The sequence below is a fragment of the Eulemur rufifrons genome, chromosome 8 (assembly GCF_041146395.1).
Source record: "Eulemur rufifrons isolate Redbay chromosome 8, OSU_ERuf_1, whole genome shotgun sequence".
NCBI classification, from domain to species: Eukaryota; Metazoa; Chordata; class Mammalia; order Primates; family Lemuridae; genus Eulemur; species Eulemur rufifrons.
In genome coordinates, this window is record NC_090990.1 from 58,321,217 (window position 1) to 58,393,305 (window position 72,089).

Here is a 72,089-nt window from a genome sequence, read left to right on the forward strand (position 1 = left end):
TGCAGAGCTGTTTAGATGTGGGACTCATTCTGCAAAATTAATAATATTTTTGAGGGTTCATTAATCTCAACAGCCGGAAAAAAAAATACATTTTCATGTTCTTGCTCTCCTATTATAATCTTTACAGTATATTTTTACATAAATAATTGGTTATGGCTCAAATTAAAATAACTTTGACAATTATCAGGCAGGCAGGGGGTTTTTGAGCTTGTGCTGTGATGTGAGATATCAGCACCCCAGGGTGCCTAAAGACCATGTGTTATCTTATGATAACATTCAACTCACTTTTTTGTAGGCTCATATAATACAAGTTTTTCATCTAGCAGCTGAAATGACTGTGTTCTGTTTAGATAATATTCTCTCTCTGAAAGGTTAGTCTCAATAGAATTTTTCTGATTAAAGTACAAATGTGGTATTTATGAAGACTAGCGTTTGTGTTCCTGGCAACACGAGTGTCCTCAAAAGCACTGCAACCCTGTCCTCATTGTACAAGTTCTGTAGTGTTTTGCAGACCACTGTGTCCTCTATGCTCAAATCCTGCTCTTCACAGACTAACAAGTGGTGAGCCTTCATTCTTACACATATTATAATCTTTCTTTGTGGCATGCACTAAAGACCTCGATGTGATGAATTGTCATCTCCCTCAACCTCAAAGGTAACTGGCTATAAAATTGTTTTATGTTCCTAGTATTCCTAGTCCTCGTGTAAAAATACTAGCTGTAATTCAATGTTGGCAATGTGGTATTATTCATAAAGCATTCAAACTGTACTTTCCAGTTTTAGAATGTCATCAGAACTTCCTGATTGAATTACAATCTAGCATTCAGCTTGGTGTCCTTTTTTCTGCATGAAAATTACTCTCAGGCATTTCCCAAAATCCCCTGGCTCTACATGGAGTTCTAAAGGGAGTAACATAATCCTTCAAAAACATCTTTGGGACATTCAAGAGCCAAGAATTGGATAAAGCTTTCAAAATTGGAGGTTTTCCAAAGAGGAAGCATCTGAAAATATGACTTAACCTCACTGGCTGGTTTCCAAAGCAAAATTCCTAAGTTGATGACATGGATTTAGTCCAACTGCGTCAGACAGTTTTTGGTGAGGTAGGAGAATGGGGTTTTGTTTGTTTGTTTATTGGGGACTTTGGGAGGACTTGTTTTGTGTGGTTCTTTGTTAAAAACACTTATCTATCTGCTCCAGTCAAAATATGTTCACACATAGATGTTTTCTTATCCACATCTCTATGTTTACTTTCAAGAGACAATAATTTTACAGATGACTTTCCCTATTGTATTCTATTGTATTCAGTTTTTCTGATTTCAGCACCTTAACCAACATCTTATTTTACAAGCTCTTTTTCTTGGCTCTAGCTTTTTTTTTTTTCTCATGTGCTTCCCATAATTTTATAAATTACCTTTCTTTTTAAATAAGAAGAGAGTTTTTTCCTCTGTAGTAACTGTTTTCAACTTTTGTCCAATGGCAATTTGTACAGCCCAGCTGTCAGTGGAATATTTAGTACTAAGTAATATAACCAGTTCTGTAAACATAAGCTCTATGGCTCTGTAGTATGGCTGTGTCATAGAGAATCAGAGAGGCAAATATTTTAGTGCTGATTCAGAACCTGCATATATATATATGGCATACAGACATGACCTTGCTTTATGCCTGTATCTCAGACTCTAGGTCTTTCCTTTAGACCTGCTTTGTTTCTTCAAAACCATATGTTAACAAAAATGTGAGCAGATTTCCTGTTTCACTGAATATTTAACACTCCTTCATTAAATCAGTTCACTGTTAGCAGCAGATTTTATTCTAGGATTGAGGGCAGGTGGTGGGTAATGGCAACAATCTGATAAATTAAAAAGGCAAGAACATTTAACAATATATATTTTGATTTTGTTATCATACATTCTGCACCTTCCACCATTTCCTAGGCACTGCTGACAGTAAATTTGTACAATCTAAACCTACTGAATACATTGTATGTTTTATTATTAAATAAAGTCATTTAACACTGCATAATAAAGCTAAATTAAACATGCCCCCAGGATAATTATACATACTTACATTCATCCACTGGAACATATTACTTTCAATCTTATAATACTAATGCTTTCAAATACACACCTAAATGCCAGTATTCTCATCTGATTTTAACATTTTCTAGATTGACAATCAGTACACTGGAATTATTGTCATTCATAAAATTGAGATATAGGTCATTAGCTAATCTTGGTAGTAAGACGTTTATGTGTAACTTCACACTAGGTTGTTTTGTTTTGTTAGTGCCAATTAGTAGACCGAGTTGATTGTGAGTTTGCTTTGTGGGGCATAGAATTATGTGGCTCAAGCACATTTTCAAAATGGCAATAAAAGAGACAGTCATAATCAGTAAAATTTTCTACTCAGAATTTTTCTTTTATTTAAATACTCATTTAATCTATGATATTAGTGGATTTCCTTTAAAAAATCCAGAAAATTCTGCTTGCACTAATTTCATGGTAAACAACGTAACTGTTCCTTTCATATAATTGGATCCATAAGGCATCCCTAGTAACTGGAATTTTCACATAATTCTGAATTTTTCCAAAGCACCACTACTAAAATGGCCCTACTAAGACCTCTGGTAAGAGATCACCAACAATTCAACTGCCTGAATGAAATGCCACGCGGCATAAAGTAAAAACATTGTGCATCACCCCTGAGTTATTCACACATCAGCAGGAAGCTAAATGAGGAGATGGAGTTCTGTGTCCTTTCCTACTTGCCCTTTGTGTCATTTATAAAAGAACCCCTCATATGGCAAAATAACATCAATAATGATGATTTTATGCCTCATCTCTTAAATATTCACAGCTCAGCAAAAGCCAAATGAAGAGAGTAGCCTTTATGTCCTCTGTCTAGGTGTCCTTTCAAGATCATTTGAAGAAACCTTTCAAGAGACAAATAACAATCATGATAGCAAATTTATTTCAGGAGAGACAAAGGCATGATGAGGAAGGTATTTAATAGAAATTTCAGCGGATGAGCTTTGATACAATCTCTTCTATTGCTCCTCCACTTGGGAAGCACCACCCCTTCAATAGCAATTGAGCTTCAGCTCCTCTGAGTAAATATTATTTCACTGGTTACTCAGAAAGATATATTTTCTTCCAATATTTTATGAGTACTTGTCCATCCAGAATTCCACACCACCATTCCTTCTCCTAAGATACCTCCCTCTATCCTACTATTCTTCCAGTTTTACCAGCTTCCTTTCATTACCATCCCCCACTGTGTTCACTGCCACTCTAATATATATTTTTCACTTAGAACACTCAGCCACCTCTAAACCTTTCAGAGAATACCCACAATGAAAACATTATAGGATTAGGAATTAGGGCTCAGAAGATCCTGACTCTAATCACGGAGGCAATGCAATACATGAGGCAAGAGGTCTCAAAGAGGTTAAATAAATAGATCCAACTCCAAGTTTTACCACTTACTATTATTAATAGTTGTATGATGGTGGTGAGCTTATTTAACCTCCCTGGGCCTCTTTTTTTCCATCTGTAAAATGGGGGTAAAAACAATACATATCTCAAAAGGGAGTTATCAAGATTAACAAGGTAATACAGGCCGGGCGCGGTGGCTCACGCCTGTAATCCTAGCACTCTGGGAGGCCGAGGTGGGCGGATCGTTTGAGCTCAGGAGTTCGAGACCAGCCTGAGCAAGAGCGAGACCCCATCTCTACTAAAAATAGAAAGAAATTATATGGACAGCTAAAAATATATATATAGAAAAAATTAGCCGGGCATGGTAGTGCATGCCTGTAGTCCCAGCTACTCGGGAGGCTGAGACAGGAGGATCGCTTGAGCTCAGGAGTTTGAGGTTGCTGTGAGCTAGGCTAACGCCACGGCACTCACTCTAGCCTGGGCAACAGAGTGAGACTCTGTCTCAAAAAAAAAAAAAAAACAAGGTAATACAGGAAAAGCATTTAGAATCATTCCTAGTAGCCTAAGTGTTGAATACGCATTGGCTATTATTATTAGTGTCAGGCACGCGCCCAATCTCTCACTCTCTCTCTCTCTATTTACACACACATACAGAGAGAGAGAGAGAGTACACACTAGCTGCATCAATCTCTCACATTTCAGTTTTCTGGACTGAAAAATGAGAAGATTAGATTGGACCATCTCTAAAATTCCTTTTGGCCCTAAAATATCAGGAGCATGAGTCCAATACAAGCCCTTTATTTTTTTTTTTTAACTCTAAGACTTTAATAGCAGTCTGTTCTTTAACTTGCATTGTGGATGAAAATGGAAGATCATAAAAGAAACATATGGCATAGTCTCTGCTCTTAAGAGTCTAAAATCTTTGTTTTAAATAATAAAGATAAGTTTTATTTCAATTTTTCCTCACATATATATTATTTTCTTCCTGTATTACTTGATCAGATTTTCAGTAAAATCTGAAACACTAAGAAAGTTCATTTATAGAATAAATGGCATGATAAATTATGAAATAATATAAAGTTACATGAGTATGTTAAGTTTACCAGCTAGATAAATTTAAAAATTGAATAAACATTTACAGTAAAAATACAGTAAGTTACATTTTTATTCACATTCAATTAATATTTACTGAGCATTTTATATTTGCTGAGCATAATAATTAGGAAAGCCTTTAATGTAAACATTTAGAGGAGAAGAAAGAAGACATAAAATGGCTTGCCACCTCAGGACAAAAGGAAAACTGCATTGGCTAAAACTGATGTCAGGGAAAGAGAGATGCTACTTCAGAGAGAGATTAATCAATCTGAAATTAAGAGATATAAGATCCTTAGGTGTGATAAAGAGGTGAGCAAAGCTTTGGTCCTCAAATCAATAAATCATTTATTACTACTATTATTACTATCAAAGTCCTAAACCTAAAAAAAAAGTCTTAAAGAAATCTTGTTCCCTAAACCCATACATTACCTAATAGCACATAGGATAATTTATGTATTAAAACATCCTCATAAATTGAAACAAGATGAAACAGATATGCTCTAGCCAGGATTTAGAAAATATGTTAAGAAACATCCAAATTCGGGCTATAAATAAGACCCTGGAATCCAAGAGTTGCTAAAACATTTATGAAATTAAGTTCTCCCTCCTGTCTTTAAGAGACGGGAAATAAAAAGTTAAAGACTTATTTATAATTTTTAATTGCAATTACATTTCAAAAAATGGTGTTATGTATTATAAATACAAATTAATTATATTATTATGAAAAATTTTTCAAATGAGGGCATTGTACTCTATTATCTCCAAGGAACCTTCTAATTCTAAAATTATATACATTTCATTATTTAATAATAAAATAGTAATATAAAAATCCTAAAATAGTAAATGAAAACATTTTTAAATATGGAATTTTCCCCGTAAAGGAAACTTTAAAAAGGATCTATTCAAGACAGCAAATCAAATGCCTGCTGCTAAGATAATCTGAAATAATTTGACATTCTGTCCCTGATTTAGACAAGAAAATTATTTCACACCTAAGTCAATCAAGTAAGTCCCTAAGATAATTCGTGCTTAAAATAATGCAGGATGGGTATGTGTGTATGCATGTATAGAGGAAGTGATATTGAATAACCAGTTTTTGTTTTGTTTCTTTTTTAAATGAAAGAAAAAAAAACAGAGCTTAATGAGGCTGAATTTCATAGTAATCACTTAGTTTTACTCTTTTTCAATTAATTTGTCAAACTTCAGGGAAAAGAAACAAATAAAAGAAATAATTTATCTTTAAAGAAGGTAACTTTTTATTTGGAGTCAAAAATTTTCATTGGTTTAGAGTCAATCTGTCTTTTTGAAAAGGAGAAGCTTTTTAACTGTCAAAAGAAGCTGTCATTTTCTGTTCAAAATCCTACTACTTTTGATATTAGATTACTTCAAAAATATTCCAAAGGAGGCCTTATTAACTACTTGCTTCTTTTATGCTTCCCAAATATAACATGAAAATTAGACAATGCTTGAATTTAGGCCACATGGAGGGCTTATTTTCTACATGGGTAGAAGGTAGAAAATAATTTATTATATTTTGTTGCAAAAGTTTGCAGTGGCTGAATTACAGCAGTAGGACTCTGGAGACCTAGGATTCAATTCTGGCCCTGATACAAGGATCATTCATTCAGTCATCAAATATTTATTAAACACCTGCTATCTACTATGTGCCCCTGTTCCTATGGCATTTTCAATTTCTGAGAGGTGGGAATGGGGGGAAAACAGACAGTAAATAAATACATAATTATAAATTGCAATAAGTAAAGTGAAGGAAAGGACACGTATAATGAGAGAGAATAACATGAAGGGGGATTTTGATGGAGCAGTGAAAAAATGGCATCTTAGAAGTGATGATATTTGGAACTATGAGAATGAAACCAAACATGCAAATAGGGAAGGAAAGTAGCTCCAGGCAGAGGAAACAGCATCTGCAGTAGCCCTGAGATAAGACTGAGTTTGGTACTTTCAAATAATCAGAAGGAAAGCATGAATCACACATACTGCATAGAAAACGATGTCTTGTCTAAGACTAATAAACTGTCCAGAGTCTAAAGAAATAATCCACAAAAGCTACCTATAGAGCTGATTCAGATCTCACTAGACTGTGGTCATTGTGAACTCTCTGAGGGCAAGGTGCTCTGTATTGAGCCGGTATTTGGCCAAGTCTAAATATAGTCATGCATCACTTAACGTCAGGCTACATTCTGAGAAATGCATCATTAGGTGATTTCATCATTGTAGAAACATCATAGAATGTACTTACACAAACCTTTATGTAGTGGTATAGGCTACTTACTACACACCTAGGCTATATAGTATAGCCTATTGCTTCTAGGCTACAGACTTGGACAGCATGTTAGGGTACTGCATACTGTACACAATTTTAACACAATGGTAAGTATTTGTGTATCTAAATATATCTAAACATAGAAAAGGTAGAGTGAAAATACAGTATTATAAACTTATGGGACCAACGTTGTACACGCAGTCCATCTTTGACTAAAACATGATTATGTGGCACATGACTGTAAAAATAACAAAGTACTGAGTAATTTCTATATGAATTTGGAAAGTAATGTCCAAATAATCTGGATTTAAAAAAAAAAAAAATCATTCTTATCTCTCATATTTAATCTTCCAGACTCATTCTTATTCAGTTGTGCATTCAGGTGTTGTCAGTACCCAGAAATACTTGAACTTTAATTTTTTAAATAAATGAAATTACATATTTCTCTAAGACAAACTCTTCTATGTGATAATAAGATGTATGTAATATTTTCCTGGAATGATAGCACTAATTTATTTATATGTTGTGTGGTGAAATGATCTGATGACATGTATACAACTTGTTAAAAACATGTATAAGTCAAATGTCTATGGTAGCTGACTGAAGCCAATTTTAAAGCTATGATAGCTATTCTCTAATCTAAAATGCAGGTAGGCTTCACTCAGTGAAAATAAGCCCAGGATTTATATGTGAATTTTGAGAGTGGCGATAAAAAAAAAATAGAATTTCATGTGTGTGAGGAGGGGAGGGGTCAGAGAGCTTTAGTGGTCTGAAAATAAAAATATTCAAAATTTCTGCCTGATAACTCTTGTTTCACTTACTAGAGTGTGTTTACAACCAAAATAGTTGGATAATAAAGAGAAACACTGAGCCAGCTCCCAGATATCTGTTATCATTTATGCTTACTTACCCTATAACCGTGGAATACAGGATACAAGGTCTATAGTTAGGTTTTTTGTTTGTTTGGTTGGTTGTTTTTTAAGACAGGGTTTTTTCAAGATTATGCCCTTGAAAAATCAGAAGTAGCATTAAAGAAGTCATCTATGCCTTGGCAGATAGAAGCTTTAAACTAAATGGCCTGTCTGTGCCAATAAAGTCTCTGTCACATCTTATGTGATGAATAGATTTTATAATATTCATTCAAGGAAGAATATCTAAGAACCAATAACTTAGGTCTCCAACTTTTTAACAGTAGCTTTACTTGTTTTTAATAATAAACAAAATAAATAATTTGTATATACTAAATTAGGAATATTAATCTTTACTCGGCTTCATTATGCACTAAGTCATATGAAGAGTTAAGCAATGAACATGAGGCCACATAAATTATTACATGCTGAACCCCCCTTAGAGTATTTGATCTTCAATAAGGACAGTAAAATTCACATTCATTAGAACCTCAGCTCCACATGAAGATATTAATTTGTAAAATATTTTTTTAAAAAAGAAAAATACAGAAAGTTAATAAAACATCAGGAAAAATAGTGAGGCAACAATGCCTTTGTTCAATATTCATCTATTATCTTAATGAATAATCTATTCTTCCTATAAATCACTACATAAAACCTATAATAGTTCTGATTTTCTCATGTCTCAGCCTAAGGAGGAATGAATAATGCATTGGATATCTAGGAATATGAAGAATCATTATCATTTATAGCAATTACTGACTTAAATAAACAGAATGCTACATTTAACCACTGCTAGATATTAATGTGTTTGTTCATTTAAAATTGGCTATTTCTTTAATTAAGGCATTTGGGATATCTTTGCAAATTGCATCTTTGTGTTTACCTATAAATGGCTTCTTTTTTCTGGGCTTTCCATAAAAACGCATTGAGATAATAGCTTTTTTTAATCAATAAGACTTGTCTCTCTCTAGAAGGAATGCTTACTATTTGTGAAAAGAACATCTTTCTCTAAACTGTTTCATGTTACATGGCAGGTTAACATCCAAAGAATAATTATTGAGACAGTAACTCAAAGTCTGCTTCATTTCCATTGTCTTTATCCATCTTATCTTGCCACTATTGCTCATTGAAGAAAGAACAATGTGTAAGAGATGCTTTAAAATATTTTTACGGTTTTATTCTCTCCCCAAACTAAGATATGTGTCATATATGTATCCCAATACACTAGTTCAAGTTTGTATTATGGAGAGCACAGAGTAGAAAGATTAATGCTATCTGGAGTGACTGGGGAGAGACACATTTGATGTGAGTGTAACAGACACCAAGTGTGGCCTGCCCAGTGTATAATTCCCCTTTCTTCCTTGCTGGAAGAGCTTTGATTTTGTCCAGTATCTACCCTTCTCTCTTATTACTCAGAAGTAAAATCTGTTAATTTAAGGCAATCATACTAATCCCAGGTTTCCAGGAGTGGGATTAGCCAGGGAATGTGACCCAATCCTTGCAAATAAACCATGAGGAAAGTCTGCTGGGACTTGGGGTTAAGGTTTCTCCACTCTGAAAAAGAGACACATGGAAAAGATGGATCCTTTTCAGCAAGACTTTGTTGTGACTAGTTGTGATGTTATCTTGCCACTGTGAGATAAATTAACGTGAAGTCAAAGTTGATATGCTGAGGATCAAAGAGATTTGAGATGGCAGGAACCTGGGATCTCAGCAAAGTCACTGAAATTTGATTTAGCCAACCTTGGAAATTCTAGGTTCCACAATACATTTCTTATTGTGTAAGTCAAGTGAGTTGAGGGTTTCCTGTTACAGTTGGCAAATGAGTATGTATTGGATACACAGAAGGAGAGGAGCAATCCAGGTATAAGAGATAAGATGTATAAAGTAAAAAGAGTGAGAAAGAACACTTCTATTGGATAAAAATAAATGGATGAGTACACCTTTGACTTTGTAAGGAGCTTCCTGGTTCTGTGAAACTTCTCTCCCCCACCCCCAAACCATCCATAGCTGTCCTGGGAAAATGTGTAGGTTTAGGATAAGACTTACAGAGTTTAACAAACTCATACACATGTGCACACATACACACACATGCATGCATACACATACTGTGTTAATCAGGTTTTTGGTAACATCACTGGGTCTGCAGGAAAATATAAAACTCTGTGAGAACACCACTTACTTATTTCTAAGGAAAATTTATGCTGTCTTAGAAAGAAAAACTCAAATACATTTTTAATGATGACAACAAGTGGTAGTCAAAAGACAGAATATGGAGTTTTCATTTCTTTCAGTTTTTATTCTACCTTTTGTTCTATTTGGTGCTAGCCTGAGAGGCACTGGAATTTATTTTAGTGACTTCAAGGTGTTAAAAAGCGTCCTGAAATAGCCTGTAGTTGATTGAACACAACAGCTACGTTACCTGTTTTAATGAAAACAGGGATGCACCAGGCCCCATGGTTTATCTCATGGTGGAGGGGAGTTTTGGCCTGCTTTGCTCTTTGCCTTTCCCCTGAAGTATCGCATTTCAAACCATGGTGAGGAGGTTGGTATGCCAATCCAAATTTTTTCCCTTGAAATGCACTTCATGTGTAACATTTCAAAGGTCACTCTCTAGGCTTTGTGCTTTTAAATTACAGTAACAGGAAAATGAAAAGAAAGCAGGCAGCCTGTCAAAACCTTAGTAGTATAACAGAAATGTTTTCTGAGAATGTTCAGGAAGGTTTATTCAAGAAGGTATTTATTGAATGTCCACTATTTGTCCAGTGATTATCACAGTATCTGGCACAAAGGAAGCACTCAAGAAATACTAGTAGGATAAATGCACGATTGAATGAATGAATAAATGAAGATTATAAAAGTGAAAAGGACACAGTTCCTTACCACAGAGATTATAGTCTAATAAGGAAGATATACACTGCTGTAACTACAAGGCAAGGTGATAAATTCTATAAAGGAAATACAAAATGCTAAAACACATATAAAATTATTAAATACACTGGTAAGACTAAGGCCGGCTCCATAAAGGCAATGATAAAGATAAATTGCTAGAACAAGATTAGAATTAAGGAAGGGCCATGTTCCTAGTCTCTGGGAAAGTAGGAAAAAAGGTATAGTGGTTATTGTTTTATCTACTCAGCATTTCTTTCCCATTCTTTTGCTAACAAATCCTGCCCAACACTGCCTGAGCATGGTGTCAGAATATTAAACAGACTGGGTCAATCATGGCACCCCATCCATTTGGGCACAGTGGATTGGACAAGGGATGGGCAAATGTTCAAAGTTGGGAGGGTCAGAAACTTCTCCTAGGAATTTTCCACATGGAGTTGGGAAGGTAATACCCTTTATTATCTGGTTACAAAGCCCTTTATATATTAAGCTCAGAATTGACAAAGACCATGACCTTATCATCTGAAGAGTCCTGACTGCATTAGAAGAAAATACAAAATGCAGAGAAATAGAAGAAATGTAATGGAATAATTTAGGTCCCTAATTCCAGATACATTCAGCTTCATCTTTGCCTTTCACAATTAGTTGAGCTAATAAAGTCCCTTTTTTGTGTAAGCTATTTTATAGATTTCTGACCCTTGAAACTAAAAGAACAATGACATACATAGAGAATGCCAGAGGATTCCAGTTAATACTGCAAGACGTTTAACTTTTAGTTGTCCAAGCCAGCTGTAAAGCAGTACAAATGTATAACTGTATACCAGTGAGTACATATGCATCATCATATATCCATAACCAAACAATATATCCTCAAAATACATTATGAAACAACCAATGAATCTGCAAGAAGAAATAGATAAATCAGCAATAAACAGAAAAGCAAAGAGGAAACAGATTAACCATGGGTGAAGAGTAATGAGTAATTAGATTTACAACAGAATCATCAGCCTCAGTAGAGACCAAAAACCAGGTAATAACATCTTGAAAATCCTGAGGAAAAAAATAGCCTTTTAAAAAATTTATTTGTGGGGTACATGTGCAGATGCATTACATGGATATATAGCTTAATGGTGAAGTCTGGGCTTTTTATGTAACCCTTACTCTATTAATGTACACAGTACCCATTAGGTAATTTCTCATCCCACACCCCTTTCCCACTCTCCCGTCCTTCTGAATCTCCAGTGTCTACTATTCCACTCCCTGTGTCCATGTGTACTCATTAGTTAGCTCCCAATTATAAATGAGAACATACGGTGCTTGATTTTCTGTTTCTGAGTTATTTCACTTAAGATAATGGCCTCCAGTTCCACCCATATTGCTGCAAAAGACATGATTTCATTCATTTTTTATGACTGAGTAGTTTTCAGTTTATGACTGAGTATGGTGTGTGTGTGTGTGTGTATGAACACCACATTTTCTCTTTTTTTTTCTTTTTAAATTTCAGAATATTATGGGGGCACAAATATTTTGGTTACATATATTGCCTTTGCACTGCTCAAGCAGTGCAATAAGTGTGCCCATTCCCCAGACAGTGCGCTCCGCCCACACCCATTAGTTGTGAATTTCCCCATCTCCTCCACCCTTCCCACCTGCCCAGTACCCTATGAATATTACTTCCATGTGTGCACTTTTCTTTTTTCAACAACAAAAAATACTACAGACCAATATCCCTTATGAATATAGATGAAAACATTCTCAATAAAATCCTAGCAAACTGAATTCAGGTGCTTATCAAAAAAATAGTCCATCACAACCAAGTGGGCTTCATCCCAGAGATACATGATCTCCCTTATATGTGTAATCTAAAAAAGTCAAATTCACAGAAGCAGTGAGTAGAATGGTGATTACCAGGGGTGGGGAGTTGGGAAACTGGGAGATATTGGTCAGATGGTACAAAGTTTCAGTTATGTAGAATAAAAAAGTTCTAGAGATCTGATGTATAGCTTGAGGACTATAGTTAATAACACTGTAATATGTATGTGAAATTTGCTTAGAGAGGAGGTCTTTTTTTTTTTTTTTTTTTTTTTTGAGACAGAGTCTCGCTTTGTTGCCTGGGGTACAGTGAGTGCCGTGGCATCAGCCTCGCTCGCAGCAACCTCAAACTCCTTGGCTCAAGCCATCCTCCTGCCTCAACCTCCTGAGTAGCTGAGACTACAGGCACTAGCCACCATGCCTGGCTAATATTTTGTTTCTATTTTTAGTTGACTGGCTAGGTTTTTCTATTTTTAGTAGAGATGGGGGGTCTCGCTCTTGCTCAGGCTGGTCTCGAACTCCTGACCTGAAGCAATCCTCCCACCTTGGCCTCCTAGTGTGCTAGGATTACAGGCATGAGCCACCACACCCAGCGGAGAGTAGATCTTAAGTTTTCTTACCACACACACACACACACAAATTGTAACTATGTGAAGAGATGGATATGTTAATTATTTTGACTGTAGGAATTAGTTTCCTCTGTATATGTATATCAAAACATCACACTGTATACCTTAAATATATAAACTTCAATTTAAAATTTTTCTTAATCCCCTAAGTAAAATAATTACTTAAGGATATATTTTATCTAGAAGAAAAGTAAACCCAGAGGAAAAGTATGTTTCACAAGAAACCATAACAACCACAGAAACTGATTTTTGAGTATTGCTATATTTAATTATTAATTACTACAAAATAGTAACTGATTTTATGTGTTTAAAAATGCAAAACTAAAATTCTAGACAACAAAAGTAAGATGAGAAGGAGGATGATAATCAATGGTGTTTCAAGCATGCTAAGGTTTTGTCAGTTCAGGGGAAGGGTAAGAATATAATCTAACTTAAAAATTGTTTGAAAAAGTTATGATTATGTATCCATTAAGATTTCTATTTCTGACAATATCTCGGACTAAATAACCTGAAATTTTTTGTTCATGCATTCATTCAACAAATATTTCTTAACACCTAGTTTTAAGTCCCATGGTTCCTAATAGGTCAGACATAATGGAATATGTACACTATACATGCTCAGTGTGAAATTTCCCTTTTCCACATACCTAGTCTTAGTATCAATATATCTAAGTCAAGGAACCAACAATAAACTTTCATAATAAAACTACTGAAATAGAAGCACGATGTTCCTAAAACTTGATGTTATTTCAGTCAATTTAATCATAATTTTCTTTTTACATATGCAACCCTTATATTGAATTCTTAAAATACGCATAGAAAAATACAGCACTCATTCTAGAGTCTTAAATCTATTTTTCTTAAAATAACAGCAATTTTGGGGTTTCATGATAACATTTTCATGCTAGTATACCTATTTTTTACTTTAGTCTTCAAAAATATTTTCTATTTAATAATACAATGAAAGTTGTACAATCAGTGTATATTTTTCTGTGCAAAGGGATTAAAGTCAGATATGCTTAGTAGAAGAAAAGCACACATTATTATCAAAATCATGTTCTTTAAGTCAGCAGGAAGGTCAATTTTTCATGAAATGAATTTAATGTAATTACAAATATGGATTATTTTCATGAGGAAAGAACTCATTCCATACATCTATAAAAATACTTCCTCTCTCAAATGACAAAATTATATGTAGTACATTGAAAGTCCGTTTTTACTATCAACAAATATAATCAAAACAAGTTTGCCTAGTTTTTTGCATACAGTCATGTGCCACATAACAAAGTTTTGGCCAACAGTGGACCACATATACAATGGTGGTCCCATAAGATTATAATATTGTATTTCTACTGTTCTTTTTCTATGTTTAGATACACAAATACCATTGTGTTACAACTGCCTATAGTATTCAGCATAGTAACATGCTATACAGGTTTGTAGCCTAGGAGCAATAGGGTATATCATATAGCCTAAAAGTGTAGTAGGCTATACCATGTAGGTTTGTATAAGTATACTCTATGATGTTTGCAAGATGACAAAATTGCCTAGCAATGAATGCATTTTTCAGAACATATCCCCATCATTAAGAAACGCATGACTATATATGTATATACGATTTATATACTCAAATAAGACATAGGAGCTTTTAGCTACAGCTAGGTAGCTCTTTTGCTGCCCTATCTCTCTTTCTTTTTATATGATGGAGGGAATATTTTTCAATACTCTTTCAGTCCATGTGAACATACTCATTCCTTCGTCAAATGTACAGATACAGCCGATATAAAAATGCTTAAAAAATCATTGGTCACTATGGTGGAGAATAGATAGCTATTCACCAACTGATTACTCCTTCTTCCTGGGCACCCAATTCCACTGCACTTTCCAGCCTCCCTTGCAGGTAGGTGTGGCCATGTAACTTAGTCCTGGATAATGGAATGTGAGCACAAGTGATAGGCACCATTACTAGATCCTGCCCATAAAATCCTCCCATCTGCTATCTGGCTGTTAATGCCCAAATGATCTTGGAAGCCACATGTTAAAGATGGTAGACCAATGGTTGCCAAGATTTCTGAATGACTGTGTGGAGTACAGTCCTCTAAACTTAATTTCCCGCACCCGCAACACACAAGTATACCATTGTGGACCTTTGCATCTCTTTCTTCCTTTTTATCTACCTTCTGTCAGTCCAACCTTGGAAATCATATGTTTAAAATGGAAGCTTCACAAAATGGAAGGAACCTAGATGCCTGAGTCGCTGCTTGGAGAAAAGTCAACCCTGTCAGTTATACACAGGGTTTTTGTTTTGGTTTGGTTTTAGTTTTTTTGTTTTTGCTTTTATCTTACTTTATATGAAAGGAAAATAAACTACCATATTAGAACAATTACACATTTCTGGCCTTTTTGTTACAGCAGAAACTTTAACTGATACAAATGCTCTGAGGTTCATTTGTAAAAATGAAGCAAACCATTTCTGCTCTTCAGTAAAATTATTGGTTAAGTCAGAGAAAAATTACCTTGGTGAAAGAACCTTGAAAACAGCAAATCAACAAGCATTACATGTCAAAGTCAGTGTGGCGGATAAGGGTTCTGAGAAGCCTAGTCTTGAATGCCAGCTCTCCCGTTTACTAGTTGTGTAGCCTTGAACAAATTGATGTATCATCTTGAAGCTTCTTTGTTCTCATGTATAAATTGGGGGAAACCTGCTCTACCTTATATAATTGTCATAATAATGTTATAACATATACAATGTGCTTAGGGCAAAGTCAGGCATTTAGTAAAGTGCTCAGTTGACTCTCTTTCCTCATCCTACCCTAATTTCATAGTATTAAATGAACCTTAGAAAACTAGCAGTTTCTATTGGTATATAAGGTAACTTTAGAAGAGAACATTTAATTTGTAAAAGACTCTAATCACTAACTCTAATGAACATTAAAAAAATACCCTAATACAAGTACAGATTAATAGGGCCAAGAAGAGACAAAGAGCCAGTCTTCCCGCCACAACTCAGTGAAAGTCTCCCCGGGCATTATTTCCCTTTTATTTCTTGATTCCTCTGCACTTCCTCAATCTCATCTCCTTTGCCAAACGCTGAAAGCCTAAAAGGCCGTAACAAAATAGATAATGGATCAGATATTTCTTTGTCAGCTGAGTTTTTTTGTTATAATACTATGTTCCCACAACTGGTGCAAAACTAAAGACAGCAGATCTTTTTATCTTTTCAAGTTAATCTCACGTTATTAAGGTGAGTCTTCTGGTAGGCATAACCGATAATGACAGCAATACCTTAATGTTTGGTAAGCATTCTATAAAGTTCAAAGCACTTTCAAATCCATTTTCTCATTATACTGAAAGAAACATGATCAAGTAAAACCCACTAGAAATAAAACCTTGCAGTCATGAATTTCACTGGCCAAGGATATGGCGGTTTTGTTGGTCACCAGTAAAGTGCCATATAACTCCAAAAGACATCTGAAATACTTTACACGGCAGGTTCTTACATAGAGGCTTCTTGAATAATTGTGCTTCTCTGATAAATTGTTATCCGATCAAACCTTAGGCATAGAGAAATGACAGATGCCAATGAATAACACTAAAGCCAAATGCTTAATAAAACAACATTATACAGCAAAATAATTAACTTCCATCATTCTTTTTTAAAAACCTGCTTTCTCTCTAGGCACACATGCTAAAAATGGATCTCACAACCTCAAGTCGCACATACAAAGTTGATCATTCAGATATGAGAATAAAATTACTAAAGGTCTTTGTGATGAAACAATGCAGAAGATAGATTCAAGCCCTAAAAGCAAGTGTAAGAATCAGCACGTCGTACCCAGTGAAATGCCAACAATAGCTTTTATTAACAAAAGCAACCGAAGAAAGGCAGCAATTTTGATGTACCAAGTAAATGGCCAAATTCTGTACTACACACACGCACACACACACACAGAGACAGACACACACACACCCATGGAGCTGCTTCTTTCAAAATCAGTGGCAGATCTGTGCCTGCTATGTCTTGCTTGCCTGCAGAGGAAAAGAAACATTTGGCTGAATCAGACTAAACAACACCAATCAAAGGACAGAAAAATATTTTTGCCTGGGTATCTGATACCCTGCTTTCAGCCAATAGCATTTACTTTACCATGGCCTCCTGGGCAGTCTGAACTCACATGAAGTTAGTCATTTACAGTGCTAACCACACCATGGGCCCCAAATTAATATTCATGATGGAGAAGTTAAGGATAAATTTCAAGATTTCTACTTTTTAAAATAGAAATTTAAATTCTCTTTGGCCTATAAATGGACTTAGAAAGAATTACTATTTCATGAGTGGCTCAAATAGGGCTTTGGCATAATTTTTTAACAAGTCCAAACACTGTAATGTAGCAAGCCTGGTACTGGGAGCTTAAGAGCAGGATGGGGGGCTCTAATCTGGCCTTGACCAACACCTTGTTCTGTTAGGCCTCAAATCGCTCAGCCTCTCCAGAACCTTAATTTCCTTCTCTGGCTCATACTTTTCTTGCCTAGGACACAAAGTTATTCTGAAAATTAAATGAGATAAAAAATTCTAAGTTACAATTAGAAGTGATGTATGAACAAAAGGTGGTACTGTCCTCATGTTTTTTTCAAAGCAACACTCACAGCCACAGGAATAGCTTCAAAAACACATGGGTATTCCTGAATAGTTCCACATTATCGCACCTCTTTCTCTACAACTCCTCTCAAGTTATGTCAGTTAATTCTTCTCCTTAATAATGTTAGTACATATAAATAATTTATATTTGTGGAGTCATTATCTCAGTATTTGAACCACATTCTCTTCAAAAAATGCACTATCATAAACCTCTGAAGTAATATATGCTCTATTCAAATTGTCCATTTGTAAAACTAGTTCTCACATGCCAACAGCATTATTGGCCTGCCATAATATTTAGGCTTCAATGGAAGAAAGACACTGCACTACATGAATGGCCACAGTACTCTGACAATAATGTCAGGCCAGGCGGATCTTCCATGGACCATATGCACAGCCGCGCCCTAAGTCACCAAAAGTGAAAGCTGGAAAAGGTCTGTAATGTATCTTGCCAATGTATGTGTAAGCTGGAGATGCAAAGACCTGAGGGAATGTAGGATATTTTAAAAAGAGAATTTTTTTTAAAAAAAATCTATATTTTGTTTCTTAGTATGTTTTATGTTTTTTTCTCTAAACACACTGAGGGGAAATTTTTTATTCCAATCTTTGTCATTTTTTCCACTTCCAAAGATTCATCTTTGCAACTTTTATGAGACAACCAAGCTATACAAGCATTTTTATAACCCTAAATTATACTTGCAAAGTGATTTAATATATATGCTTGTGTGTAATAAAGTTCCCTTAAAGTAAATATAGTTAACATACAGTATTTCCTTTTTCCCTAAAGTTTTCCTTATTCCACAAATGAGAAATTATCACTTTTATAATTTTAATTTTGGGTCATAAAAAATAGGCAAAAGTAATCACTGTTGTTAAAAGTTAAAATAATTGTTACCTTTAGAGGAAGTGGTAGTTATTGGGAAAGAGCATCAAGGGGAGTTGGGAAACTGATAATGTGTATTTCTTTTCTTTTTTTTGAGACTGTCTCACTCTGTTGCCTGGGCTAGAGTGCAGTGGTCTGATCATAGCTCACTGTGACTCAAACTCCTAGATTCAGGCGATCCTCCTGCCTCAGCCTCCCTAAGTAGCTGGGAGTACAGGCACATGCCACCATGCACAGCTAATTTTTAAAAAATTTTTTGTAGAGATGGGATCTTCCTACATTGCTCAGGCTGGTCTTGAACTCCTGGGCTCAAGCAATCCTCCTACCGTCGTCTCCCAAAGTGTTAGTATTACAGGCGTGAATCACCACACCTAACCTTGTGTATTTCTTGATGTTGGTGGTAGTTATATGGATGTGTTCATTTTTGTGATAAATCATCAAGTGGTACTCTTATAATGTATATACTTTTCTTCATGTATATTACATGTAAATTTAAAACATTATTTAAAATAACTACATAAAACATAGGAATACTGAAAATTGATATTTCTGTCACTATGCTAACCCCATATTTATGAGATTTCCAAACTTTCACAGATAAAATGTGGAAACAACTACAAAAATACATCTTTTCTTTTCCTTTTGTTTTCACTAAAAAATATAAATCTTCTATATAAAGTACCAAGTAAAGCATGTCACTACTGGAAAGTAATTTGAAACTCATACATGTAAAATCATTGCAGAAACTTGTCATAAAGGTTCAAAATTAGTGCTAAATCATTATCTTCTTTGCCTCACAAAGTACACAGACATTTTCTGTGACTAGAGAAATACTTGTATATCCCTCAGTTTTTCAGAGAGAATGATTACTTTCTTCTTCAGATAAAGAAAAGACTACAAATATAAAGGAAGGAGAAAAAATATTCTTAGAATTATCACCATTATCTCTTCACTAGAGAAGAGTTAATGGAAAGAATTAAGCAAGTGAAAATTTTGCTAAAGTATTTGACCTATGCCGCGCCTTTGAGATTTTGACTCACAGTGGGTTTTTCTAGACCTTCTGAAGAAACCTGAGTAAATTATCCTTATAGAATTATAAGGAAATACATGTCATAATGGCAATGACAAAGCTGGGGACCAGAGGGAGTGCATGGAATTGAAATTTGGTTTGAGGAACTAAAGCGACTTGGGTAGACTGACAGGGACCCTCAGTAGCTACTGATCTTTCCAGGACATATCCACAGACCATGCCCCACACCTGCTGTTTCCTGGTGAGATGAAAAACACTGTCAAGAAATATTTAGAAGTATCTTTGCTGACAGAAAATTCAAGACTTGGGAAATCCAGTTTGCATTTTAACTCAAACTGAAAGTTTGGGTTTGGGATAAGAAAAGAGTAAGAGAAATGAGCATTAGATTACACGGTGTCATTTGGATTTCTGAAATTATTTAAGATATTAAAATGATGAACACTTTAGTTAGGATAAAACATTCATGAGAACTAGAAGAATCAATATGCTTGCCCAGAAATTTTCAGCTTTGATCAGAAAGGCTTTAAATGGGACATGAAAGTGGTAAGGTTAAAATGCTCAGTTAAAACAATAAAAATAGAATGGTCACTTTGGAAGACATGAATGATACTGGAAGGAGATTCACAATAGAAGAGTGGCCCAATAATTTACATGAGGCATCTATTTGTAAAGGGGAGGCAGAAATAAGAGTTATGATCTGAGATGTCTATACTCCAAAGCACAATGAGTCATAAATTAAAGATACTAACACAAGGAAGTAAATAGAGTTTTATTTACTGAGTCAGTAAATATTTGTTAAATGCAGATTATGTGCTAAGCCCTGGGTTACCGAGATGAAATACAATGCCTAAGACGTATAGTCTAAGGGATAAGGCAGATTAGGGGACTGAGAATTACAGTACAGTATTTTAAATACTGATAGAGATTCGCATGGATTGCTCTGAAATCAAAGATGAGGGACATCTAACTCACACGAGAGAGTCGTGGAAATCTTGCTAGAGTAGGTGACCCTTAAACAGAGTCTTAATGAGCAGGAAGAGCAAAGATGTTCTGGGAAAATATTGTATTTCTCAAACTCGATAGGATAAATTTGCAACTTGATTTCAGAGATAAAAATGTATATCTCAGTGAAAAGAAACCAGGATTGAAGACAGAGCAATGATATGGGTAACAAAACTTGGAAAAGAACAAAAGGAGAAAGAAAGAAGAGACATAAGACTTTTCAGGGCATTTACTCTCTGCCATTTGGCCAGATGGAGGACATGAATATCGCATTCTTAACACATTTTAAAGGCAAAAAGGAAGTGAAAACTTAGATTTACTGAATATTCTCTATGCAACTACCAGACTTCTGAACAAATTTATATATACTGTCTCAAGATATGGTAATTACAGAAGACTTTAAATAGCTAGGCATCCTAAGACATAAAATGTAACCAAAACGTTTGTATCCTCATAATATCCTGAAAAAAAAAAAAAAAAAGTAAAAAAAAAAAAAAAGCTAGGCATCCTACAGAAGTCCATTTGCTAAAATCAGTGAGTCTGATAAATTCTTGGTATGCCTTGATAAAAGTCCTTGTTTGAGAAGTTAGAAGAAAGAATAAAGACACCTGCTCTCTGAACCCAATTCTGGTCAACAAAGAAAAAACTGTTAACAAAGCAAAAATGGTAGGAACCCTGTGAAAAATCCAAAATGTTATCTTAGATCTTGTTATAGTTAGGAACAGGAATGTTAAATGTGGCCAGACTTTTATTCTAAATATAGACTTGTAATTGGACAGTACTTTCCTTAAACTTTTCAAGCATGAAGACTTCTTTTTAACATCAAACATATGTTTTACAAACTTTTACATGGTAGTTACATAAGTTAATTAATATATATATAAAGGCTACAGGGGGAGTTTGACAGGGGGATTGAACAAACATTTCTATGATAAAAACACATGTGATTTTCAGAATTTGCTAAAAAATTTTATCCAAAAAGTTAACTATGAATGCAGAATAATATAAATAGCCTAGGAGAATGTTTCTCATTTAAACAAATATTATCTTTAAAATATATTTTAATATATTCTCAGCATAATCTCAGCACCATCATATTTATAAGGTATTATTAACAAACTGATATCACTAATAAGCACATTTATGAAACCCAGTCTTGAAGAGTGATATATAAGATTGAATGCCTGCTCTTTCCAGCAAGAAGTGAATAATTTCTTACTTTGGGGACATGCATTACATCTTTGAGGCTAGCCTGGGGTCATTTAGGAAATTATCTTTCCAAGCACTAAATAGCTACTAGCTTCAAAGAGTTAATGAACCACTTAAAAAGCAATGATTTACTTCTTTCTCACCATTAAGGTCAAACTGTTAGGTAGATAGTTAGGATCTCCAGCTCTTTGCCCTCCTTTGTTGCTGTCTCAAGCAATTGTTCCACCTAGGAAGAATAAGAAGGGTGGGTACTCCGTTTTGGTGTGTCCCACCCTTAATCCTATCCCTAGCAACTGCTACACCTGGGGAAGGAGGGAATGCTTTATCAATCTGAGAATTCCCCAGCCCAGGCATGACAGGATTTAGAAAGTGACCTAGAGTAACCTAAGGGTAATTATTATACCATTAGCTTGAATCTGCAATGTGGTTCACCCCCTGAGGTGGGCTTTTGGAGAGGGAGCTTCTATATACACAGATGGAATTCTGAGGACACCTGTTGATATTTGATAACATCCCACACCTCCCTAAAGCCCCCTGCTGTTTCCTAATAAAAGGAAACAATCTGAGAATTCAGTGAGAGAGTAGATCAGTCGGTCAGCGAGTGAGTCGGTCTGTCTGTCTCTCTCCACTCTCGGAGATAGACCCGTTTTGTTCTACAATAAAGAGTTGCTCATGTGAAACTGCTTCCTGCCTGGAATTACTCTGTCATATTGGCCCTGCTGGTGATTTTTTTCAAGATAATAGTCTGGACTGATGCTTTGGTGTGTCTGGTCATTCTTCGGCCAAGAGCATACCAAGAACCGAGGGCAGACTGCTACCCTGACAAAACCACTTTATTCATTAATCCGTTTACCATCCAAGCGAGGCAGGGAAGAGACACATATTATAATCCCAATGACGTGACTGAGACGTTAAAGTCCAGAAGGGCTTACTGACTGGCAAAAGGCCACAGAGAAGTTATGTGCAGAGCTGTGACGGGAACTCTTAAGCCCCTGGGTCCTGTGCTAAGTCCACAGAGCAGTGTTGATGTGCTATAGCTTGGCCTCAATAAATCTGAAAATGTGCTCATGTAAATAAGCACAACTCAAGTGAAAAATAAAAGCCTTAAAATATGGATTTCTCTCCAAAAATACAATCCTACTTTAAGGAATTATTTCACAAATGAATAACAATTGACTCAAAATTTATTTACAAATAGAAGATTTTTAACATCTAAAATGACTGAATGCAATTCAATAAATAGTACTAAAACCAGAAATCCTTTTCATGTACTATTAAAAGAATCAAATTTTCTTTGAACCCAGGGCCCCATAGATGGCAATCTGCATCTGGGTTTAAACCAAGCATACTTAATCCAAGTTCAAAGAGAATGACTATTCTTTTGCCTCTGCAGATTACTTTGTTGAGTGAGTTTTTGAACAGTCCTGAATCCAATTTTTGGTTAGTGACTCAAGTTAATTTAGATAAAAATATTAACAGCTTAAATTTTTTTCCAACACTCATTCCACAATGATTTGGTGCCACATACCATGTGTTGGTGTCAGGCTGTGTGAGCAAAACAAACAAGTTCCTACCCTCATGAAGCTTATAACCTAATGGGAGAGACAATATAATATGCGCACTAGTAGATACTACACGTAGGAAAAGTCTAGTGATGGTGAGAGTGTATAATGGAGGTAGTTCACAACTATCCATAGTAACGGGGTAGGAGTGGAGAAAGCAGTTCCGTAGGATTCTCCTGAGGAAGGCTAAGGCATAGCTAACTAGGCAAAAAGGGATGGAGAAGGAAAGAGACAGCTATAGAATCATATTCCATATTTATGTCTCCCCAAGATATTTTATGTGATTAATTTCACTTTGTGTTGTATAATATATTTGGTAATTTTGCTTACTCATTATTATTACTAATTTATTTGGGGTTATTATAGCATTCAGGGCCCTTTCATCTATTATCTTACTTAATTCTATTTGATTCTCACGACAACTCCATCAATTAGGTAGAATGCTGTTCTGTTCATTTCACATATGAGAACCTTGAGCCTGAGATAAAAAGACTTGATCGATGTTTAGTAAACAGTGAAGCCAGAATAGAAAATCAGATCTTCTGTCCAGTGCAATTGAAGAGAGACTCAGATCTGAATTATACAGATAACATTAAACAGAAGGGTGAAGTTTTATAGTGACTTGTACAGCCAACTTTTATAATTGAGGCAAAACTCATTTGGAACCTGAATTAAATGAACTAGCATAACACATTCCCCAAATGCACTTGCCAGTATATACTATTTCAACGGAGGAATCATATTTATCAGAATGCAATCACTTGGCTCTTCAAATTCATATTTTTAGATATTTTATTCATAGAGTTCATAATCTAAGCATTTGGAAAGTGTGGCTTTGTCCATATCTTTCTCCGTTGCTACTAGATGATTGGACAAAACAAATCACTCTGTAACATAAAAGCTTAAAAATAAAACATGCCAGGTTTGCAGAAGAATTATATCAGAGTGCTAATACTAAATTTAAAGCTTATCTCAAATGACATATATGAACCAGAATATATGTGCTTTCTTTTATACATCTAAAACAATTCTAGTTAGATTTAAATTCATAAAGCTTGCCAACCATTCCCTTGGAAATGAACACTATTCACCAATCTTGACTGGTACATAGCTAGAGATAGATGAGGATTTCCAATCCTCATCTCTTCTAAGGCAAAAGGAAGCCTTAGAAGAGAAAATTATACATTTCCTACGGGCTGTTCTCTTTATTGCATTATGAGTATATTGAATCTTACTCTAATTTTAAATCAATACTATAAAAGAATCACCAGATTATCATTGTCTATTCAAATTATATCTTATCACTGTTAATATGAAAAAAAAAAACCTATATTGGTTGGCTCTTACTTAATGTTTCTTCTTTACATTTACTATAACCAAAAATTACTAGTGAAGACCTGATAGCTCTATACTTTTTACAATCTAACCTCTGAGCCTCTCAAACCTGATCTACATTCTTATAAACTTGCCTTTCAGCCAACGTTTGTCTGTCACACCAAGATTCTGAGAGTGACAACAATTTGTAAAAATGTGTTACATTTTCAGACAAGGCAATGCACAATTCACATCGTGCGAAGTTTTCAGAAACTCTGCATGTGCCAAAGGAAATGCTAACATGGTGCCCAAGTGAAACAGAAACATAACAGATACTGAATGTATGAGCTTCATTTCTTCTTGGCCTCCTTCTCCTCTAATCTGAGATAATCATTTTAATCTCTCCCCTTTACCAAAATAAATTTTATTTGGAACAGGATTATTATTTGGTACTAAATTAGGTAATTAGTATTTTTAAACACAAATGGGAAATACTGATTGCGCCAACTAAGCAGCTCATTTCAGACCATACAAAGGCAACAACAGACTTCTAAATTAAAAACTCAATTATGAATAAAGGGGAATTGCATTAGTCCCAAAAACCATATTGATCTATAAACCCAGACCATATGTTCAGTACTATTCGGGGGCACCTGATAAGATTATCAAGAAAATATAAAGTTTTGGTACAGAAACTATAATTTATTTTCTCTGAGTTATGTAAATGTCTTTCAGGTAAATGAATCTTATAAATGGAGAACAATAGATAAAATATACACGAATAAAATCAGAAAACAATTTTCTGATTGTTGTAATTTTATTGAACTGTATTTTTATTGAACCATATCAGGACCTTATGACTACATCTGATGCACCATGAGACCCTCAGGAGTAAACACTAATGCAGTTTGGCATATCACTCTATTACTCCTCACTTTTTTGTGTGCTGTTTCAGATTTTTTATTGTACATTTTTATTCTTTATTGTAAATAGACAATTTATAATTGTGTAAACTTAAGGAGTAAGAGTGATATTATGATTTACGAATAAAATGTGAAATAATTAAATCAAATTGAATATAATGTGAAATAATTAAACCAACAGTGTTATCTTTTGTCTTTTTTACAATAGCCATTCTGACAGGTGTGAGATGGTATCTCATTGTGTTTTAGTTTACATAGCTAACATATCCATCACCTCAAATACTTAACTTTTTTGTGGTGAGAAAATTGGAAATTTACTCTCTCTGCAGTTTTGAAATGTATAATACTCTATTACTAATTGTATTAGCCATGGTGTACAATAGATATCAAAAAGAAAACCCTCATATTCCTCCTTCTGAGATTTTGTACCCTTTGACCATCATTTTCCCATTGCACCCACACTCAAGCCTCAGTAACCACCATTCTACACTCTGCTTTTATGAGTTTGATTGTTTTAGATTTTACATTTAAGTAAGAACATCTTTCCATGCCTGGCTTAATTCACTTAGCATAATGTTCTCCAATTCTATCCATGTCACAGATGACAGAATTTCCTTCTTCTTTAAGGCTGAATAGTATTCCATAGTATTCCATTTTCTTTATCCATTCATCTGCTAGTGGACACTTAGGTTGATTCCATAACTTGGCTATTGTGAATAGGGCTGTGATGAATATGGGAGTGCAGACACCTCTTCAACAAACTGATTTCAAATCTTTTGGACATATAACCAGAAGTGAGACTGCTACATTATATGGTAATCCTATTTTTAGTTTTTCAAGGACTCTCTATACAGTTTTCCACAACAGTTGCACCAATTTACATTCCCACCAACAGTATATGGAGGGTTCCCTTTTCTCCACATCCTCACCAATACTGTTATCTTTTGTTTTTTGATAATAGCCATTCTGACAGGTGTGAGATAATATCTCCTTGTGTTTTAGTTTACATTTCTCTAATGATTAGCAATGTCAAGCATGGAAAATAATTTTTTTAAATAATAAAAAAAAAAAAAAAGAAAGGGGCCTAAGAATTCATCCAGTCCAATTTTCTGATTATAGTAGTTACTGCCACTATGAAAATTTCTTGATTATTTCAAAAATTTTGTACCATTCCAAAATCATTTATTCTTGCAAAAATATCATTCTTTCTATGTTTAAGATGTCTGTTTCCAAATCCTTTATCTAAAGCCTGAGTGCCCATGGACAGTAAGCAACAGGCTGAGGACTACTTGAGGTCAGGGTTGTTCTTTCATGTTGAATAAATAAATGAATGAATTCATAGATGGATGTTAGGTCCTGTGTAAGACTGTGACCAGGGCAGGTACTGCACACTGACTCACCTCTAAGTTCCCAGGATCCAGCACAGTACATGGCACACAGTAGCCCCACAAATGTTGTCAGATTGGCTCTTTGACCCTCTCTTCTTAAAAGCTGGAGTAAGAGCTCTTGCATAACCATTTTTTTAATATGGAATATTGAAGCATATTGTGCATGAAAATTTTAAAAATCTATTTCAAAGTGGCTCTTAGCAGTTGTCTCCTAGAATATCTCCTCCACCTCAAGTCTCTAAAATAACCAATTCTGTTCATGGGAAGAATCGGGCGTGGCTCTATAAATAATCATATTTGGAGAACCAGCCTATTTTTGGAGATCTTTCAAAATAATGATGATTCCCTGGACTTCAGCCAGGGAGCTTCTTAATAAAAGCAACATGTTAGAGAAATTTCCTTCTTCAGTTTGTTCCCTTTTTAAGTGAATCTATAATACATTTGGAGCTGTTGTTCCATCAGTGACCAACAGCTGGCTTTTTCTTTTCAATTCTTTCTTTTCTTTCAATTTCTCTGCCCACTGTGAGACTACATAGAATGCGTGAAAAGTTACTGCAGAAATTCAGGACCACAGCTGAGCAGAGCCAGGGTGAAACACATATTAAATAAGGGGGTGGGCATCACAGAATACCAAAGCACAATAGGATGAAAAGGGGCAGCTATACCACTGATTGCAAAAGAAGACCTTATGACCCAAAAAGTCAGTGGGGAAAAAAAGAACTTATGACCCAAAAAAGGAGTGTAGGTAGAGCAAATAGCCCCAAAAAACAAAATAGGGAAAGTAAAGTGGGAGAGTGGGGTGGGGAATGGCAACACACAAAGGGTAGGAGAAAAGCAAGAGGCCAAGAAAAGAGAATTTATGTTTGGATGACTTTGACCCCAGGCAGACAGCTGACAATAAGGTCTGACCTGCACACAACAGAAAGGATTTCAAATAAATTGAGAGTATGTCCTACAAAACAAGGTGAGAGCACACAGAAGTAGATTAAAGGAAAGAGAAACAAAAAGTTTGAAAAAGAAAAAATAAAGAGTAAATAAACTCATAAATAAAAATAAAAGAAAATATATTTCTTTTATTTTAAGTATATTTCTTGAACATCAATGATTATGGAGTCAACATCTCTAAAAAGTTGATTTTCAATAGTATCTTTTCCTGGCCCTAACTTCCCCTGTTCCAAGTCCCTACAGGAGAAATTCAAGATGTGTTCTCATTCTGGAAGCCAGAGGGGCTCATGAAATCCCCTCAGGGGTCATTTTTCCCATTCCTTCTACTGGATTTCTCTGAGATTTCCCAAATATCTTAAAGCAAAGACAGTAAGAGTGGTTATTAAAGCAAAAAGACACTTGCATCCGAATGTTTATAGCAGCACAATTCACAATCGCAAAGATGTGGAAACAACCCAAATGCCCATCAATTCATGAACGGATTAGCAAAATGTGGTATATGCATACCATGGAATATTACTCAGCTATTAGAAATAATGGCGATATGGCATCTCTTTGGTTCTCCTGGAGAGAGCTGGAACCCATTCTATTAAGTGAAGTATCCCAAGAATGGAAAAATAAGCACCACATGTACTCACCAGCAAACTGGTTTCCCTGAGTGCACATTTGGGAATAACACCAATTGGGTATTGGACAGAGGTCGGGGCTGAGTGGAAGGGATGGGTGTATACCTACTTGATGAGTGCGATGCACACTGCCTGGGGAATGGACACGCTTGAAGTTCTGACTGGCGGGGATGGGGTGGGGGGAGGGGAGGGGTGCACACCTACATGATGAGTGTGATGTGCACTGTCTAGGGAATGGACACAATTGAAGCTCAGACTCAGGGGGATGGGGAGGCATGGGCAATGTATATAGCCTGATCTTTTGTACCCCCATAATGAGCTGAAAAACAAACAAACAAACAAAAAAAAAAGCAAGGAGTGCTGTGACCACCTTTATCTTCAAGGGGTAATCCTAGGTCTTGATTCTAGAGGGATCTTGAAGCTACATATATTGAAAGGAATTAATTGGTAGATCTGGGCCATAAGTTCACATGCTTCCACATGTAAGCTTTTTGTCACTTTGAACCTCAGGATGAATGTCACTAGTGAGCAGTTTAAATTCCAGGAAATGTTTAAATTTCCAATAAATTTAGTATAGCCGTCCAGCAGAAAACTATGGAGTCACTAAGAATAGCATTCACAAAGAACAAACAAATGGGAAAATATTCATGATACAGTTTTAAGAAAAAAGAAACTAAACTTTGTATATCATATGTTTTCAATTATTTAAAATACACATAAATAGGTATGTATTAAATAACTACTTTAGAGAAAATTAAATTGAGTCCCCCATTGTACACTACAATCAGTCTGTACTTATCATCTGTAGCACTCACTGTAATGGTTATTACTTATTCCCCCAACAAACTTTAAGCTGTTTGTCTTGTGTATCTAGCATGGCCAGTGCCCAGCACTATGATTGATTCATACCAAGTACTCAATAAATTCTGGTAAACAAATTAATGAGTGAAATAACAAGCAAAAAAATAGAAAAAGACTGAAAGAAAATTCAAAAAAATAATGAAAGTTTTTTTTTTGGAGTGATAAGATTAGAAGTGGTTTTAATTTTCTTCTTAAAAAATACTATTATATATTTGTTAAAAAATTCTAGTGAGAATAACTTGTATAATTACAAAAAGTTATTAGTAAAAGAAGCCAGTCCCAAAGAGCACATACTGCATGATTCCATCTCTATGAGAGGTGCAGAATAGGCAAATCAATAGAAACAGACAGATTAGTAGTTGCCTAGGGCTGGGGGCTGGGAGAGATGAGGATAGGGAGTGAATGCTAATGAGATTTCTCGTATGTGTGATCAAAATGTCCTAAAATTAGATTATGGGGATGGTTTCACAACTCTGTAAATATACTAAAAAGCATTGAACTGTATACTTTAAATGGGAGAATTTTATGAAACAAATTATATCTCCATAAAGCTGTTTGAAATATTTGAAAAGTTTTTAATAAAAATTATTTCATGGCCGGGCGCGGTGGCTCACGCCTGTAATCCTAGCACTCTGGGAGGCCGAGGTGGGCGGATCGTTTGAGCTCAGGAGTTCGAGACCAGCCTGAGCAAGAGCGAGACCCCATCTCTACTAAAAATAGAAAGAAATTATATGGACAGCTAAAAATATATATATAGAAAAAATTAGCCGGGCATGGTGGTGCATGCCTGTAGTCCCAGCTACTCGGGAGGCTGAGACAGGAGGATCGCTTGAGCTCAGGAGTTTGAGGTTGCTGTGAGCTAGGCTAACGCCACGGCACTCACTCTAGCCTGGGCAACAGAGTGAGACTCTGTCAAAAAAAAAAAAAAAAAAAAAAAAAAATTATTTCATTATAAACTCTTTTTTTCATTTGAAACTTCAGGGTTATAGCTTTGAATATCTCCCAAAAAAACATAATTTTATTTCTCATAACATCTCAACAAAAGACAATAGAGACAAGTTTAGCACAAAGTGTGAGCATCTGCATAAGTGGTATTTCTTAGATCATAAGCTAGGTGACCTTAAGTAGAAATCTTCCTGGACTTACTACATTATTATTTGTGTCATGCACACACACACACACACACACACACACTCTTCTCAATAACAAAACATAAGAAAATCTATTATATGCACTATTCCACAAACAATAAACTGATGGGGACTGAAGCCATTATTTCTTCTTTCTTCTTTTAGTGTATGTATCTCTAACCATCATTTCTTCAATAATATATCCTACTACTTAATAACAACTCTCCAACAACTCAGCCGAGTCATCTAAATTCCTCAGGATGTCTTTTGCAAGAGGGAAATGAGTAGGTATGTTCGTCTCTTAGGAAGTAAGACATCTCTTTGCATGCTGAAAGCAAGCTCCCTGGCCAAATGTCATTTTCCTGTAGAGAGTGCATTGTGGAACAATCTTGAGACGGCTGATGAGGATGCCAAAGATTGAGGGCCATGATGCTAGCAGGATTGGCTCCGTCATAGGGGGGAAAAAAGGGGGGGATGGCACTGAAATGGCACAGTCACAGAAATCATAAAGGTCGATTTTTTTTTTTTTTTAAACTTACCAGGGTGGAGATAGAAAGCCATTTTTATCATACTCTGGATTGACTTTAAATTTCAATCTCTGAAGCAAAGGCTTTCTTAGTTTTTGACATCATATAATGTCTCATAAATTATAAGCACTAAATTAAATGATTATACTAAAAAGATAATAATATATTATTGTTATGATGAAAAATTCTCAAAATTGGTGTGAGTATGCCAATCTCAAACTCACTTAAACTTGTTCAATTTAAGACTTTTAAGCTTCAAATGCTGAAATTGTTCTGCTTTGGCTACCATGCATACTGAAAACAGACTTCGCTATTCCTGAGAGACAGAAATGGATGAGTGGGTGGATGGATGGATGGATGAGCAGACAGACAGATAGATATAGATGAATGGATACATAAGAGATAATAAAAAGAGGGGTGAGAAAGAGGAGGGAAGAAGGTAGGGAAGGAGGGAGAGAGGAATGCAGGGAGGAAGGGAAGGAGGGAGACAGAAAATACTGAAATTTTAAACTGGCAATGATAGACTACAAGAAGTCTGTTCAGCAGAGAAAATAATTTGGATCTAAAAAATCCACAAAATGAAGTAGGATTAAGAGGCACAAGTTAAAATAGCACCATGATAGCTAAAGAAAAGAATTTTTTCCACTTTACAGTATGCCTGAACACATTGTAAGAAAATAGAGTGCAGCAGGGAAGAGAGAGAGAGAGAAAGAGAGAGAGAATATGATTGTGCTATTTTAACCACACATTATTTTTCAAATATCCATCATTTACTGAAAAAGAAATCCCAACTCTGTCCTATTTAAGACAACACTGTCACATGTTCAAGTTTGCTTTGACAGGGAGAAGGGTCAAGGGTTTTTTAAATGATGATTCAGCAATATATCCTGGCCCTGAGTTGTCCTGACACAGGGTCACAGGGTCGAAACACAATAACGTCCAACCCATTAACAGAAAAGCCATCATAAACTCAAAATGTGATATATGTACAGTAATAAACTCTGCTCAGCCTTACACAAGGACACAAAAATAGAAAACAAAAATAGAGAGTAGGGGTGCTCCTAAATTTCAGACAGCATGGTGGGCACACTCTGAAATGTTGCATTGAAGTTGGGGTGAAGGCAACCACATAATCATTCTTTCAAGTACTGTTCACAGATGGGACTAGTCTAAAATGCAGGAAAAACAAGAAAAAGTCTAAAAGGATAACGTCTGGGACTACATAAGCACTGGGGTGAAGTGCAGACAGCACTAAGGAAGATATCAGGGATGCTCTGCCATTCCTAACTCTATAAAAATAATGACTTCTCCATGTTTCATTTCCTCTTCTGAAATATGAATGTCTGACGCGTTTCTTGAGGCTGTTTGGCAGCAATCAAAGAGCTAATATTTCTGAAAACATTTTAAAAACCATAGAGTGCTACAAAACATAAAGCAGAATTTGAAGTTAAGAAAAATGGAGGCTGCTCATGTTAATTGTCCCAAGCTGATACTTGACAGATAGTACTGAAATTTATTGCCCCAGACCATAAGAATTCTCTGGAATTTTTTACTATGCTTGCTCAGAGAAGACGACAACACCAAAAAAGGCATAAGTCCAAATATAGAAGATGCTTCTAAACCTAAGTGGCCTGAGTGGACAGGTGCCTCTTTAGGATGCTTTCCCCTAAAGAGACCCTCCACATTCTAAGGAGAGTATAGTGGTAGACATGAGACGGAGCCCTAATCTGAAAGAACTAGACAAGAGCAATGAACACAGCATATGAGTCATCGGGGGCCCTCATTTAGCCAGTAGCATCTGCTTCTGGTCTTCAGGTCTGACAAATGTAATAACAGAGGAAAGGGATGTACCCTGAAGAATTGCTAAAACAGGAAGAGAAGGTGCAGGAGGAAAGGAAGAATGACAACACCAACAATGATGAGGAAAGTGTTAATGCTGAAGCTGATGAAAAGGGTTCAGGCATGTTCCCTGTCGAAGAGACTGCCTGAGCAGTCCACAGCAAATGAACAGTCTGCAAGGTCTTTTATCTTGGATGAAACGACTGAAGAGGAGGATTCTTGTGCCTTCAGTACAGACTACGTGTACAGAACCTGATCCTTCCATAAGGGGTTTTTGTAAGATTTTGAGCAAACTGCTAAACTTCTCTATGTGTATGATGCACGTTTGTTATGGTATGCCATAAGCTGTGTAAATTTTGTGAATCCATATCATAATATATTCATGAAAAAAATCAAGATTAAAAAAAATAGATTAAGAATAGGTGAGAAACCCCTGTATTTCAGATCCAAGTCATTTTTTTCTTTCCGGGTCTAATGTCTTCTGGGGGAAAAGTGCCTCTTTGCTTTTCCTTTCAAGAGTCTTCACAATCAACAACGTCCACTACTGGGGATGAGATAAATTTCGATAAAACTGGTTTTAGTCTAGCAATGCTGCCTGAGGTTACTATGTTTAAGGTCCTCAGTTGAGTCTGAGCCAAATGTCCTCCTCCAGTGTTCGGAGGGAAGAGTGCCCTGCCAAATTCCTTCCACCCGTCGTCACTCAGGCGTTAAGCGGCAGTGCTGGTGGACCAGCTCCAGCACAAGAACGTGCGAAAGATGCTCTCCCCAGTCTGGCTCTCTCTCCACCCTCTAGTCCTATGCTCATGACACATAGAACCTGTCCCCAAATAACCTGGAACTAAACTAGATATGCAGCATTCTGCTTCCCAGAGCTTGAAGATGCCTTTATTATTCTGAACAAACAGCTTTTGAGACAGAAGAAAAAAAGATGGATCAACATTTCTTTCCATGATTTAAATTATACTTCCTTCACTTTTGGATGCCTTGGAGTCTATTCACCTCCTGTTCCTTTCTTCAAAGTGAGAGTTACGAGTTACCAACATAAGGAAAAGCAGGGAGGGCAGCCCTTGAAGGTAGAAAGAGGGGAAGATAATCAATCCCTCTTCATTTGGTTCCTCTTTGAGCTCTGCACAGACTCATTAGCAGGTAGTTATCATAACCCATATTGTCTATCATTCCACTATCTAGGTTCCAGTCAAATATAGGCAGAAAAAATACATATTGAGAACTTACTATGTGCCAGGACTTAAACTCCATGTTTCATTGACTCCACACAGCCAACCCCATTACAGATGATAAAAATTAAGACCAACCATGGTAACAATCAAACAGATCCCAAATGATTGCCAATAATTCACTGAAGAGAAAATACATCTTTTCCTGTTTGCCTGTTTGGCAATGACTAGTGCATGACAGCAGTACTTACATGTGCCCTTCAAGTAGCAAGGCGTGCACAAAAGACTTCACGGACAGACAGGCCTAGGTTCAAATTTCGATTCAGTCACTTTTGGTCATGTAATCTCCAGCAATTTCTACCATTTCCATGATACTAGATAAGCAATTCTTATATCAAAAACTCACCGTGTAAGACAAATAAGCCAGATAAAAATGATACTATTGTTATAATTCCTGCACATTTTTGTAAACCAGTGGTTCACACATGGGGGCAATTTTGCCACCCAGGAGACATTTCACAATATGTGGAGACACTGTTGATTGTTACAGCTGGAGGATTGGGTGCATTCCCTTTTCTCTGAATCCTCACCAACATTTGTTACTTTTTGACTTTTTAATAATACCCATTCTGACTGGGGTAAGATGATATCTTGCTGTGGTTTTAATTTGGATTTCTCTGATCATTAGCAGTATTGAGCATTTTTTAATATGTCCATCGGTCATTTGTATGTCTTCTTTTGAAAAAAATATCTAGTCATGTCATTTACCCACATTTTAATGGGATTATTTGGGTTTTTTGTTGAATTGAGTTCCTTGTATATTCTGGATATTAGTCGCTTGTCAGATATATAGTTTGCAAATATTTTTTCCCATTCTTCAGGTTATCAGTTCACTCTGTTGATTATTGTTATTATTATTATTTTTTTTTTTGCTATGCAGAAGCTTTTTAGTTTAATTAAGCCCCATTTGTCTATTTTTGTTTTTGTTGCCTGTGCTTTTGAGGTCTTAGTCATGGATTCTTTGCCTAGACCAATATCCAGAAGAATTTTCCCTAGTTTTCTTCTAGTATTTTTGTAGTTTCAGGTCTTAACATTTAAGTCTTTAATACATCTTTTATTGATTTTTGTATATGGTTAGAGAAAGGGGTCCAGTTTCATTCTTCTGCATATGGAAATCCAATTTTCCAAGCACCATTTACTGAAAAGGGTGTCCTTTCCCCAATGTATGCATTTGTCAACTTTGTCAAAGATCAGTTAGTTCTGAATAGGTGGGCTTATTTCTGGGTTCCCTATTCTGTTCCATTGATCTATGTGTCTATTTTTATATCATTACCATATTATTTTGGTTATTACAGCCTTGTAATACAGTTTGAAGTCAGGTTATGTAATGCCTCCAGCTTTGTTCTTTTTGCTTAAGATTGCTTTGGCTATTTGGGCTCTTCTTTGGTTCCATATGAATTTTAGGATTGCTTTTTCTAATTCTGTTAAAAATTATATTGGTATTTTGTATGCATTGCATTTAACCTGTAGAGTGCTTTGGCAGTATGGTCATTTTAATGACATTAATTCTTCTAATCCATGAGCATGGGATGTTTTCCCATTTGTTTGTGTCATCTAGAACTTCCTTCATTAGTGTTTTGTACTTTTCCTTGCACACATCTTTCACCACCTTGGTTAAATATAATATATTCCTAGGTATTTTATTTTTTTTTAGCTATTGTAAACAGGATTACCTTCTTAATTTCATTCTCAGATTATTATTGGAGTATATAAACACAACTGATTTTTGTACATTGACTTTGTATTCTGAAATTTTACTGAATTCATTCATCAAATTTATGAGCCTTTTGGTGGAATCTTTAGGTTTTAATAGATATAAGATCATGTCAGCAAATGAATAATTTTATTTCCTTTTTTCCAGTTTCAATGCCTTTTATTCCTTTGACTGATTGCTCTGGCAAGAACTTCTAGTAATATGTTAAGCAGGAGTGGTGAAAGTGGGCATCCTTATCTTGTTCCAGATTTTTGAGAAAGTGTTTTCAACTTTTCTCCATTCAGTATGATGTTGGTTGTGGGTTTGACATATATGGTCTTTGTTGTTTTGAGGAATGGTCTTTTTAGGTCTACTTTGTTGAAAGTTTTTATTATGAAGTGGTGTTCAATTTCATCAAATGTTTTTCTACATTTATTGAGATGATCATATGGTTTTTGTCCTTAATTCTCTTTATGTGATGCATCATATTTTGTGATTTACCTATGTTGAACCATCCTTGAATCCCTGGTATAAAACTCGCTTCATCATGGTGTATTATATTTTTGATGTGCTGTTGGATTGAATTTGTGAGTATTTTGTTAAGGATTTTTACATCTATGTTCATCAGGGATACTTATCTGTAGTTTTCTTTGTTTGTTATGTCCTTGTCTGGTTTTGGAATCAGGGCTCCTCAATTTTTTGGAACACTTTCAGGAGGATTGGTATTAGTTCTTTGGATATTTGGTAGAATTTGGCTGTGAATCCATCTGTTCCTGGGCTTTCTTTATTGGGAGAGTTTTTATTACTGATTCAATCTTGCTACTTATTATTGGTCTGTTCGTGTTTTCTATTTCTTCCTGGTTCAATCTTGGGTCGTTTATGTTTCTAGGAATTTATCTGTTCCTCTAGGTTTTCTAGTTTGTGACCATATAGTTCTTCCTAATAGTCTCTCTGATACCTTTGAATTTCTGTGGTATCAGTTGTAATGGCTCCTTTTTAATTTCTTATTTATTTGGATCTTCTCTCTTCTTGGTTAGTCTAGCTAGTAGTTTATCACTTCTTTTTATCTTTTTGAAGAACCAGTGTTTCATTTCATTAGTCTGTTGTATTGTGGGTTTTTTTTGGGATGGGGGGTCTCTTTTATTTGGTTCTGCTCTCATCTTTGTTATTTCTTTTCTTTTAATAACTTTGGATTTGGTTTGTTCTTATTTTTCTAGTTCCTTGAGGTATGATGTTAGGCTGTTAATTTGTGATCTTTCTACTTTTTTGCTGTAGGCATTTAATGTTATAAAATTCCTCATAACACTGCTTTTGATATATGCCACAGGTTTTGTATTTATATTTGCATTTGTTTCAAAAAATTTTAAATTTCTGTCTTATTTTCCTCATTAACCTCATTGCTGTCAGCTAGGCTGATGCCATGGTACTCTAGCCCAGGCAACAGAGTGAGACTCTGTCTCAAAAAAAAAAAAAATCCATTCAACCAATCTATATTTTGTAAGTAGAGCATTTAATCCATTTATGTTCAAGGTTAATATAGCCATGTGAGGTGTTCTTGTCACATTGTTAAATGTTTTCTAGTTGTTTTATATATTCTTTGTTTCTTTCTTTTTCTCATTTTTCTTTGTGGTTTGGTGGAATTTTGCAGTGGTGCCATTTGATTCCTTTTTCTTCCATCTTTGTGAGATTGCTTTACCAGTGAGTTTTATACTTCTGTGGGTTTTCATGATGGTTAATATCATCCTTTTGCTTTCAAGTTTAGGACTCCTTTGAGCATTTCTTGTTGGGCCAGTCTGGTAGTGATGAATTCCCTCAGCATTTGCTTCTCTGGGAAAGACTTTATTTCTCCTTCACTTATGAAGCTTAATCTTGCTTGATACAGAAATCTTTAGTGGCAGGTTTTTTCTTTCAGCACTTTGAATATGTCATCCCATTCTTTTCTGGCCTGTAAGGTTTCTGCTGAAAAGTCTGTTATTAGTCTAATGGGGTTTCCTTTATTGGTGACTAGACATTTTCTTTGCCGATTTTAGAATTTGTTCTTTTACTTTTACTTAATCTGATTATAATATTGTGTGGTGAAGTCCTTTTCTCATTGTGTTTTCCTGGGGATTTCTGAGCCTCCTGTATCTAGATGTCTAAATCTCTTGCTAAACTTGAGAAAATTTTATCCATTATTTTGTTAAATAGGTTTTCTAAACTTTTTGATCTTTCTGCCCCCTCAGGAATACCAGTAATTAATAAGTTCAGTCACTGTATGTAGTCCCAAACATCTCAAAGGCTTTTTTTCTTTATTTTTGTCTCACTGGATTCTTTCTTCTTCTTCTTTTTTTTTTTTTTTTTTTTCCTTTTTGAGTTAGCATCTCATTCTGTCACCCAGGCTAGAGTGCAATGGTGCAATCATAGCTTACTGCAGACTTAAACTCCTGGGCTCAAGTGATCCTCCCACCGTCGCCTCTTGAGTCACTAAGAATACAGGTCTGAGCCACTGCACTTGGCCTGATTGAATTATTTCAAAAGACCTGTCTTTAAGTTCTGAAATTCTTTCTTCTGCTTGGTATAGCCTATTGTTGAAGCTTCTGAATGTATTTTGTATTACCTTCAATGAATTTTTCAGTTCCAGAATTTGTTTGGTTTTTTTTTTTTAAGATATCTATCTCTGTGGTAAATTTCTTATTCATATCCTCAGTTGATTTTTTGATTTCTTTGTATTGGTTTTCAGATTTCTCTTGAATCTCATTGAGCTTCTTTAAATTCAGTATTTTAAATTATTTATCTGGCATTTTGAGGAATTCTTTTTGATTGAGATCTGCTCAACAATTGTCATGGTCCTTTGATGGTGTCATATTTCCTTGCTTTTTCATGATTACTGTGTCCTTCCATTGATATCTGCATATCCGGTGTAGCAGTCACATGCTGGGGTAGGGGGAGTGTGGTCCTCAGGCCCCCCAGAGAAATGTTTGGGTGCGGGTTAACCACTCCTGCACTGAGGTCCTGACACCTAGAGGGTGGCCACCAGTTCCAGCAGTTGCAGCTTTGGCTGGTGAGTGTGAAATCCACATCCCTCTCATGCTCCATTCCCAAAGGGGTCTCTCTCCTGTCCCAGCTCTCACAGCTTACCATGCAGTTCAGTCAGACTATGCAGTTCATGCCTAGGTCAAAACTCAGCCCTGGCCTGTTAGGAGTTCTTGCCCACCTCAGGACCAAGCCCACGCGGCAACTCTCATCCTGCTCAGGTACCAGGAGTTGCCTGGCTCCAGTCCTGGTGGCTGGAACCTGTGCCAGGCTCGATTTTCACTCCTGTTTGCAGCAGCCCATCTCCTGCTAAGGACATGGCCCACAAGCCACAGCCTGAGTTTTTCTAATGCCCAGGACTAGCATCACTCGTTCCCAGGACAACACACAGTTTGTTAAGAGCTAGGATCAAGAATTACATCAATTTTTTAACATTGGTTCACTGGCTGTTGAAATTAAATCTGATGTTTATTTTTTTCTATTTAAAATTGCCTATAGTTATTCTTTTAAATTATGAATGTATCCTGCTTCTTTAGGAAGAAGTGTAATTCAGTCCCAGTTGACGAGGTAAAGTTACTCTTCATAGAAGAATACCAACTAATATACACAGAAAAAATTAATATAAATCAGAAAAATCATAATTTACACAACTCCCAATGAAATAATTATTTCAGGCAAGGATTATCAATAAAATCTAAAAATCTTTAGGTGAAAGAGTTGTTGGGATATTCACAGATGCTGAAGTACCACTCCACAAATGAGTTGCTAATTGCAAAGTGAAAAACATACCTGCACAATGAAGAGATCTGGTGACAACCATATTAACAGAGTGATCAAATTTAACATTCATTTAGTATAAAACATGGCATTACATACCTTTTTTTGTGAGATAATGTGAATTAAGGACATCACCTATGAAATATCCTTGCCAAAAATGTTTAGCTTGAATCGAATCAAGCTATTAGACCTATTTCTGTTTACAAGAACCTCAGGGAATATAAGAGCTAGGAAAATCACATGTATGGAAGACATCAGACAAAGCCTGAATGTGGGATATTCCATAATACAACTATCTTACAATGTCTTCAAAAAGTAAATATTATATAAAAAAGAAATAAAGGGACTTTGAGATTTAAAGACAGTAGAGGGATGTAATGGCCAAATACAATCTGTGAACCATATTTTAAATCTTGAGTTTCTTTAAAAGAGAGAGAGAAATGCCATTTTTACACAATTGAGGAAATTAAATATAAGTTGGTTATATTATGTTGTGCGTGTGTATGCACACATATATGAACATAAAATTCTCTTAGATATGATGACGGCATTGTAGTTATATAGAAAAATATATTGTAGTTATATAAAATATTATGGTAGTTATATAGAAAAATATATTGTAGTTATATAAAATGTCATGTCTGCAACTTATTTTAAGGTGTTCAGAAAAAACATACATACCTACAAATAGTTATACAAATAAATATGGCAAAATGTGAACAACTGCGGAATCAAGGTAATGAGTATACAAGTGTTGATACTGTATTTTTCTTTCAATCTTTCTGCATATTTGAAAAATGTTTAAAGTTAAGGAAAACAACCAAAAAAAAGATTTTTTTTAAAGTAATATATTTAAGCAATATAATTATATTTAAACTACTATAATTAGTAGTTCTAGAGTTGACCTTTGTCTTTCCAGGACCAGATGTACAACAGTTGCATGGAATTGGAGAACCCACCACCACTTCCTGAAAGTGTTCAGACCCTCTCATCCTCCGGCCAGCTCTTCAAGTTCCTTCCATTGGTCCCTCAGTTCCTGTGATCTATTTCAGTCATCATCCTTTCCTCCATAGGTACTAGCACCTTCTTTTACCTACTCCATCTCTCAGGGTCCTTACCTCCCCAAGAATAATGGGAATAGAGCATAGACCAATCAGCAACCAGTTTCCTCACTGTGGCAAAAACAATTATTTAATAGTATTGATCAGATATTCCCAGGTTCTCCCCTCTTTTTCCCAGGCTACCTCACAGCTAGGTTGTGGCCAGGGATAAAAAGCATATGCCATTTCTGGGCCAAGACAGCTAAGAACCATGCAGCCACTTCCATCCTTCTCTTCTTTTGTCACAGCATTCTTCTAGGCTCAGTGAGCTTAATTGTGTGTCTACAAAATGAAGGAAGATGCCCTACTCACATGCAACTGTGACATGAACAAGAAGTAAATTTTTATTGTGTTAAAGCCACTGAGATTTCAGGGCTTGTCTGTTGCAGCAGGTGGTCTTGATTATCCTAATACACTTAACATGTAAGGTAAATATGTAAGACCCCTTTTGAAAAACATTTTCTTTTACTTCTATTTTTTTTATTTTCATTTTACTTCTCATAATATCTAACATTTATTGCTTACCACAGGTACTGTGATTTATAAATATTTTCGTATTTGGTACTCTCAAAAATGTAATGAGGGAGGTAATATTATTCTCATTTTGCCCATGAGGAAACTGGGGCTCAGAGAAGTTAAGTAACTTGCCCAAGATCACACAGGACTCAGATTCAGTGTTTATTTGAGTCTAGATCCCAAACTGTTAACTAATCTTTGCTAACTCACAATGTTATTCTCTAGAAAAATATAGGAAACTCCACCCATTTCCTTTAGGCTAAGCCTCGGTGCCTTTTCTCAAGCCCAGTCTTGTCCTTGTTTCTTTGCATCTGGGCCCAAACCCACACCCAACTTTCTTCCTCTAGTGATAATTACCATTATGCGCTCTATGTCCCTGAGGTTCCCTTTTTTCTGAGACTGTTTTTTCTGCCCATAAAAATATGTACAGGAAAAACCTTTGTTTTTTTGTTGTTTAATGGGTTAATTTCTCCCAGGGAAAAAGACCTGGGAAAACAGGTAAATGGAATAATTTGTAGATTGCTCCAATTAGTAGAAAAACTGTACCAATTTTAATGTAAGGGTCTCTGATCTATGTATATTAGGTTGAACCATATGAAATTGCTAATATTCAATTGTATTTGGCTTACAAAAACAGTAATTTCATATAGTTTAACTTAATAGTTTCCAAATCTTTTCAGAGAGAGTAATAGGAAACTCCTCTACTTTGACATAGAGCTCACCTCTTCTTTGAATCTTGCCCCCCACCCCCAAAAAAGAAAAAGAAACAAAAAAAGAACAATTGGTGTTCCCTTCAGAAATCTGTACATACTTTCTAGAGTTAGCAATGCCTATTCCTCCAAATCTCTGCAACAGCAAATTTGACCACTTTGAAGAGAAGAGAAGAGAAGAGAAGAGAAGGGAAGGGAAGGGAAGGGAAGGGAAGGGAAGGGAAGGGAAGGGAAGGGAAGGGAAGGGAAGGGAAGGGAAGAAGGGAGGAAAAGTGAAAAAAATAAAAGTTTACTAGGTTGGGAAGTTCTTTTGCCAGGCCTGCTACACATCCTCTTGATGTTTTCCTTTGCTTTACTTGGTAAGGGTCAGGTGTGTCATACTCTGACAAACAGAGCCAAAAAAGCATTAAAATGACCTACAATTGGGTGATTTGGGAAAAATACACAAAAACATAATACTTTTTAAAAAGAATTTCCAAGCCTAAGAATGAATTATTGGCCTTAGACAGCATTAATCCTGCAAGAAAACATATCTGGCTGGCTTTATATGAGAATTCAAATTTCTGGATTTCTTTACCACCTATTGATTGCCATCATTCAAAGGAACAATTTTACTTCTTTCATTTTAAATTGATTTCTCTTTTTAGCAAGACTGTGCTTTTTGAGAGCACTAAGGCAAAATATTCACTTAATTTTACTTTTTTTAATCAATGTCTACAAGACCCTCTCAATCAACAGATAACCCTTACTGTCCATTAGTCACCTTTCTAGGCTGTTTCTGACCCTTTGTGTCTCATGTAATATTGCAGCAATTTCAGTTAGTCTTACATGAACTGTTTTTGTCCTTTTCTACCTTTGCTCTTTCTGTCATTTTTAAGCTCTGAACTTCACTCTGTAATTTCTTTGCTTCTCTTTTGAACTTGACATGTATTATGTGCCTTTTGTGTACTTAATTACATTTTGTACTTTGGGGTTCATCCATATTGGTCTTTTCTAATCTTACCATATTGATTGCTATAAAGCAAGCCTCCTCCTACTGGGAACACTGTCTTTAAACTATTTTTTTCTTTCCAATGCTGAGAACCACTGAATTTTTTTCTACTAGTACTTTCCAGGAAATCTCAGGCTATCCACAGTTATTGTGACCAAGATTTACTCACTAGAATAATAATTATCTCTCTAACATTAACCCTCTGTATGCAAGTTTGAAAAAGAAATCACAATGACAAAAGGCAGAAAGATATATGTGTCGAGAGCAGACAAGGCATTTTCAGGAAAATATTTAGGAAGCAACAAAATATAATATTTTATAAAAATATGAGAAAGAATGGATGACTTCTTAAAGAAATATAAAATGGGAAATGTTGAATTAGAGTACAAACACTTGGATCTTGTAAAAGTAAGAGTAAGCAACTTTAATGTCCAGTGTGCCAAACAAAAACACCAGCTATGAACAATGCCATCATTTGTCAAATACAGGCTACCATCTTGTCATACGCAAACGTGTCCTCATTAGTCCCACTCCTCCTAGTATTACTGTCAACTTTTATCTATTCTTTAAAGAATCAGTCTACTTTTCTGTCTCAGTAAATCTAGCACAATAAGAAAAATTGCATCTCTTTGGGATGACTAAGCAGCTTGTAGAATTTCAGGGTCATCATTCTGGTGATAGTGTTCTGGGAACTGTAGATTTTAGAGATGGAGAAAAGTGGGTCACAACTATACTAATCCCTCTAGAAGTTTCTGAAATCAAAGACTAAATTCAATACATTCTCCTTGATTTTTAAAATTTCATTCTCTTCTCTTCAAAATTTCTCCTCCAAGGGCAGCAAATTCAATCAACAAAGGGTACAGTGAAGAGAAACTATATTGAATCAGATTTGAAATATTTACATATCCACACTTACCCATTAAAGCATTATCAAATTTAGTGACTCGAGAAAAATTCCTGAGAAAAATTATGTGGATGTCATAAGTAGAAATAACATTACTACCTTGATTTTGCAAGAAATGACATTTTTAAATGTCAAGAAAGGGTAATAAGAAATAAAGAAAGCCTTTGAGCATTTGGAAGGACAAATTCAAATAAAAAATACTTTTCATTGGCTTACTATTATTAACAGAAAAGGGAAAAGAAACCTGAAAATGATGTGGCTTCTTCCTGCCCAAAGTAAGGGTATCACTGAGAAAGTATTTTCACTTCTCTTACATTACTAAGAGTAGTAAATATTCTGCTACAAAAAAAAAAAAAAAAAAAAGGTGCAGCTTCCCATCAAGGGGAGTGGAGTTAAAACAAAATGCTATCAAAAATACTGGTAACTTATTAGTAAGTATAATATAAAATCAAATGCTTTTTGAGTTATAAAATGTGGAATAATCAATCAGTCAGGGTTAAAATGGGTTGTGAATTTTTTAAAATGGACATCAATGAAAACAAATGTAGAAAAGCCATTTTGGACTGTCCTAAATCTAAAACAAACATAGTTCCCAAATGTGTGTTCATTTACTTCTATTAATGTTTGACTGTAAATCTGCTGACAGATGGTGTGCTGTTAATTGTCACTCAAATTTTGCTATTTCTCCTTTGTCTACCCAGTAATTGCTCTCAGTCACATATCCTAACTTCATTCTTACCACAAACTAAACTTTGGTACTTTACCAGTGACCCTGACATTTTCCAGTAGCTTCTCCTCATTCCATTGTACACCATAACCAGCAACTAACTCTTGAATGTTTTTCCCAGATCAGCACTGACATAGCCCACAATCCCATTCTATGACTTTGTCCAAATAGGGCTCAGCCATGGAAGTGAGTCAGAAGTGAGGTCACCATACCTGGGCCAGTATTGGAAAGGTTGGGTATTTGAACAGAATAGTGATGGATATTAAACTTAGGAAGTGTAAGGGGATAGAGAACCTGGTTAAGTCTGGAAACCTCTTAACTACAAATAGCCTATTTCAGCGTTTTCAAGATGTGCTCCACAGAATAGCAACGTGGGAAGATGCCCCCTAAACTGGCTTCCATGATCAATAAATATAGAAGCAGCTACATAACACAATTTTTCTCCTGGAGACTCAGACAGTACATTATTAGTATACTAAAAGATTTTCAAAAGTCTGGCCATAAAGAAACATTTAGCATTGTTTAATTTGGTACTTAACCTGGTATTTGCCAAACTTTTAAAAAATAATTTATTTTTAATTGACAAATAAAAATTGTATACATTAATCATGTACAATATGTTGTTGCCAAGCCATTTTTGACACTGAACATCTATTAAGATCTCAGAGAACTGTTATCCCAAGAAATATGCTTAAGGAAAAGTTGACCTGTTCAGTCATTCATATTTGCGGCTACTCCTTGATCCACTAAGGCTACCCCATAAACCTAGGCATTGTCGCTTGACATCCTACAGCAGTGCTTCTTAAACTTCTAGATGCATAAGAATCACTGGGAAGCTAACAAAAATGTAGCTTTTGATTCAGTAGGTCTGAGGTGGGGCCTGAGTCTGCATTTCTGACAAACCTCCAGGTGATGCCTATGCTGCTGATCCCTGTCACACTTGGAGTAGCAAGGCTCCACAGGAACATTACAATGGGAAAAGCTTCTTATCTCCAATCTCTTTATCTTACCCTTCTTATAATTAATCTTCTAAAATATTGTTTTCATTATGTCACTCTGCTGGTCAAAACTTTCAGTGTTTCCCTCTTCCTTGCTACCTTTGTCATTCAACAATAGACGTTTATTGAACCTTTATTGTATAGCAAATAGATTAAGAGAGCCTCTGTCTTTATATAGTGGGGAACCAAGTGGGTAAGAAACAATGTACAGAATACTAGGAGCCCAAACTAGAAGATAACAGCTAATTTTTCGAGACTTCAATTTCCTCATCTGTAAAATGAGGGTTAAAATAGACCAGTGGTAAGTAACCCTCCCTGCACATTGTAGCCACTGATACCATCCTGATACAGTCTTACCCCAGACCAGCGACACACACAGGCTCTCAGTACTTTGTACTTTGTGCAATCAGGCACGAGTAGCCCCCCAGGTAATTCTAATGTGCTACAAGACTAGATCAATCATTCCCAAAGTGTGTTGTCCAAGCCATCAATGTCAGCACCACCTGGAATCTTGTTAGGATGAGCATTCTTAGGGCTCACCCTAGACTTACTTAATCAAAAACTCCAGGGGTGGGGCCCAGAAATTTGGGTTTTAACAAGTTCTACAGGTGATTCTGATACACCCTTAAGTTTGAAAACCACTGGATTAGACAATCAGTAAACTTTCCTCTCATTCTAAAATGCTATCCTTTTTACCTCTGACAGCCTTTTCAAGAGTTTTTGTTATCCAGACTTTAACAGACTAAAAGCTCAAACTCTGGAATTAAACTTCCTGGATTTAAAACTCAGCTCTTACACTTAATTTCTAAAAAAGTAACCTTGGCAAGTTATTTCAGTTGTCTGTGTTTCAGATTCACATCTATAAAATGAAGACAATAATTGTACCTATTCTCATAGAGTTATTATGAAAATTAAGGGATTTAGTATATGTAGTTCAGTAAGTAGAGGGTCTGGCATGTGGTATTTCAGGTCATTACTCAATCATTACCCCCTTAGTGAGGCTTCCTTGGCCACTCCATACAAAATTGCAACCCCTACCACTCCTTGCTCTCTTCCCCAGCCTTATTTTATTCCTTAGTAGTTATTACTCTCTAACATACTATATATTTCAATTATTGTTTTGTTTACTATCTCCTTACACTAGAATGTAAGAGCTATATGGTCAAGAACTTTTGTCCATTTTGCTAAGAGCTGTATCTGCAATGTCTAGTATAGGGTTTGGAACAATATGAACATTCAAAAAACATTGTTTGGATGAATGAGAGAATAAATGTTAACTATTATCAATATTAATGCTATTATATTAGCAATCTAAATTTTTCTTAATGAAACCTAACAGTTTCTATGTCTTGCTTATTGTCCCAAATGATAGTGATGTTTTATTCCACTCTTAACCCAAATTCTGTCCCATATCTAAAATGCCCTTCTGTCTGAATTTGGCTCCTTTTAGGCCCTGCTTAAGTTCTACCTCTTTCTTTAATGTTCCCTGACTACAAATGACTCTGATGACTCTAGATCTGTAGCTCTCTGAATGTCTACATTGTTTACTGTCTGTTCTACACAACTTAGCACTTAATTACCCTAAATTAGTGTCAGTAGACTGAGTACCTTCTGAGGAATTTACTGAAAGAGGCTGTGTCATTTATGCAATAAGAATTTCATGAAACATTAGAGAGGAAAGCAGTCCCAAAAGAAATACAATAGAAAACTTTACTATCTATCACCCATGTTGTCCTCAAATAATAAAAACAGCACTTTACATTTTACAAAGAATTTGTCACAATTGTTAGAATCAAAATGGAGTTGTTTGTGTTCAAAAATACTGACAAATAGAACCAAGGTAGGCTATGAAGAGAGGGTTTTCATGCTTGTATGCCTTACAAAAGACTCTGAAAAAACCACAACCTTACATAAACGCCATTGTGGCCTTGCACAAAAAAATACTTCTGCAAGGACATATCCCCAGCAACTGCCTGTCCAACCTTGGACTGTCATCATCCTTGTTATTGATCTTTGTAGCCAAGGATAATTATTTCAAAACAATGACATAATTGTACTCCTCCTCATTTTTCCTTTAAAATCCCTTTGTCTGTCTTTACCTCCCTGACTATGTATATTCCCATTGTAATGCCCTATTCCCAAATAAACATCATTTTCCTTTAGAGAGGCTCTCTCTGTTTGTTATTTAGGTTGACACACTTTTATACATGTCAGCCTAGTTTGGACTAGATGATCTCAAAGACCTCTTGCTCTCCTTTCTCTCAAATTTTCAAAATGTCCTTAAGGAAACTACAGAGAGACCATTTCTTCAGGTGGAAAAATAAGAATAAATCATGAAAGTCATAATAGAAGCAGATAACCACGCAAGAAGTTGCTGAGTTCAGGGATGGCAAATAATTATCTCTTTTGCTCCCAGCCTTCCTGCCAACTGGGTCTGCAGGAGGCTTTGCCATCACCCCCAATAGCACTCAAGGCAGACATTACAACTGATGGGAGATGGCAGAGGAGGAGATACCGATTGACCAGCCTAACCTACTCTAACCACCTTGCTTCTGAAGGCAAAGGAAATCCTTACTAAGAATTCAACATAACTTGTCCAGGCACATACATGGTGACAGAACCAAGGCAAAACCCAGCCTCCTAACTCTGTTCAGGACTCTCTGCCCCTCATAACTCATTTCTGAAATTCAGTATCTAAATTTCCATTCTAAAGCAATCAAAACATAAGAAGCAAACCTTTGACAGAGAGTTTTCATATTAATGCTCATGAATATAATGTTGAAACGAAAAATAACAGCTTCAAGTCAAGTGATGGACAGGGTTGGTTAGACTGTTATTTTTCAGTTTAGCTTATTTACCTAACCCTAGAATGTGTCATGACTGGAAATAGACAAAATGGATTATTTTAATTACACTGTCCTAGAAAAAAAAAAGGAAAATAGTCTTCATTCATAGGAACTGGGCTCAAATCCAGTCCTGAAATAACTTACATTACTGAATCATCTTTTTAAAGGTGACTTTTCCCTCATTAATGGTAAATCATTAATTTAAACATAGCTTTAATCACTAAATTTAAATCATAGAAAAACATACAAATTTGAAGGAATATGAAAAAAAGGCGAGAGAGAAACATAAATATCTACTTTAATATAAATAATGACCAATTCCTCACCAAGGAATTATGCCCACATTTTAGAATTATAATTTTTCCAGGGCTTCTCTCCAAATCAGTTTCCAAATATTACAAGCACCTTCACAATGCAGTTGGAATGAAACTGACTTGTCAAATTTTACCTAGCCAACTGAAAATTCTATCTTGATTAACTCTTATTTTAAGGCATACTACAATGGAAGCTGCTTTTTTGAGAAAAACCATCATCTAACATAGTTAGAAATTGCCTCTGGCACTATCTGCTTTATCCAAGGAAACCAGGATGACAATTGGCAGTTCTGTTACTTCCCAGAGTTAATCTATTTTAGCAACTATGTTACTTAGTTACAAGGTACCAGTCATTGGTCCTGTAGTCTGTCCCTCCACCCTAAAGGAAAGCGGAGTACACAGATCACTTATCAGCACGCACCCTGCCACCACCCAGGGAGGAATGCTGAGGCAGCCAGCTGCAGTTCAGGGTCTATGCTGCCCCTTCTCCACACAAAAGGGCAGTCAGTTCTAGGGCTTTCCCATTGGCTGGATATATACAGAAACAATCCTAATGGGCCTCAGAAAAATCTAGCCACAAACCGCTGCTTACGAAGAGAGCCCCAGATGTCTGGATGATCCTCACCTTAGCCCCCTTAATCAGCCCAGAGGTCACTGGTGTGCCATTGAATTGGGGTAAAAACAAGAATGAAACCAAGATTTCTGATCAGATCCCACCATGCTAGCCCAGGCATGGGCCCGTCCACTCTAGAAAGTGGACAAGTATTTCCTGAGGAGTCGTTCATGAGACAGTGGAGCACTCTGCTTTCTGGCCTCGTTATTCCAACAAATCAGAGATCACTTCCCCATATCACAGTACTGAATCATTTTTTTTTTTTCCAGTCAATACATTTACTCATCTGGAAAAGGGTACAAGTACCCCAACTCACTTAGCAGAAATATTTTTAGTTGGCATCTGAGACACCATTCACAATTACTGAAAAATTCTTTAAAACACTATCATTTTCATAATAAAAACCCAAATTATTTGCAAAATGACTGTATGTGGGCTAAATTTCTACATAGTAGGTAGAAAATAAGTTTGAGAGTCAGAAAGACTTGATTTCGAATCAGTTTTGTCACTTACCTCTGTAACGGTGAGCAAATACTTAACATCTCAGAGCCAAAGTTTTCTCTCTTATAAAATAATCATAACAAAATTTATTTCACAGTGTAGTCCTGAGAACTATATGACAAACACAGGAAAAGTGTCCCCACGATAAAAACTAAATAAATAATTTTCTTCTCTCATTTCCTTTTTACTACTAAAGAAAATATCTATGCAAAATGATTTTGAATGTTATATATGGTTTAAAAATTTAAGTAGCATGTCAGTGTCTTATCCATGCAACTGTAGTTTACATTGCTAATTTGAAGCGACTACTACTCATATATGTAATTATATATAACATTCATATGTAATTATATGTAATATATGTAATTATTCAAGTATGTAATTATATGTGAAATTTGAGTGAATTATAATACTGTGCAATCATCTAGTTGAACAATTCAAATTGGTACAACAATCTGGATCTCTTTTTCCAGAAATATGTGGCAACTTTATTTCTCTTTTAATCAATCTCACTACAGTGAAAGAGGGAAAATCTATCCCTCATCAATTGAATGACAGCAATGTGCTATGGCCTCTTTTCTATGGAGTCCACTTCTTTTGTGTTAGATAGTATCTTTCAGAATATTTTTGCTTATCTGTCTTCCAGAGCCTGCTTATGGCCTCTAACATTTCAAATATAGTGATCTATACAGTGTTAGGAGCAAGTATGTACAATCTTGAAAAAGGAAGAGGGTTTGGCCAGGTGCAGTGGCTCACACCTATAATCCTAGTACTCTGGGAGGCCGAGGCAGGAGGATCGCTCCAGGTCAGGAGTTCAAGACCAGCCTGAGAAAGAGCGAGACCCCATCTCTACTAAAAAATAGAAAGAAATTATCTGGACAACTAAAAATATATAGAAAAAATTAGCCAGGCGTGGTGGCGCATGCCTGTAGTCCCAGCTACTCGGGAGGCTGAGGCAGTAGGATCTCTTGAGCCCAGGAGTTTGAGGTTGCTGTGAGCTAGGCTGGTGCCACAGCACTCTAGCCAGGGCAAAAAAAGCAAGACTCTGTCTCAAAAAAAAAAGAAAGAAGGAAAGAAAGAAAAGGAAAGGAAAGGAAGAGGGAAAGAAAGGTATGTTTGATGCATCTAACAGAGTAGGCAGAAACAATCTTATGGCCAAAAACAATAGCAAGGCTGTCTGTCTGTCCATCATCAAACTGAGTTGCGCCTCCTAGTTATCAATAGGAGGTAGCCAGGGGGCATCAATCACACTAAAATAGAATTTCTGCCATTGGAAAAGACAAGGTGAAGAGGGAAGAAAATTATTAATTGTTTCAGAATCCATTTCTGGTTTAGCATGCTATATATACAGAATTGCTGGCTTATTTCCTACACATAGGCTATAAATATTTTTCATTCTTTTATTCATTCATTAAACATTTTCTGGATGTCTTTTAGAATCCAGGCACTGCACTAGCCAGTATGGATACAAAGAATAATTTCTTTCTTTAAAAATTCTGTTTCATGAGAGGGACAGAGAAGTAAACAAATAATTATAACACAGTAAGATGATGGCTAATGTACACACAACGTGCCATGGGAACTCAAAGAAAGAAGTAACTAACTTTGCAAAAATATGGCGACTTTACAAATTGGTGAGGCATCTTTTCAAGGGGCTATGATAATCTTCCCTGTAATATTCCCGTGTTGACACCAACACTGCTGCAGGAGGGAGGCCAACCACAGAAGTAGCATAGAAAATCCAAGAATGAACAGATGGGTATTGATCAGCCATGCTTGTCTTGAGGTAGGAGAAAAAGTCTTTCTTGTCTTTACCTTCATTTATTTTATTTTTTTACATGTGTATGTTTAATTTTTATATGATTTTAACCTTATTAATTCCATATAAACAAGTCAACTTCTATATTCTGTAATATCAGTATGTTTGAAGGTATGACCATTGGAGAGTATAGATAGATACAGACACAATGTAGATGAAGATGCGGATATAAATATAGGTGCAGATGTAGAGATAAGTGCTGAAATAAATATGGATAGCTTCTTATTTCTTGAAACATGATATAATACTTAAATTTTACAATGAAACATTGTCTTTTAGGCAATTTTATGACAGAAAAGTGAACACAAGATATAGCATTTATTGGCATTTAGCAAAATTAAGATGTTTCTATTAATATTTAATACAAATAAATCCTCAGTGTGCTTTTAGACATGCTATAAAGACTTTCTTTCAGTTGAAGAAATGAATAAGGAGTCAATTGAGGCACTCTCATTTAAGCTAAAGTAGAAAGTCTGGATGAACTGTCAGCGTGAAAATCCCGTTTAAATATCTATTGGCTTTTTGCTAAAGCACGAATTTGGAAACAAAATTCACTTTAGTCTCCTAAGAAATTTATTATTCTTCTCTGAGGCAATTTTTAGTGCTAAGTAGTTTGTCCAAGTCTCATCTTGGTTATCTTAGGCTTTGGCATTTCTCTTTGTCATCCCTGAAACCATACATCGCCCTGGAGCTATATGCATAAAAATATTAGTGTTTCCCTCCATGACCCCACCCCAGTAAGAGGAGCCAGTGGCACATTCTGAAATGTAGCATGAGGCATTAGCTTGCCCCAGACACTAGGGCACCAGGGCACAAGGCACCAGCCTCACCCCAGGTCTGGGTCTGCCTTGAAGAACCTACTCCAAAGAGGAACAGTCATCACTCTCCCTGACTCTGTCCTGATGTCCTGTTGTCCTGTTCCAGTGGTCACCAAAACCAAAATGCTCTATCTCCTGACAAATTCAAGAGAACATAGTCACATTGTTACTATTATCCATCAATCTGACAAGAAGACATGAAAGTCTTAAACTTTATCTCTAATCTCTACTTTAGTCATACAATTAACCTTTTTCACAAAATTTCCTTTGTATCTTCTCTCTATATAATGAAAACCACAGTGTCCATGGATATAGCCCAGTGCTTTAATTCTGCCCATCTGTCAATTCTGTATAAGTAATTTTTGGTCACTGTTCTTGATGAGTTTCTCTTATAACGCCTAGCACACCTTCACAGGTAATTTTATTTCTAATGAATGTTTTCTACTGATGGTGGTGCCAGATTTTCCATTCTACTCTAACAAGTATCCAAGTGTTGTCCTATGATTGAATAAGTTTTTGCCAAGATCTGTTATTTTCTAAGATTTTTTTTGCAGATTTCTAACCAACTTAATATTTTCATTTCATTGCCTGTGCAAAAACTGCAAAAAACAAAAAAGTTATGAATTAAAAAATAAAAAGTAAATGTCGTTATGGAGTGAGCTGAGTAATGATTCAAATCCAAGGATTCTGACTCATAAATGGAGAAAGTCATTCACTAACTTAAGGTCAAAGGCATGCAAGCTATTTGATATTAAACGGAAGCCAACAGAAACATTAATTAGTGGAAATTTTTTGAAAGTGGATGTTACTGTGAAAGAAATGGTTTATTTCTAATGGTGAAAGTTGTGATATCTCTTCTAGGTTATCGAACAGCCAACATTCAGAAAAAAAAGAGATAAATATTATATGAGCTACATGGAAAAGGGTAACACTCAACTTTGAGTGTATCACAGTTACCAAACTCCAGGAGCATGCCAGGTATATAGCTTTGAGAAATTGTTTTCCCTTAAAGTATTGTTAGACATGGTAGCAACACTTTGCTTTCAGCTAACGTAAGCCAATCCTAAACTACAATGCAGTTGAAGTAATATAATACTGCCCTAATAATTCTATTTCCAATTCACTTAACCCTTTGTAACATGCTTCTGAATTTCTATCTATGAACAATAATGAAAACCACCATTTATTGAGTATATAAATATAATCCTATATCTCAGGCACTGTACCAATTTAATCATTAAGTCTATGTGATAATTATTGTTATGCTCTTGTACAGAAGAGCAAACAGGCTTAAAATTCTAAAATAATCTGCCCTAGGTAGGAGTATATTAACACTGCACACATGCATAACAGAAAATGTCTTTTAAGTCAGTCATTACCCAGTTTTCATACTTGAGAAAGAAGGAGCAATACACACTCAAAGGGCAGAGGCCCTGGACATACCATCCCCTGTAAACATATTCACCGGATCAGATAGATGCCCCATCAGTGATTGCCCACATAGTACAATGTATTTGCAGCCTTTGAGAGCATGCATGGATTGAGACATTTCTTGGGCCCTCTTTTAACAGTCTTGTTAGACAGAACCTTTAGATCCTATTTTTAATAATTCTTTTAATCTTTTTTAATACACTCAGTCAAAGATCAAAGCTGCTGCTTAACTTAAAGCTACACATTCTGTATTTTCTACTTTAATTTGTACTTATGCCACATTTTATATTTTTTTTTCATAGCAAGGGATAGATTTTCCTTCATGAAGGAATAAAATTTGCCCTTAAAGAAATGGTATTCATTTTCAATGAACATTTGCTAAGTAACTATCCTTTCAAAAGTCAAAGGCTAAATCTGAATGTGCTAAAAAGATGGCTAAGACCTGGTCTGTGCCCATGAGGAACTTAAAATCAAGTTATGGAGACAGAAATACTTTGAATCAGGGGCAAAGTCTGAAGTGGAGCCTCACGTTCCTTCTCCAGGGAACAACTTCTGACACCATGTTGCTTCTCTAAGGAACAAGCTCTGGTTTTGTCTGGATATGAGGATGGGGGCTAAAACAACAAGCCTCTATGATAAAATGTTAGAACAAAAAGATTCTGGTTCTAGCAATAACTCTTGGGGACAGGGGCGATGCAGGAGAAAAGGAGCAGTCTCAGAACTGACCTGAGTGTGCCTGGGATGTGGCTTTACCAACCTCACAGCCCCTGCTTGCCACATCCCAAAAATCACTGCCACAGGGAATCCCCAGGGACAGCAGGGAAAATGTCATGCATCTCAGAGACCTTGAGATAGGGACAGATTGAGAACCACAATGTGGAACATGCTGTAGTTTTTCAGGTGCAGCCCCTAATAACACTATAATGTATATTCATGTTTCTATTTTCCCTTATTTAATATTGAACAAAGAAGAATATTTGACACAAATGTCCAGAGCAAGAGGGACTTAATTCGAGTAGGTGATTACCTTCATCATTCATTAAGATAAGAGGGTGTCTTCAGAAAGAAGGCCTCAATCACAGCAGAGTTGCTTAGAAAGGAGTCTGTGATAAAAAACAAGTATGAAGATGGTTATCTAAAACAAATGGTTTTAATTCATCAAAAACCAGCCTTCTGGGAATACTCTCATAACTTACTTCGATTTACCCTCCTTAAAAACCCAGAGAATTGGGCTAATTCTCTTCTACACATAAAATACTGCAGGTATCTACTCTTTTGAGAAGAAGGCTTTCTCCTCTTTATTCCTAAAATAAAATTCTCAGTGCCACAGCTTTTTGAATCTGTGCCAGTCTTTATTTTTATTCTCTATGTACTTTCACACCTCACACTCCACCTGTAAAATGCATCCCTAACCAGTCGATGTTTCTATCTTATCTTCCACCCACATTCACCCTTTGTTTAACAATTAACATTTAAGTTTTTATGCTTTGCTGCTGCACTCATCACAAAATTGTGGTATATGACATTTTTGCTTTGAGTTTAGTAATTTTTTTCCTGTTTTAATTTTAGGGGGAGTGTTTTTTCTAATGATTATACAACACATAAGTCTGTAAAAATTTAAGTTACAGAAAAGCATAGAAACCACTGCTAAAATTTTTGGTAGTTTTCCTTTCAGTACTTTTTCTATGTATGTTGTTTAACTTTTCATATTGAAATAATGTTAGGCTTACAGAAAAATTGCAAAAATAGTACAGAGAGTTCACATATACTCTTCACCCAGCTCTAACTGTTAACATGTTAATATCTTCCATAACCATAATATAGTTATCTAGCTCTTCTGTGAATACTTGACAAGGTTAAAATTATACTTTTTGATCACTGCTTTTAACACTTAATATGACAATATAAGCATTTATATTATTTTAAATTCTTCATATATATCATTTTAATGTCCAAGTAATTCATACTACATCAATGCATATTTTATTTAAATATTTGCACATTGTTGGATATTGAGATTGTTTGCAATTTTTTTTATTCTTAGAAGCTCTCAGGCTGGGCATGGTGGCTCACACCTGTAACCCTAGCACTTTGGGAGGTCAAGGCAGGAGGATTGCTTGGGCTGAGGAGTTTGAGACCAGCCTGAGCAAGAGAAAGACCCCATCTCTACAAAAAATAGAAAAATTAGCTGGGCATGGTGTTGCACACCTGTAGTCCCTGCTACTCAGAAGGCTGAGGCAGGAGGATCACTTCAGCCCAGAAGCTTAAGTTTGCAGTGAGCTATGATGTCACTGCACTATAGCCTGGGAGACAGAGTGAGAACCTGTCTCCAAAAAAAAAAACTCTCAACACAGGTTTTCATAACAATTTTTTAAAATATCTACTAATTTTATAGGCTGAAAAATTTTTAAATTTCTTTTTTTAGTTATAATATTATCAAAAGTGAACATTTTGAATGTTTATTGGTCATTTTTATTTCAGCTTTTGTAAATTGTTTATTCAGACCCTTTGCCCATGTACTAACTGGCATATGAATATATTAATATTACTTACAAATTTGTGTGAAGTTTACATATTAAGAATATTAAGTTTTTGACTTTTCATTGTTTTGCCAATGGAAACAATTTTTCCAACTGAAAAAAATATCTCTTTTATAGTAGTAATTTATAACTGAATGACATTTTCACAAAAAAGGACTTTCATTTCTTAACTCAGTGTTTCTCAAACTGAGATCCACCAACCTCTAAGTATCTGAAGATGTGACTCCTGGGAACTGTGGGAATTTCTTCCCTTAAAAAAGGTCCATATGTTATTCAAATTCAACAAAAACTGCAATAGGTACAAAGGTCAAAGAAGGAATCCCCACTTATAATGAGATGCCATGTCATATACAATAAAAACAGTTTATCAAAGGATAAGTTTGCATTGTATATTCTCTAGTGTTAGTTATTTTACACTATTTTGAGGTCTTGTAAATATTCATAACTAAACTAAAAACTAATTTCTTTTTTGTTTCTACAAATGGAAAATCAGAAAGCTGTATTTCATTTCTGTAATACCAAATTGCTGAAAATTCCCAAAGCAACCCAAGCTCTCTTGTGTCACCTGCTTCTACTCCCTTTGCCTGGAATATTCTCTTACTCTACCCCTCCTCCCCCACCAACTGGAAATCTCCTGTGCCTCATTACATTCCTCCACCACATTCCTCTCAATGTTGTCTTCATTGTGGTATTCTCTGCTAACTTGTTTCTTATGTTTACTTTTACTATTGCATTATCCTGACATATTCTTTTAACAGCTGTCACCCCTCAGAACTGTCAGTAACTTGGGAATGACAGACCCAGTCATCACTGTAGCTCCAGCGCCTAGCAGTGTTCATATATATACATATATATATATGTATATATATATATTAGGAGCCCCATTAATGTTTATAAAATGAATTATCCGTATAAGGTAGCAACCTTCCAGGAGAGTTATAAGAAACTCAACCTTCTCTTCTAAATTATACTGATAAGTAATGCTGCAAGTTCAGCTTCCAACTCTGCCATCAGTTCTGTCTCATAGGATCCACAGCATGAAGCTGTGACACTGTCATATGCTTTCTATTCCATGACAAGTGACTCAGGCCAAAGATAATACCTTTCTTCAGGCAGTGACTAATAATCACTCTTATTTTTTTCTTTAACTTTTTATATTGAAATAATTTCAAACTTAGAGAAGAGTTGGAAGATGCTGTGGCTTGAATGTTTGTCCCCTCCCAAACTCAGGTTGAAATTTAATTGCCATTGTAACAGTATTAAGAGGTAGGACCTTTAAAAGGTGATTAGGCCATGAGGGCTCTGCCCTCATGAATGGATTAATGCAGCTATCACAGAAGTGGGTTTCTTATAAAAGGACAAGTTTGGCCCCATTTTTCTCTCCCTCCTCCTTCCCTCCCTGCCCTTCCACCACATGATGCCTTCCACCATGTTCCGATGCAGCAAGAAGGCCCTTGACAGATGCAGCCCCTCATTCTTGGACTTCCAAGCCTCCAGAACCATGAGTTAATACACTTCTGTTTATTGTAAATGATCCAGTCTATGGTATTCTGTTATAGCAGCACAAAGTGGACTAAGACAGAAGAACGGAACAAAAAACTATTGTATGCCTTTCAACCATATTCATCAGTTGTTATCAATTTGCCATATTTGATTTCTCTCTCTCACACACACACACCATAAAATCCTTTTCCTGAACCACTTAAGAGTTACTTGCAGAATCATGTCCCTTTATCCCCACTTCAGTGTTCATTTCCTAAGAACAAAGATGTTCTCATATATAACCACAGCACATTTACCAAATCCAGGAATTTAACATTTATACACTACTCTTATCTAATATACAGTCTATATTCATTTTTTCCAATTGTCCCAATAATATCCTTTATAGATTTTTTTTTCCAATCCAGATCCAAGACCACTTGTTACATGTAGAGGGCATGTTTTTTAGTCTCTTTCATCTGGAACAGTCCTTCACACTTTCTTTTTCATAACATTGAAATTTTTTGGAAGTACCAAGGTAGTTATTTTGAAGAATAACCCTTTGGGTCTGTCTGATGTTTCCACTTGATTAAATTCACATTATGCATTTCAGCAGGAAAACTGTATAAATGATGTTATTCCTTTCTTTATGTATCACATTAGAAAAATCATATCTCAATCATATCTCATCATTGGTGATGTTAACTTTTATCACTCAATAAGGTGGTGGTGGTTTCTCCATCGTAAAGTTACCATTTTTAATTTTTTTATTTTTTAATGAATAATCTCTCGGAAATATGTTGACAATATGTAAATAATCTGTTTCTCTTCAAACTTCTGGCATCCATTGATTCTTCTTCTGAATCAATCATTTCCATAATGGTTGCAAAATGATTATTTTTCTACCTCCACTATTCCTTCTATTATTGCATAGTTGACCTAACCATTCTTTTCTCTGAAAGTTCTTCTCATTGATTTTTATTTCTAATTTTGATAAGTGTGTCCAAATCCAAGACTTTTGAAAAAGGTATCTTTAAATCGATTTTTAATTTAATTATATTTTCCTTTAATTTTTCATTTCTAATGTTACATGCTACAAAGCCCAGAGCTGAAATTTCATATTGTTTAACTTAATCATTTTCTGCTTCATAAAACTTTGTTTAAAACTTCTAAGTCTTGCTTCAAACTTCTAATTATAATTCAAGACTAGCCCTGTCTTGTTCCAATGCTACCTAATTGGTCCTAGAGAATGTCTAACTCTTACCTAGGAATCTTGTTAATATATCTCAAATTTTATACAGACCAACTCTCATTTTTATTGTGTATCATCACACAGTGGAGAATAAGAAAGAATTGATTAAAGGGACTAGTCCCTTTAATTTAGGGACTAGTTTCCTTCTGTTCCACTAATTCAATTTTGTATTCAGGCAAGAATCAAAATGAAATCCTTAGAGAATGGACTTAAATTTAATGATTTTTAAAATGTGTTTACTATTAAGAAACCACTATAATAAATAATAATTTAGGCAATTTTGCTACTAAATATTATCCAAATTCTTTATTTCTGAAGCTCTATCTCTAGTCAGATTAAGAGGTATGGGTCCCAAATATGCGGTGTTCCAAAATCAAGAAGTGCCACTCTGTCTAAAAGGGGCTAACAAAGACTTGAAGACGACAAATGACACTTCTTATGTCTGTGAAGATTGTTTACCAAAGAGATCAGCAAGAAACAGCCAACATCAATTGTGTACAGTGAAAAATAATTTGAAACTTGGAAAAGTGGCATAGAGGATCATAGATTTTCGGAGCTGGAAGGTACCTCCGTGATCACATCCAGCCCAATGCTCTCAGTTTCTAGATGAAGAAATCGAGGCAAGGGGACATAACATGAAAAGCAAATAAGGATGAAATGTTAATTAAAAACACAAACAGAAGGTTGATGATCTGAAGAGCATAATCCATTAGTATTTCAATAACACAATTTAGGATTTGTCAAGCCCTGCCTAGTTCTCCATCTTTTATACCCTTCCTCTCCCAAAAGCCATGCCCAAAATCTCAGTCCCCGCCAGGTTTCTAGAAACACTCCTCATTTTAGACAGGTGAGATCAAAGGAAATGCAGCCAACTTCTCTCAGATTGATATCAATTTAATCATGCTGTTTTTTCACCTAAGCTCTGATTTTATATGCAGAAGTTTTGCTTTGACTCCTTGACCAAATTCCCTTCGTGAATATGGTTTGGCTAACTAGACCCTGAACAATTGCCTTGTTTGTTGTGCTTGAGTGCCAGTCTTGGTTAACTGCCTAGTAAAATACAAAGACTAGGACTGTACATTGTTCTTGCCAAGCTCTGCTTTTCCTTCCCACAGAGGGAAAACTTAACCACAAATCCCAGACCAATGATTGACCTCCATCAGTTGACCACTCACCTGCCTAGATCTTCAAATATTGGTAAAACTAAAAATTCTCCACCACCACACTATTCATTCTTGTTAGTAAACCTCTGTCGCTGTACACTGGATTACTCCACCTCACTTCCAACACCTATGATCTTCCTCATTTGTCTATTTGTTTATTCAGACAAGATCAGGCACATTCAGGGTGGTACGGCCGTAGAGTCACTCATTTATTCAACAAACATTTATGGAATGACTCTTCTATGCCAAGTAGTGTGCTAAGCCAGGTGCAGATAGTAGTGAAGAAAAAAGGCATACTTTAATTCCTGACCTAAAGGAACTTACAGTCTTGTGAGGGCAACAGACCGTAAATGAGTTCACAAAGAAAAAAAATGTACTTACAAGGCAAGAAAAGTGTTAGGCAGGAAATAGGGAATAACAGAGTTCAGTCAGGGAAAACATCTTTGACAAAGTAACGTTATGGCTGGAGATTTGAAAGATAAAAATAAACTAGCTGGTGAAGCACTGGAAAAAGTATTTCAGACCAGAAAACGGCAGGTGTGAACACCCTAAAAAGGCTTGGGGAGTTGAAGGAACTAAACACAGGCCAATTTGGCTGGAATATATTGAGGCAAGAGGAAGGATGAGAAAGCAGAGGCAGACCACGCAAATCCTTGTGGGCCATTGGAAGAAATTTGGATTACTTTATAATTGTAATAAGAAGTCATTGAAGGCTTTTAAGTAGGGAAACAACATGATTTTCATTTTTAAAAGATTACTCTGGTGAGTTGAAAACAAGTGTTCAAACTAAAACATGTACACAAATGTTCATAGCAGCATTACGAATAATAGCCAAAAAGTGGAAACAACACAAATGTCCATCAATTGATGAATGGATAGACAAAAAGTTAAATACCCATATAATGAAATATTATTTGGTCACAAAAACAAATGAAGTACTGCTACATGCTAAATCATGGATGAACCTTGAAAACATTATGGTAAGTGAAAGAAGCCAGACAGAAAAGGCCACAAATGTATGATTCCATTTATATGAAATGTCCAGAATAGGCAAATTCATAGAGGCAGATAATAGATCAGTGGTTTCCAGGGGCTGGGAAAGAGGAGATGGAGAATGATTGCTTAATGGATGAGGGTTTCTTTTGGGGGTGATGAAAATGTTCTGGAATTAGATACTGGCAATTGTTGCAAAACATTGTGAACATTTCAAAAGCCACTTAACTGTACACTTCGTAAATCATTAAAATGATGAAATTTATGTTTATTCAAATTTTACCTTAATAATAAAAACTCATTCTTTGGGCAATAGAATGGTTTGCAGGAAAGAAGGTGCAACTGTTACACAGAGTAGGCCATACATGGACCAGAGCAGCAACAGCAAAGATGGAGGAAAGGGGAAAGATTCCACTGTGTATCTTGGAGGTACATTTACAGGATTTGCTGTTGTCAGGAACTGAACACGGGAGACAGAGGGAGGAGGAAGGGAAGGATCTAGAATTACTCAGAGGCTTCTGACTGAAAGAACATCTTTCAAGAAGAAATGAAGGACTCAACTTTGAACACATTAACCCTTGAGATGTCCATGACCCAGTCTGGACCACACTATAAGAAACTTCCACTTTCTATCATATCACTTTAATTTTTCTAAACTTCACTTTCCTCATCTACAAAATAGGAATATTAACGATATCTATCTCTGATGGTTGTGAGAATGAAATTAGGTAATTGATGTAAAATTCTTAGCATAGTTCCTAACAAATAGCAGATCCTCAATCACTGTTAGAGATTATTACTGTTGTTATAATTTTTGCCCTGGTTACTACTTATTCAAATGCTACTTCGCTGTCCCTCCTTGTAGCACCTGCAGATGCTTGGCTCACACCAGAAGGCTGGTTTTGAATAAAATCTCAGAACCTCCCAATTTGCTTTGTGTTACTGCAGCCAATGAGCCCACAACTGGCCATAATCTGAGATATTAATATTTTGACAGAGAGAGACCTGATTGGCTGAAAATAACATTTGGGTACCTTAGCCAGACAAGCATATTCCAATGGAAGAGAAGGTGTATTGACCTCTAATAACTGCATCAAAATTTTCTTTATTAACAGCACCCAACTCACTTTCCTCTAATTGTCTACTTTCATGGCATCCTCCTGTCCTTAATTTTATTTCCCCAAGCTTTCTTTCCCACAGGGAATGAAATGTGCTGACAAGCTGACAGGAGTATTCTGGTCTATTTGGCAGTTAATTTCCTCATAGAGACTTGTAAATTGATATTCTCGTTTATAATCAGACTCTCATACATTTGGCTAGAAGGAATCAATTTGCCTGGGCCTGTTAACCTCTGGGTGACCACAAAATAACCCAGTTTGAACCTGAAAGCTGTGTATCAGACCCTGGGCAGTGACAATCTACTAAGGAATTACACATACACTGTGACACTAGGCTAGAAACAGCCATTCAAATTTCATAATACAATATTTCACAGAGTTGTGAATATCAAGTGAATTAATATATATATTAAAGTGGCATGTTAGATCCTCAGTAAATACTAGTTTATTTTTTTATTTTTTAAACCATACAAAACTCAACAGGGAAAATAATCCAATGTGAAAGATTTCAGATGAACTGAAATGACCCTAATTTTTTTTGCATTCCATCTCAGTCTATCCCTAATCCTTCCTCCTCCAAAGAGTGGAAACTTTGCTTAGTGTTCTCATTTGTGTGGCTACCTTTTGCAACTGGCTGTCTTCATATTAGGTCATTAAATATGAAATGTTCTATTTCAAGTAAAATGTTTTATTATATCTCAAATAAGAAGCAGTACAATTAATCAAAGTATGCACCTAAATTATCAACATAGTTTTGCCATCTTAACGGTAGCTTGTTTATGCCAAAAGTGAAGAAGCCTAGAGAGTGAGTGGCGATGAAATCACGAAAGGTGTTTCCCACAGCTTGGTGAGAACTGAATACTTTTCCTTGCAAGAAGTGGCCCAAAGCCATGAAGAAGTGGTAGTCAGTTGGTGCAAAGTCTAGTGAATACGGTGGATGACAGAGAGTTTCCAAGTCCAGCCACTGTAGTTTGAGCAGCATTGTGCAACATGTCTTGCAAGAGTATTGAGCTGTCTCTATTGACCAATCTTGGCTGCTTAATCACAAACACCCTCATCATTTCATCCAGTTGGTTGCAGTAGACATCCACTCTAACCGATTGACCAGGTTTCATGAAGCTGCAGTGGATAATACCAGCGCTAGATCACCAAACAGACACCATTAGCTTTTTTTGATGAATGTTCAGTTTTGGACTCTGTTTCATCGCTTCATCTTTATCCAACCATTGTGTCGAAACTTGCGATTGTCAAAAAAGAATCCATTTCTCATCACACATTACAACATGGTGTAGAAATAGTTTGCTTTTATGCCATGACAGCAAAGAAAGGATAGCTTTGAGATGATTTCTCTGCTGACACTCGTTTAATTCATGTGGTACCTGTCTATCCAGCTTCTTTACCCTGCCAATTTGTTTCATATGGTCCAATATTGTTGGAATAGTAACATCAAACCTTGCTGCTAATTCATGAATAGGTTGAGATGGATTCGCTTCCACTACACCTTTCAGCTCATCATTATCCACCTTGGTCTCTGGTCGCCCATGGGCTCATTTTCAAGATTAAAATCACCAGAACAGAACTTCTCACAACATCAATGTACTGTGTATTCATTAGCCACATCCTTCCCAAACACTTCACTGATATTTCGAGCTGTCTGTGCTGCATTGGTTCCACGGTGGAACTCATATTTGAAAATACCACAAATTTTCAACTTATCTGTGGTTTCACAAAAATTGCTCTAAAAAATTTTGAAAGATAATCACAAGCCAAACCATTCGCTTGAAAGAATGAGGATGTATTTTCACAATAAAAATAAAACAAGAAGTGTCAAAGTGAAATGTCAGAGATCTCAACTGTCAAACTTAAGTACTTAAGGAAATCAGACATTTCATATTTAAAAACTTAATAGTTCATCACTCAGTAATGCTTAGAGACAGTATTAGTGCAAATAAGAACAATATCTGACAATTACCTTATATATTCTGAGGAATAATATACTCACAAGCTCTGTGCTCTCATTCGTCTGTGTCTCATTTTTCAGTAACTATGCCTCACCAGTTCATCCTACAATGTCTCTGAGTGTCCCTGCCATCTACAATATCTATAAACTGCATTCACTACTGAATCCTCAGCACTTAGCACCAAGTTGGTGCTGTTGCCATTTATGTTCAGTGATTGGATGTATGTATTGTAAGAGTCTATAGTAAGCTGAATTTTTACAATAAAGAAAATGGAAATCAGTCACTAACTTGCTGTACATAAAAGCTTAAAATTCTAGGTTAAAGAAATATAACTGACAAAAAATTCACTGACTAAAGGTTGAGAACAGCCTTTCATGTAGGCTTTCTACATGCCAACTTTAACATCATTATAAAGGGTGAGTGAACAGATGTATCAATCAATGGATCAATAAAAATACTTTATTCACACAAAAAACATATCTTGTTGAATTTTTTTAAAGCATAAATTTCCTGGCTTTTTCTTTTTTTCATTTGGGCTTTTCTTCCCACCTCTGAATGCTCAGAAAGCCTTGCTCACAGTAACTAATTTGACAAATCTATCCCTTTGGAGTTTCTGTTGCTTTTAAGAAAAGATGATACCCTTCAATATTGATTATAATCATAGTATAAAAGAGAAAATTCCATTTGCAGCTGTTTGATTTTGTAGTGGCATATTTACTTTCTAGAAATTAGCTTTTGATCTCACCCATTCTACATTTGTGACTATAAAATAATTATAAATGGTAACATTTATCTCTCTTTAACCTTTGTGTAATAAACAGTTTAAAGAACGTGGGGGATTTTTTAATTTTCATTTTAATCTATCACAATTGGCATTTAGCAGAAATCTGGACAACAGTTTTAAAATTAACATGAGTCAAGAATGGAAAAACTTGAGCTCACAGAAAAAGTTTTATTGTCTTTTCTAATAAACTTCACGTTTTCAAGAAAAAGTCCACCGTATTTCTTATTTTGTTTCCTCTTTTATTCATAATCACTGCTGCCTAAATGAAATTATTTATATTTTCTGGACTTTAGTTTTTCTTAGTTCAATTTAACAAGTATTGACTACCTATTGGGAGCCAGCCACTATGCTAGGTTCTAAGGAATCAAAGATTAATAAGACATATTTTCTTACTTTCATGAAGCTCACGTCTTAGTCATTTTTTTTTCCAAGTCTCTGCCCCACAGCCATTGCAATCAGAATACTTTTACTTTTACTAGTTTTATATTTTGGGGTTTAATATAAGGTATTACTGGTTTAAGATGTTTGAAAAATCACTGGTCTGGGAGAAACCAGAATCATTTAAATAATTATAATACAGCATCATACAGGTAATAACAGATGTATTGTCCTAGCCTAGGTTTTCCAGAATGTAAAGCTTAAGATAAAGAAGTGTAATTTAGGGATCAAGAGCTAGGCAAGTGGAGAGCAAGTCAGTGAAGAAGGGAAGGTCAAAAAAAGATTCATACTGAGTTGACTGGCCACCCACAGATGGCTGGATGCTCAGCCTTATAGGACACCCTTTCTCTGCTAATTTCTCAAGGGAAGAAAGCCGGGAGTATTTATCCATTACTATTGCCCCTTATTGGTCAAAGGTGGTTCCCCAGAGCATTAGATCCCCATCATTTCTGGGTTGCACATGCATGAGTGCTGAGCAAAATCCCAGAGATGTCCTACGCTGCTTCATCATCAGTAAAGAATGCCTGGAGGAGGAGCAAGAGCTAAATTGCACAGGCCTGAAGCAGGGCACTGTCAGATTGCACCCGCAAGAAACTGGACAGCACCTTCATAGAAATGGTCACCGCAGTCACAGCTGGAATAAGAAGTTAGACCAGGCTGGGCGTGGTGGCTCAAGCCTGTACTCCTAGCACTCTGGGAGGCCGAGGCAGGAGGATCACTCAAGGTTGGGAGTTCGAGACCAGCCTGAGTAAGAGTGAGACCCTGTCTGCACTAAAAATAGAAAGAAATGATCTGGACAACTAAAATTATATATATAGAAAAAAATTAGCCGGGCATGGTGGCACATGCTTGTAGTCCCAGCTACTCAGGAGGCTGAGGCAGAAGGATTGCTTATGCCCAGGAGTTTGAGATTGCTGTGAGTTTGACGCCACGGTACTCTAATCCGGGCAACAGAGCGAGACTCTGTCTCAAAAAAAAAAAAAGTTAGACCAATAAAATCTGAATTGTGTAAGAAGCATCTGATACAAGCATATATAAGGCACAGAAATAGAACTGAGTAGAGAATGATTAATTCTGCCTGGAGGGAAGTAATTAAAAAAAGTTTCACAGATAAAAAATTACTTAGAAAAAAAAAAATCTTAAAATTAATTTAATCAAGTATCAGATGGCAAAAGCGGATGGGTAGTTCAGAAAGAAGGAACAATATATAAGACATAGAAATTTGAAACAGCAAGATGTATTTGAAGAATTATAAGAAAATGCATACCTGTTTTCCTAGGGTTGAAGTAATAGTAGATGGGGTTACCAATGTGGTCAAAGCCCCAAATATAATGGATTTCATAATCCACATTGGGAGTTTAAATTTAATACCAGAAAAAAAGGACAATCATTTGAAGGGCTTTAAACAAAAATGTGAATTTGGGGTGATGTGTAAATGGAATTATACTGCTTAACATTATTATAATTGTGAAATGAGAAGTGGAATGTGTGAAAGGAAGTAAGAAATACAAAATGGTAGGATATTGCCTTTAAATAGATTCTATGTTAAGGATACATACTGTAAGCCCTAGAGCAACCACCAAAAAATAATAATAAAAGATATAGCTAAAAGGTCAATAGAGAAAATAAAATGCAACACATTAAAAAATTCAGTCAGCCCAAAAGAAGGCAGGAAAAAAGTAACAGGGAAAAACAGAAAAGACAAAATGAAAACAAGTAGCAAGACAGTACCCTTAACACCAAACATTTCAACAATTATACTAAATGGATTAAACACTCCAATTCAAAGGACAAATCAATGCAACATGGTTGAACCTCACAGATATTATGCCAAGCAAAACAAAAAGAGTACATATTGAATAATTTGACTTATATAAAAGTTTAAATCAGTAAAAAGCACTTTGTATATCTACACAACAGAATAATACTATTCAACAATAAAAAGAAACAAAATATTAAACATGAAACAACATAGATGAATCTCAAAACAATTATGTTGCATGAAAGAAGCCAGGCTCATCCCACCCCCATCCACCCCCCCCCAAAACTACATATTATATGGTTCCATTTATATATTGATAGAAATCAGATCAGTGGTTGCCTGGAACAAGGGATTACTGCAAAACACTGACTTCAAATGTGTAAGAGTGAACTTTTTGGGGAGATGAAGATATTCCATTTTTTAATTGGTTTGGTAGTTATACACATGTATACATTTCTCAAAGTCACTGACCTGTACACTTAGAATGTGTGAATTTTATTGGATATAAATTATACCTTAACACAACCGATCAGAAAAAAAACAAGCAAATAAACATCTCTTAATTGATTCTGACTCGAATGAATCAATAATGGTGATGATGGAGACAGTACAAGAGAAAGAGAATGTTTGGGCCTCCCCTCAGGGTTGTTCACGTGGTGTGCCAGTTCAAAGCCAGGCCACTACGCTAGGGGCTAGAAGAGCAAGGATAAATAAGATATGGTTCCTCAGTCTTGAAGGGCAATCACACTGGAGGATATATGAAAAAAACCTAGTTTACTACATTATGAAAAATGTTCCATTAGAGTTATGAACAAAATGTTGCAGGAGAGAGATGATCAATTGTATTAAAATACTAAAAATTCTCCATCTGTAAGTGAAAAACAAATTCTGCATATCCACACAACAGAATACTATTCAAGAGTAAAAAGAAACAAAATATTAAACATGAAACAACACAGATGAATCTCAAAACATTTATGTTGAGTGAAAGAAGCTGGGCTCATCCCCCCAAAATAGAGTACATATTATATAGTTCCATTTATTTAAAATTTTAGAAAATGAAAGCTTATCTATAGTGATATAAAGCATATATGCTTTATATAGTGTGGTGTGGCAGGAGGGGGTTATGGGGAGTGATGAAAATGAGGGATTACAAAGGAGAAGGAAGAAGTCATCACAGTTGACAGGTATATTCATTATCTTGATTGTGATGATGGCCTGAAGCTTCCTCTGGCCCCTCTCCCTCCAGGCAGACTTAATCACATTCTAATCTGTTCATCTGTTCTACTTCTGTGCCATATTCACAGGTAATACATATGTCAAAACTCAGCAAACTGATCACTTTCATTATGTGCAGTTTACTGTAGTCAATTATACCTCAGCAAAACTGTTCTTAAAAACACTAAAAACAACCTTGTAAGATGAGACATAGCTATCATGTCATAGCTGCACTGAGTAGCATATGATCTATGTTAAATCCTAAATTTCTAACATTAAATATAATGAAGAAAATGTTCAAGTTAGAATATGACATTGGCTAACCCTTATTAAGTGTTTACTCTGAGCCATGCACTTTGTTAAGCCTCTCACTTGTGTTTTATCATTTCATCCCTATGCCACCCCTATGAAGTAGGCAGAATTAATAGTTTCAAGTTATAGTTGAGGAAACTGAGGACACAGAGTTGTAAATGTGCTCAACTGTAAGAGAATACCCAACTTCAGTGGCTTAAACAAATAATGGTTGTTACTCTGTTTTTTTAAAAAATAGGGAAAAATGGGTTGGAAGTGGGCAATTCAGGTCTGTTTTAGCTGCTAAGCAACGTGAACAACAAGGACAGGAAGGCTGAAATTTCTGCTCTGTCGTGCACAGTGGGCTTATTGACTCATGGTTCCATCATAGCTGCTGCATCTTCAGGCACCATAAGACTCCATGTAGGAAGAATAATGAAAGAGTGAAGAGAAAGAAGACAAAAGGGTCATACTAGCTGAAAATCCTAGTTTCCCCAGGGGTCCCACCAAGCAGGCTTTTGCTTAGTTGTCATTGGCAAGAATTGTGTCACATGGCCCCTAACTGGAAGATGGCCAGGAAGAACGGGATTGCAAACAGAGGCCAGAGGAGCAAACCAGTAATTTCTGCCACAGCTACGAAGAGATGGAGTCAGAATTTGATTTAGATTTAGTCCCTAAGCCTGTGCTATTAACCACGATGCCATATGAATAAAATTTTCCCAAAAGGCATCTTAATATGCCAAACAAAGGGGAAAAAATTTCATCCTGAGAAACATGGATTTGACACAGTATGAGTGCACAGGGAGCATGTAGATGATATTTGTTAAGTGACACATTAGTGTCTTATCTTTTGGAACAATAAACATAATTCAAAAACTGGGAGAGAAAGGAAGGAGTGAATACAGGGAATGGGGAAATGATGACCTTTAGCTTAACTTCACATCTTTTCTATCCAACAGCTTTGTCTCTTGTGTGGCCCTGTGATAGAGCACCAGTTCCCAAATGTCTCATATCTAGAAAGTTCTCTGGTGTTCTGTCAGGGTAATTTTCACATTCTACAAGTGTTATCTGGATGTGAAGAGGAGATAAAATAGGCAGAATATTATGTCTAAGAAAATGAATTTTAAAACATGAAAGAAAAAGAATATGGCTCATATTTATAAGGCTTAAATATTTCCAAATCACTTGCTATTCAAGCCATTTCCACCTATGAGATCAAGCCCATATACTATTATGTACACAGAGTGTGTCCAGTATTCTGGTCAATTGGAATGCACGTCATATATTTGCTCAAGAAATTTAGCACATGTGAGAAGCATATGTGAGTGTTAATTGCTATTTATGAATCTATTAATATACAATTTTTGGTCAGTGAGTCAAACGACTAAGAATCTACTTTTTCAGTCTAAATTATTAAACTTGATTTTATATTAGCCTACACCAAAAACATATGGATAAATCAACAGCCATTAATCGATTACCAACTATAAATCATACATCATGCTGGATTCACAAATAAAGTAAAGCATAGTCACTTCCCTTAGGAAAAAAAATCACAATCTGATAATGACAATTTGATAAGTGCTATAGTAAATCTATGTAATTGGCAGAATAAATGTTCTTCTAACTCTGATTTCCCTTCACATTTTTCATTTTTATTTTTCTTTAGATGTAACAGCAAGATAGGTGAACAAGATGATCAAGTAATCATAAGAACATTATAGAGTTTACACCTGAGATTTTAGAAACATACTATGTAAATTTTTTATCAAATTTTTTATTAAATTTGTAAAACAAATTGTCAAATTATTTAACTGGAATAAAACAGTTCCAAAGATCAAGTGTGCTGGTTATGGAGATATGTCAGTTATTTCCTGTTGGAGATTTCAAACTGCTGCCTAGAAACTAGCACAACTATCACATTGTACTAAAATTGAAAGAAGTGGTTATTCAAGCACAGTTCACTGCCCTTTGTCACCTGCATGCATGGCAAGCACATACTGTTGATTTGTTATTCCACTCAGAGAGAAGAAAAAACTCCATACTGCCTTAATATGGCTATTGGTTAGTTAGCTGCTTTCTACAAAGTAAAACAACGTAAAGATCATATTCAAAAAATCCCCAAACTTTTATATAGAACTACAGGACATGAACTGTGCATAATTTTTTTCCATTATCAACAATTTTGTAATATTTTGATGTAGGTCCTGAGACTTCAATATTGCATCATTGTCATAAAACCAATGTTGTCTGATCTGAGAAAAACACATTCATGTGGAATCAAACCCATTCAAACAGAAGGAAAGTATAATACATAATGATCTTGGTCACACATTTTTCCCCAGAATCAATAAAAGATAAAATAACTTATTATTATTATTACTATTAAATAAAAGTCATAATCTCATGGATAGAGACTCAAACAAGATTACCCAAGGTCTCAGGGAGTAGCCAACACTAAATGTTTGTGGAACATCTAAGCACTGTGGTAGATGTGCAGACATTTACTTGCTCACAAGAAACCTGTTATCTACTGAGAATAAGAGTCTTACAAACATGAAACCATGAGAAAATAAGAGTGTACATTGTTAAAGTATTAAATTGAACTATACAAACTATTAGAGACTACAGTAAATAAATAATTCCTAATAAGTACTAATTATCTGGCTCAGGTAAGTGTAACAGGAAATAATGATGAGCAGTCAAGGAAAAGAAAGCAGAAACTGGAATAGGGTGTTAAATGATGTGCAGAATATGAATAAGAGGAAAGCAGAACAGTCCAAATGCTAGGAATCACACAAGCAAAAAGCACAGAGCTGGAAATGCACATATGTTTTCGGAATTGGCTGGGTCACAAAAAGGACAATTCTGGCTGTCAGGGTCAGTTAACCCTGAGCACTAGGTCTGACAATGTTGAACAATTCAGCTACGAGCCCTGAGTAGTATACTGAGAAGTTTGAATTTCATCTAGTGGGCAATAAGCCCACTAGGAACCGGTATAGCACAGTAGAAAATTTCATTCAATATTTTGGTATGCATCATGTATAGCACAACATAGATGCTTATCGGGTACACATTCAAAGGTTTATCACATGATACTGAAAGCATAAACAACAAAACAAAAACTAGATCAATTGGACTGCATCAAAATTT